Source organism: Bidens hawaiensis, unplaced genomic scaffold, assembly GCF_021521415.1.
Source record: "Bidens hawaiensis isolate Kalapana, Puna unplaced genomic scaffold, B.hawaiensis_p1.1 tig00003378_1, whole genome shotgun sequence".
Taxonomy (NCBI): domain Eukaryota; kingdom Viridiplantae; phylum Streptophyta; class Magnoliopsida; order Asterales; family Asteraceae; genus Bidens; species Bidens hawaiensis.
In genome coordinates, this window is record NW_027491188.1 from 2,660,017 (window position 1) to 2,732,105 (window position 72,089).

General features: G+C 38.2%; 4 protein-coding genes across 5 annotated transcripts; 3 read left to right on the plus strand and 1 right to left on the minus strand.

Moving 5' to 3' along the window:
• The first annotated feature begins 28,137 nt into the window (after positions 1–28,137).
• Positions 28,138–32,946, plus strand: LOC143623321 (serine/threonine-protein kinase STY17-like). Of its 2 annotated transcripts, XM_077094257.1 has the most exons (5): positions 28,230–28,259; positions 28,293–28,392; positions 29,154–29,471; positions 31,168–31,821; positions 32,536–32,945. In XM_077094257.1, exons 2-5 carry the CDS (start codon positions 28,330–28,332, stop codon positions 32,719–32,721), a joined length of 1,221 nt encoding a protein of 406 aa, XP_076950372.1. In that variant the 5' UTR covers positions 28,230–28,259; positions 28,293–28,329; the 3' UTR covers positions 32,722–32,945. The 2 variants fall into 2 exon arrangements, with proteins under 2 accessions (XP_076950371.1, XP_076950372.1); XM_077094256.1 differs by having other exon boundaries at positions 28,138–28,392; positions 32,536–32,946.
• A 954-nt stretch (positions 32,947–33,900) lies between these two features.
• Positions 33,901–36,195, minus strand: LOC143623343 (pentatricopeptide repeat-containing protein At1g03100, mitochondrial-like). The gene has a single exon (XM_077094277.1). The coding sequence runs from the start codon at positions 36,193–36,195 to the stop codon at positions 34,045–34,047; it is 2,151 nt and encodes a 716-aa protein (XP_076950392.1). The 3' UTR covers positions 33,901–34,044.
• Positions 36,196–38,384: 2,189 nt separating this feature from the next.
• LOC143623322 (NAD(P)H-quinone oxidoreductase subunit U, chloroplastic-like) lies at positions 38,385–42,540 on the plus strand. Its single transcript, XM_077094258.1, has 5 exons — positions 38,385–38,766; positions 39,376–39,437; positions 39,514–39,603; positions 39,716–39,868; positions 42,414–42,540. The coding sequence occupies exons 1-5, from the start codon at positions 38,397–38,399 to the stop codon at positions 42,507–42,509; spliced, it is 771 nt and encodes a 256-aa protein (XP_076950373.1). The 5' UTR covers positions 38,385–38,396; the 3' UTR covers positions 42,510–42,540.
• An 8,214-nt stretch (positions 42,541–50,754) lies between these two features.
• On the plus strand, positions 50,755–56,425 carry LOC143623324 (cytokinin dehydrogenase 7-like). The gene is made up of 4 exons (XM_077094259.1): positions 50,755–51,429; positions 52,247–52,522; positions 54,355–54,617; positions 55,970–56,425. The coding sequence occupies exons 1-4, from the start codon at positions 50,755–50,757 to the stop codon at positions 56,286–56,288; spliced, it is 1,533 nt and encodes a 510-aa protein (XP_076950374.1). The 3' UTR covers positions 56,289–56,425.
• The last annotated feature ends 15,664 nt before the right edge of the window (positions 56,426–72,089 follow it).

The window sequence follows — 72,089 nt, forward strand, 5'->3', positions numbered from 1 at the left end:
AGAGTTCTACGCGATTATCCGAAGCCTCGAGCATTGGCGCCATTATCTGTTACCGGCAGAATTTGTGTTGTACTCCGATCATCAAGCACTACGGTTCATCAATGGGCAACATAAATTGAACCCACGTCATGCTAAGTGGGTGGAAAATTTGCAAAAGTTCTCATTTGTCATCAAACATAAGGCCGGTGTCCACAATAAGGTTGCTGATGCTTTGAGTCGCCAACACACCCTTCTCACTCCATTGCAAATCCATGTCGAAGGATTTGAATTTTTTAAGGGTTTATATGCTAATGATCCTGATTTCTCGGTCCTATGGGATGAATGCCATACAACACCAATGAAGGGTTATGCTATCTATAGTGATTATCTTTTTTGTGGAGGGCGATTGTGTGTTCCGCGTTGTTCTTTACGGGATGCTATTATTTTAGAGTGCCACCAGGGAGCCTTAGCTGGGCATTTCGATAGAGACAAGACACTTAAATTGGTCCAAGAACGTTTTTTTTGGCCTAAGATGACAACACATGTTGCCCGAATTGTTAATAGATGTCGCGTCTGTCACATAGCAAAAATGCATCACTCAAACGCAGGCTTGTACACCCCTTTACTCGTGCCCGCCGGTCCACGGGAAGATGTTAGTCTTGATTTTGTCGTGGGACTCCACGAACTCAGCGCCAAAAAGACTCCATCATGGTTGTCGTTAACCGGTTTTCAAAGATGGCTCACTTTGTCCCTTGTGCCAAAACATATGATGCGAGCCAAATTGCCCGCCTTTACTTTGCTGAAATCATAAGGTTATGTGGAGTGCCAAAGTCGTTAACTTCAGATCGGGATGTTAAATTTGTTGACCACTTTTGGCGCACTTTGTGGAAGAAACTTGGTTCGAGGCTTAACTTTAGTAGTGCACATCACCCCCAAAGTGATGGACAAACCGAAGTCACCAACCGTACATTGGGAAATCTCCTTCGTAGCCTCGTTGGAAAGAACCCTCGACAGTGGGACGGGATACTTCCCCAGGCCGAATTCGCATACAACCGTACTCATCGCTCAACAGGAATGAGTCCATTCCTAATTGTCTATGGACGAAATCCTTTCACACCTTTGGATCTTACTCCCTTGCCCGTTACCGAACACTTCAATGCTGACGGAGAAGAAAGAGCAGCACAGATTAAAAGAATGCATGAACAGGTGCGGGAACAAATTGTAAACAACAATATCGTTTACCAAAGACGTGCAAATATCCACAAGAAGCGGGTGGTTTTTCAGCAAGGTGATCTTGTGTGGATTCATTTGAGTAAAGCGCGTTTTCCTGGGGGACGGTATGGTAAACTTCAACCCCGTGCTGATGGGCCTTTCAAATCTTGGAACGTATCAATGATAATGCCTACAAAGTTGATCTGCCTGGACACTATAATGTCTCAGCCACCTTCAATGTTGCTGATTTATCCCCATACTTGCCTGAAGAAGACCACTTTGACTCGCGGACGAGTCCTTTCGAAGACGGGGGGAATGATGGCGGAGACCCAGCTGGCTAAAGTCCAGCCAATAACCAGCCCAGCCAAGATTTGTTCTTGATTTATTTCTTAAAATTTGCTCATGATTTATTGCTTTTACTTTTCTTTTTGGGTTGATTTTTGTATCCCTATTTGGAGACTTTTCTTTGTTTTTTTTCTCCATAATAAGAATTCGTAGGTTTTGTGTAAGACTCTGTTTTTGGGGTTTTTTTTTATCAATTTATAAACTTAATCTTGGTTGGTTTCTCTTGGTTTCTTAACGTTGTAGTGAGACTCTGCATCAGATTAGGCAATGTGTCAAACAAGTTATAGTTGAAAATAGTCACCATTTGACTTTAGAGTGTCAAAATTTTATAAGAAATTCATATTTTTTAACTAAATAAATGATGTGTAACCAACAAATAGTAACAATTTTATTCAATATCAGAATTAATGAATTATAATTCACATCTTTTTGCTTAATAAATGACATGTAACCGACAAATAGTAATATGTTGATTTTTTTTCTATATCACAATTATATAAAGCATGCTGTCTTCACTCCTAATGTGCATAAATTGAAATCAAATATTGCTTTAATTGTTGAGGCAGAGTTGATAGGATTGGGTGGTAGGAAAAACATTTGAGTAATAATTATTGTGTACGCTGGTTCGTGAATAATTACGAATTATATCTCCTTGTTATCAATTCGAAAAATAAAGTTTAGTGTTTCTTTAATCTACTTTAAGATAAGTTGGTGTGGTAGTGGGCCTGTGGAATCACCACCGCAGACTACGGGTGTTCATGGTTCGGTTCAAGACCATGAAACCATCAAAACCGGCTACCAGTTTGGTTTCGTGGCCGGTTTTCAATCTAAAATTTCAGTCGGTTGGTCAAAAAGTTGCAAACTGTAGTGAACGGTTTACACTCAAAACCAGACACATAAAATTGGACCTGATAGTTAAGCTTGAAATCCCGTGTTCATTTATGTCTCTGCACCTTTTGTTTAAATAACAAATATGGCTGACAAGAATACTTTAGACATTTACTATATGTACACAAAAAAAGTCCCAGCGCAACATGCAAGTAATATTGGCAAAAATTAGTCGGTTTGGGTCAGCAATACTTTTTGTCTGTTTTTTTTTGTAAATTTTTAAATTATTAAATTTGATTAAAATATTGTTTAATAAATGTGTAGGGGTATGGTACTAAACCCGGTTTTACGACCCTAAATTTATTATGTTTGCTTATTTTATTATATGGACTAATACAATGTTATTGGGCTGAGGGGGTTTTATGGAGGTAACCCTACTAACTGGGCTAGGCCCATTAGGGTACCATGATGGTGGCCATGAGGCTCTCTATATAAGGAGGTCTCCACCTCCTGGTTAGGGGGTCATGCTCAATAAGAGCCACCACCCTATTTTTGTGTCTGTAAACAAGAGATCCTCAGGATTTCTTAGCAGTCACCTCCACACCCCCGAAAAGCCATTGCAGGTCTCAAGCAATCGAAGAAGAAGATCAAGTCGTGGTTCGTTTCATCTCGAAATCCGTGGAAACTTCGTCATGGATCAGGTCAGATTCATTTCATGCTTCGACATTGGCGCCATCCGTGGGACGGCAACGAACTACCCTTCGATTTTCGTCTCGGCTGTCAGATCTCTCCCAGGAAAAACCCAGATCTGGAAGTTTACAGAAAAAGGCTTCAAGGCTTGTTCTATTAAAGCTCAAAAAGATCCATAGATCTAAAAGAGGCTTCCAGATCTGTGCAAAAAAGAAACTACCTGATTCGGATGATCAAGCCTCCGGATCTGTGATGGTTTTAAATTCTCTCCGCTACGAGCTTAAGATCTATCTAGATCTGATTTACAGATCTAGATCTAGATTACAGACCTGGATTTTAGGTTTAAAATTACAGATCTCTCAAATTGTAGATCCAAAAATTACCAGACTCGCCATGCACGCGCGCTCGCGGATTCTCACTCCGCAGCCAGGCATGTGCCACCGCGGGAACCACCATGTGGGTTTCGCGCAAAAGACCTCCACCATGTGGGTTTTGCGCAGAAGACTGCCACCACGCATGCTCGCTGGCGAGTCACCATTCCGCCGACATGCGTGAGCGCAACTCTCCGCCATGCACGCGCGCCCGCGAGTCACCACTCCGTCGCCGTGCATGCGCACATAAGGCCACGCGCCAAACTTAAAGGTTGGGAATCCTCATAAACCCATAAGGCTAAGCGCCAAACTTAAAGGTTGGGAATCCTCATAAACCCATAAGGCCAAGCGCCAAACTTAAAGGTTGGGAATCCTCATAAACCCATAAGGCCACGCGCCAAACTTAAAGGTTGGGAATCCTCATAAACCCATAAGGCCAAGCGCCAAACTTAAAGGTTGGGAAACCTCATAAACCCATAAGGCCACGCGCCAAACTTAAAGGTTGGGAATCTTCATAAACCCATAAGGCCAAGCGCCAAACTTAAAGGTTAGGAATCCTCATAAACCCATAAGGCCAAGCGCCAAACTTAAAGGTTGGGAATCCTCATAAACCCATAAGGCCACGCGCCAAACTTAAAGGTTGGGAATCCTCATAAACCCATAAGGCCAAGCGCCAAACTTAAAGGTTGGGAATCCTCATAAACCCATAAGGCTAAGCGCCAAACTTAAAGGTTGGGAATCCTCATAAACCCATAAGGCCAAGCGCCAAACTTAAAGGTTGGGAATCCTCATAAACCCATAAGGCCACGCACCAAACTTAAAGGTTGGGAATCCTCATAAACCCATAAGGCCATGCGCCAAACTTGAAGGTTGGGAATCCTCATAAACCCATAAGGCCACGCGCCAAACTTAAAGGTTGGGAATCCTCAAACCCATAAGGCCATGCGCCAAACTTAAAGGTTGGGAATCCTCATAAACCCATACGGCTTCGCGCCGAATACAAGACCGAACGCGGCTCCGCTCCGCTCAACACGCCGTCATAATTAAACCAATTAACACAAGCCACGTCACATGCGCGCCACCGCGGGTCAACCATTCCGCCATTCTACATGCGCACCGCCATGATTCTTGAGCGCAGTCGCATATCACATGCTCATGCACCACTTATGCTCACGCATCACATATGCTCACGCATATTACATATGTTTACGCATCACATGCTCACGCTTATCACATCAGCGCACGCAACACCTGCGCATGGCGCATGACACAGCCTGTGCGCACGCGCATGCAACATCTGCGCGTGGCGCATGACACACGGTCTACGCGCACGCGCATGCAACATCTGCGCGTGGCGCATGACACAAAGCCAAAGCCTATGCGCAAGCGCATGAAACATCTGCGCATGACACAAAGTCTACGCGCATGCGCATGCAACATCTGCGCGTGGCGCATGACACAAAGCCAAAGCCTATGCGCAAGCGCATGAAACATCTGCGCATGACACAAAGTCTACGCGCACGCGCATGCAACATTTGCGCGTGGCGCATGACACACAGTCTACGCGCACGCGCATGCAACATCTGCGCGTGGCGCATGACACAAAGCCAAAGCCTATGCGCAAGCGCATCTGCGCATGACACAAAGCCAAAACCTATGCGTAAGCGACACAACAAATGAGAATAGTCTAATCCCAAATCAGGATAAGGACAACTTTATTTAGCAGCAATGAACTAGGGGACTATCGTGGTATACCACCACTACATTATCGCGATGGAAGACATCCGAATCTTAGGGCGGGTGCCTAACAATATCCCAAACGGCCACGCGCTAATTTGATATGTTTTTGCAGGTTCGGCTACGAGTCGCACAAGCACATATGACATTATTATTATCTGGCCGACTGCGCCTCCATTATTATTTTGAAAACAAGCTGGGATAGTCATCCTGCGTAGAAGAGGCCCTTGTGGGCCAGTCATTATCGTCATATTATAGCTCATAAGCCGCAACGTGCGCAAGCTTCATTATTTTATAGCTCGTAAGTCGCCTCGCGCGCAAACTATTGAGCATCATTATCGAGATGCGCGCTCTATCTTTTATCAGGCCTCGCGCCACTATCGTAAGTCGACATTGTGCGCAAGCTTCATTATTTTATAGCTCGTAAGTCGCCTCGCGCGCAAGCTTCATTATTTTATAGCTCGTAAGTCGCCTCGCGCGCAAGCTTCATTAATTTTATAGCTCGTAAGTCGCCTCGCGCGCAAGCTTCATTATTCTTATAGCTCGCAAGCTACCTCGCGCGCAAACTATTAAGCATCATTATCGAGATGTGCGCTCTATCTTTTATCAGGCCTCGCGCCACTATTGTTATGATGCATGCTATATCTTATTCATGCCAGTGCACCATCATTATCATAAAGATCACAACATGTCACCATCATGGAGAAAACCTCCCAAAACTCAAAGACAATAAAGACAAGGCCGAAGAAAAGGGAAAAAAAACCGCCTCATGTCCTAACACACCTTATAAAGTCCAGCGCTCCACCTAAAACGCTTGCACGCCTAGGAGCAACACTGGACTTGGGGGGCTTGTAGGGGTATGGTACTAAACCCGGTTTTACGACCCTAAATTTATTATGTTTGGCTTATTTTATTATATGGACTAATACAATGTTATTGGGCTGAGGGGGTTTTGTGGAGGTAACCCTAACTGGGCTAGGCCCATTAGGGTACCATGATGGTGGCCATGAGGCTCTCTATATAAGGAGGTCTCCACCTCCTGGTTAGGGGGTCATGCTCAATAAGAGCCACCACCCTATTTTTGTGTCTGTAAACAAGAGATCCTCAGGATTTCTTAGCAGTCACCTCCACACCCCCGAAAAGCCATTGCAGGTCTCAAGCAATCGAAGAAGAAGATCAAGTCGTGGTTCGTTTCATCTCGAAATCCGTGGAAACATCGTCATGGATCAGGTCAGATTCATTTCATGCTTCGACAAAATGAAATCGGATGAGCATCATGCTTGAATTCAAGATTTTTCTTCACTTATTCCTACAATAATGGTATGCATGACTTTCCTCAAAATCTTTGCAAAGATTGTTCAAGAACATTCTAGCTTGACAATGTAAAATGTTAAAGTTTTGCATATCGTATTACATGATCCATCGTATGGTCAATGATCAATGCAGATAGAAAACTTGGTTTGCTTAACACACCTACGCTTGACAAACTGAAATACTCCTCTAGGTTCGAGTCACATGAGAAAATGCGCTCTAACTCATATCACTTTTATTTTACTTGGAAGCAACGTCGTATTCGAGAATTTTAGTGCTCAAGACGAGACGACAAAAAAAAGTGATATATGCTAAGGCCCGCTAATAGATTTGTTCACATTTTGGGCCCTTATTGGTTTATTAGCCATTTTCAGTCAAGTTCACTTACTAATGTTAAAAGTATATATATTTACATGTGTATATATAATGTTTAAAAGAAAATTTTTGCCCTCACCGAGACCGTGACCTAGACATCGGCCAATCTAATTATGGGGCCTAAGATGGCCCTGCCTAGAAGCATAATCATTCCCAAATTCCTGGTGTTAAAAAAAACGGTTTCTAAATTCCTAACAGGACACGGCATTTGGATTCTTAATTAGGTTTGAAATGATGAGACTACATCAATGCATTAATACATGAGTGAATAGATAAACCTTTTGTTTGCATTTGAAGTATCACAACACAACATTTGGATTCGTAATAAGGCCTTGTTTGATGAGATTAAATCAATGCATTTGTACCCAAGAATACGGTATTCTTATCCGATTTACGAAAACAACTTATTATATCCCTCGATCGATAATTTGCTTCCCCATCCAACCACTCATCATGGCTACCAATATGCTTGAACACTTGAATGGCATGTTATGTCATACGTTGCCACAAACCAAGGAGCTGGTTCTCTGGAACCTCACAACCATGACATACAAACACGCCTACCAACAAATAAATCCCATGGCCATTATAGTACCATCACAGACTCTTTGTAGAGCCGTCCAAACCGCTCTCCGCTCACTCGAAAATTGCTAAGAAAATGCTCCCTTGTTTTTTCGCTCGATTGTAAACGAGTCACTCTGCTCAGTTCGGTTTGCAAATGAGCCAAGCCATGAGCAAAGGTTTATTTGGTTCGGTTCAGATCGAATATTTTTTTAATTTATTATATATATAATTGTATATGAACAAATATATAAATATATAGACAACACACATAAATATAAGTATAAAATTTTTTAAACCCTTAAAAATTATTTTAATTCAGTCAATTTTATAGTTTTATTTGTTTACTTCAAGTTTTTAGGATAACAAAAGTTTGTTTGCATTTTCATTGTATCTCAATTCAAATTTATTCTCATTAAAAAGTACAACCTATTACATTTTTGTTTAAAAAATACTAATTTATTTACAAAATGTATTATTTACAATATTCAAACTTGTTTCTTATTAAAGAATTTAAAGTGAAAAATAAATAAATAATGCTTGAAAATAGCTCGATGTTCGCTCAAAAAATGCTCGCTTCGATTTTGGCTCGTTTTGATTTTCATTCGGTTTGAATTTCAGTCCTTTGGTTTGGTTAGGTTGTAAACAAGCCAAGCAACGAGCAAGCCTTCGCTCGGTTCGGCTCGGCTCGTGAACAACTCTCCCCTTTGAGATTACAATTGCCCTTTAAATGACTAAAGAGTTTTGCATATTAAAAGTGTCACGGGTTTCATTACAGGACGCATTTATTCGACACAAACAACAACATGGACGCAAATACCCTTCAACGCAAAAATGGAATATGTAAGAACGACTTCCATAAGGAACGAAACTCTATGCCAACATGTGTTGCCCTTCGTCGTTTCGAAGGCTTGGTCTGTGTTTACGAACGTTGTTATCAAACACGATAACGGAACAGGTTAAAGAGATAGTTTTCCCTCATGTTCCATCAAAATCAACTTTTAGGACACATTTGGGAAACATTGACAACTCCCTGCAGATGCTCCTAACTCAGGGAAGCCGCAACATATCAGACAACCTGTGCTCCCTACTCCGAGATAAGTGGATCCCCATGTTCACAACCCCTGCAATCCCACCAATATCCTTGCACTCGTGGATCCCCCACATTACATATTACGTTACAAACGGACTATTTCCTATGGCTGGCACAATAAAACTATATGAGATCGTGGTCGTCAACAAACCATTTGGGCGTGCCTACTAAATTAATTGGTTTACCAGCGACAAGGGGACGGTCTTCATTGAGACCTTTGTCTCTCCCATTATTTAAGTCTATTAATGTCGTATCATTTTCTTAATTCCCATCACATTCCTACTTCCCAGTTTGTGATGCTCCAAATAATTTTTGTTTTTAGAACTTAAGTTCCAGTTACCATATAACACCGTCGATCCAATATATATGCATGTGCACAATCAAATCACGTATATCACTTTACCCTTTTTACAATTCATTGACCGACAACTTAGTGACTTTAATTTGAGCCTCTGTTAATTAAATTTCAACTCTAAGTACTTACCAATTAACACACATCTAATCCTTTATGTTGATTAAAATTCACAAAACCCATACAAACCTACTTTATTAACCAATATTTACAAAACAGTAAATGTATATGCATACGTTAATATTTTAATGCGCATCCCCCATCCAAAAAAAATCCAACAAACCATATGCATACATGAAAACTCGCTTACAATAATAACACATTACACACCACAACAGACACTAAAAACCAAAATTTTCAAGTTTAAGTATTTACCAATTAACACACATTCAATCATTTTTGTTGATTAAATCCACAAAACCTATACAAACCTACTTCATTAAAAACTACTTCACAAAACACAATGCATCCAATGAATATGCATACGTTAATATTTTAGTGCACATCCCCCATCCGAAAAAAAATCCAACAAACCATATGCACACGCGGCAACTCGCTCACACTGATAACCCATTACACACTACACCAAATACTAAAAACCTATACGAAGATATAATTTGCGCGAACCTGCAGCAACGCGCGGGCACTTTTTCTAGTTTTATATAATGGAGGTTTCTCCATCTTTTGTCGGCAGACACTAAAAGAATTTTATGAATTAAGCTTGAAAGCCTTTCTTTTCAAAGAGGTATTTTCTTTGAGGTTATCTTTCTAACGGAGGACCATATCCATTATGTTTTATTCTTTCTCGTTGAACGCCATCAAGTGGTACCAGAGCCAGGCAGCGATGTATAACCAGCCACATCCAGATGACATTGCAGAAAACGAGCGTCTTCAACGGCTCGTGAACGAGTTATCCATGAACCAGAGAACGTCGGCGGAGGATACACTCACCGACGACAATGCCCACAATTACCAGCGGATGGGACGCCGTGGGAGGAGGGACGAAAACCCTTTTGCCCGACATCATCACCATCGTGCATCTCCGCAGCGGGACGAATTAAAAACGTTGGGGGTCAGGATTGAAATCCCAGATTTTGAGGGCAACACACAACCCGACGATTTTATCGATTGGATCCGCACCGTTGAACGAGTCTTTGACATCCGTGATATTCCTGAGTATCTAAAGGTATAACTTGTTCCCTTAAACTTAAAAAATACGCATCATTATGGTGGGATCATCTTCGGAAACAACGTGCTTATGCGGGTAAATCTAAAGTTGAAACATGGGCCAAGATGAAAAAATTGCTTGAATCAAAAGTTTTACTCACCACACATAAACAGGATTCTTATTTGGAGTACCACAATGTCAAACAAAATTTGTTAAATATCCAAGAGTTAATTAGTGAGTTTGACCGCCTTTGTATGCGGTGTGGAATAGATGAACCAGAAGAACAAATAATAGCACGTTTTCATGGAGCATTGAATTCGGAAATTGAAAATATAGTCCAACTTCAACTGTATTGGACATTCCATGACGTGTGCAAACTCGCTTTACGGGTCGAAAAACAGTTGAAAAATCGGACCAAGTTGACGCCCAATCGGGGGTACGCTTACACTAAACCGGCCAGCGGCTCCGGTTCTGGAACTAAGCCCAACAACATCATTATCGATGGCGGGAGTTGCGAAAATATGGTTGCGAGGACAATGGTTGAGAAGCTCGGGTTGAATCCCGAACCACATCCCGATCCTTACCAACTCACATGGCTAAAAAAGGTAACGTAGTTAAAGTTTCTCAACGTTGTTTGATAAAATTTTCAATTGGTAACAAATATTCTGATGAAATTTGGTGCGAGGTAATTCCGATGGATGCTTGTCACTTATTACTGGGACGGCCGTGGCAATATGACCGTAAAACAAAGCATGACGGGTTCACTAATACATACAACTTTAAAAAAGATGGTATCAATATTGTTTTGGCTCCCCTTGACACAAGGGAGACGCAAACAGCAGCCGTAAGCCTACTTCTCGATGAATTTCAAGATGTTTTCCCGGATGAAATCATCGCACGACTTCCACTTATGCGTGACATTCAACATTGTATTGATTTTACCTTTTTCCGAATTTCAAACTAATTTAAAGGACTCTTGATCGGAAAGAGGATATGAGTCGACTAATGTAAAACTTAGCTCAAAGCATTGCTTCAAACGACTTGATTATTGCTTCAATTCAGGTGTTTGAACTTCCAATTAACAAAAATCAAGCCGTCTGAAACAGCGTTTCGAGCTAAAGTTTAAATTGACTCGTATCTTCCTTCCGATCAAAACCCTAAAATCAGTTTGAAATTCGGAAAAAACTTAACGTCGTTAAGTTTTTCTTTTTTTTAATTGAGGGCCATCGAGAGTAGATTTTTTACAATTTGGGACCACCAGCGGGGATAAACTCAGTTGAGATTATTGTCGGCCAATAGCCTTTAGTTGATATTATTAGGCCATATAAATAAGAGAAATATACATTTTTAAATGCTAAATTATTATAAAAATTGCTAATCATTAATTTAAAAAATGATATTCGTTCTTTAACGCTATAGAAATCTGAATTAGGTTTTATCCAAGTTGACCGATTAGATCTTCATCTAGCTGAGTTTGACCATCTTTGATCGATTCTTAGTAACTAATTAAGCATTAAAGAAAGTCGCTTTGATGCCATAACTTGTAGCAATTACTCAAGAAGTACTCAGCCTTCTAAATCTACTTTTATCACATTTATTTTAATACGTTGAAAGTCAAATTGGCTCAAGGTAGTAATTTGCTGTTAAATCAAGGGCATGACTCAAGAGAGATTAAAAGGCATTAGTACATGATTAAACAATGAAAATAAGAGGGTTTCTGAGTATTCGTGGGGAATTCAAAATAGTTATGGAAATGTGTGTGATTTGATTTGAGGTGTAAATAATACCTTTATTCGGTTAAAAAAGGGGTGTATCATGTTAAACACATTTATTTTGGGAGTGAAACAAGAAAGATGCTTAAAATCGGAAACAACAAAAGTACATATTTTGTAATAGATATCTAGAAAGCTACACTATCTTTCATAACTCGGATTAAGGACTAGGAGTGTGTTCTTTTTTAGAATCGCACGTGACTTTTTTTTAATCGTTATTGAAATTTGACTAAAAATACTTAAAAAACAAGGATTCTATCTAGTAGTGGTTACGTGGTGTTGAAGAAAAATGAGTAAATCAATGATAAAAATGAATAAAGTGGTTTATTTAAATGGTGCTCTACTTAAAGGATAACTTGCGATTTGGATATCCGTCCAGGCAACCAAGTCCAGTCCAACAATAGTAACCTGACTTAGAGGTGCACAAAAATCCGAACCCGGAACCGGGCCCGAAAAAAATACCCGGAACCGGTTTTTTAAATACCCGGGTTTTTGATACCCAAACCCGTACCCGACCCTATCCGTAGGGTATGGATATGGTATGCATTTCACTACCAAAACCTGTACCCGGAACTGGACCAGATTTATACCCGGTAATACCCGAAAACCGGAACCGGGTTTCTCCAATACCCGTAACCGGGTTTTTCAAATACAAGATTTATTATCCAAAATTACCTGAAAACCGGAACCGGTTCCATACCCGGAATCGGGTTTCTCCAATACCCGTAACCGGGTTTTTCAAATACACGATTTATTATCCGAAATTACCCGAAAAATACCTAAAAAATATCCCTAAAAAGTGCAACATCTTAAAAAATCCAATCTATACCTGAAATATAACTAGGAAAAAGCCCGAGAGAACCCGAAAAAAACGTGTATTCAATACCCGGAAATAGGGTATTCAAATACCCGGTTTTAGAATACCAGGTTCTAAACCTGACCCGAACCCGATGCATAGGATATGGTTTTTAGAGACAATACCCAGACCCGAACCCGGCCAGGTATTGCCAATACCTGATTTTCTAATACCCGGTCATACCCGAACTCGGTTCCATACCCGAACTCGGATATTTGAAAAACCGATTTTTGCACCTCTAACCTGACTAACACAACCCAAGAACATGGGTCATGCCAGGTAAAATGGGTAATGAGGGCGGGTCCGGATCATGTCATGATGGACATGGGCTGATTCACCATGTAAATGGGTGGTTCCCATGAACCACCTAAGTTTCGAAATAATAGTGTATTGGTATATTAGACAATAATAGAGGAAGTCACCTTATAAATTAGAAAGGAACCATCCTATTTTTAACATAAGCTGCTAGTCTGGTGGATAAACCTCTACGTTGGTTAATTAAAGGTCACAGGTTCAAATTCGTTTTACACTATTTTTTTTTCCTATGCATCCTTTTAGAGTTCAAATCCGTCTTACACTATTTTTTTTTATCTGCAGCTTTTTAGGGTTTCTTAAACCAAAATTTTTAAACCAAGATACAATTACAAACGTCGTTCTCTGTCTCTCTCCCCTCTTCACCATGATTATGCATGCACCACACCTCCTTTCTCCGGTAGTCCGGGCATCCAGCTGAACAATCGTATTTATATTATATAACAATTTCAAAAGATGAAGACTCGTATGAAACAACTATAAGTATTTTTTTAATTCATAAAGACCATTGTATTTATATTATGTGTTTTCTAATTTTGAATGATGGTGTCTTTTTTATTATTTTATCATATTTTTATTATGTAATGAACCGACTCGAACCATCGAACCAACCCGAAATGTTTATATCTGATTCCATGAAATTTAAGCATCTAAAAGTAGTGCACCGCCTGAAAAAAATTTCTGGATCCGCCACTGATGACGGATCTAATGTTCGAGCATGGGGCGGAAATGGCTTCAACCATGATTCGAAACAATAACATCCCTCATACAAAGCTAAGTGAGCTAGTTGTGGGACTAGATTTGGTTAAAATGAATAATAATTCCTATTGAAAGTGTTCTAGATGATAATATAAGGAAAGGAAGTTGGTTGTGAATTTTGAACGAGTCTAAAATAGTTAATCGGATTTAAAATGTGACCTAGACATGATATATAACTAATTGAGCATGTTTTTTTAAGTATGATTTTATGAATTGAGATCGAACTTTTTTTTATCTAATTGGCAAGAACTTGATTAAATGAGGATGCTATTTTGAGTTGGACTTGAATTAGAAATCTCCTGGAGTTTCACACATTCTCAAAGACCTATGAAGTCTTGTACATGTCATAATTCTTATTTTTATGGAAGGCGCGTAATGACTTGGTTTTTAATAATAACTCCACCTCTCTCGTTAAGCTTGTGAATTACATCAAATCGATCTCTTGGATTCCTTTAGATTTTGAATACATCAAGAAGTGTTTTTGTCGATTGGGAGGATTAGAGAAGTTTCAATATAATGTAGCGTTGGCTAAACGCGTGTTGGTTGAGTGTTTGATTTTGTTCCCGTGTTTTCTTGTATATTTATGGTTATTGATGATGTTTTTGATGTGTTTTTTGGGGGTTACCTAGCCGGTAGCCTCCTCGGTTTATAATTTATGTAGATTTTGTTGGTCGCTAAAAAAAGGGAAAACAAAAAAGGAAGAAATGTGCTCCCGAACCTTAGAACTACCCACTGATCGCTAAGTCGTCGTCATCTTACCTCTTCACTTGTTTCTTTCGATGTTGAGTCTTCACAGTGCAGCCTAAATGAAGAGGTATGTACCCGCCTTAACATCGAGCGGGGCGGGTCAACCCACAAGATATAGACAAGAGGCTTGAAATCAAGATATCATGAAGGCACAAAGCCAAAACCTATGCGCATGGCGCATATCACATATGCTCACGCATATCACATATGCTCACGCATATCACATCTGCGCGTGGCGCATATTACATATGCTTGCGCATATCACATCTGCTCATGAAACATCTGCGCGTGAGAATAAAGAGAAGACCTCGCGCATCCTCAGGATAGGCGCATATCACACGTGCACATAATCAACCTCGTCCTTATCCAAATCAAGATAAGGACAACCTTGATTGTGCTCGTCAGACAACCTTCCAGAAGGTATCCTTTAAGGAATAAGAATATGCTGATGTTGACAGCTGCCAATGAAAGGTGGACAACTCAGCAAAACCCATGTGCTACCACGTGATTGCACATGGGTCAGGTGAAATACCTGGGTCAGAGAATAATCAATGAAAAAGCACCAGGTGTCCTAAGGACACGTGGCGCAAAGCAATAGGAGAAGGCCAAAAAGGCCCTAATGGGATCTGAGCCCAATCATTGGAAACCCTAACACTATAAATACCACACCACCTCCACAAGGGGAGGTAAGCAAGAAAATACATTCCAATTCCTTACTCACTCTCAGATTATTATTATCTGCTCCTACAATCTCTTATTCTCACACCGGAGGGTTACCCCAAAGAGGACCCCTCTGTCCCTTTCTGAGGGGTAAGTTCACGGTGCTGCTCGTTTTGTTGGTGGAAGAATTCATACTCCGGAGAACCATCGGTGAAATAGCATACTCATACCCGAGGAAAGTTGATCGTCTACCAGTGAGCCGATCCCCGTTTCTTCATTGGCGCCATCACCTGTTACAACGGCAACAAAATCACCATCTCATCAGTTCTCTCTGAAAAACTTCACCATGGTTTCCGGTGTTCGAAACAGCGATCAAGTTCTGGAGGATATTGAGCTTGAGGATGTTAATGAGGGACAGCAGTTTCTGAGGGTGCCGCGTGATTCTGCGCGCACCACCAGTAACCATCCCTTCATCACAACTCCTCATAGCCAGACTGAAACTCCTCCAGACGATCTCACGTTCCAAAATCTGACTGGCGCGAAACAAAAAGGACCAATGGGTCCAAAAGTTGAAACCAATGACCCTAAAGAATGGCTCATAAACGAACAACGACGTTTAATGGACAAATACAATGAGCTGGTCAAACACAAAAAGTTAGCCGATTTAACACAAAGGCTCGCGTTTGATAAGCAAACCATTCAAGGAACAACAAGAAGGGCGCGCGCGCCGGAAGATGGTCACTCTGTTCACACTGAACACGCTGATTTTAGTGATGAAGAAGTGCACAGCATGAGGAAGATGCGAGATACTCATGCAGGAGGCTCACAGCTCCGCGCGCACATGAACATAGCGCCTGGGGCCAAAGCCGATATGGATCTGTACACACCGTACAACCCACCAGCGAGAGGGCAAGTGGACGTAACCACACCATACAGGCCAACCATCTTGGTGAAGCATTCAAAATTCACTGAGCGCATCGCGAAGGCTCCCATTCAACACAAAACCAAGATTCCAAGTGGTTTGGGCAAGTACGACGGCACAACTGATCCAGACGATTTCCTACAAGGTTTTAACAACACTGGAAACCTAGAAAGCTGGACGATGCCAACATGGTGTCACATGTTTGCTCGCTGCCTCACGGGCGCAGCGCGTGTCTGGTTCGAAAGCTTGCCGACTGGACAAATCGATGGGTTCGAAGAGCTATTGGAGAAGTTTCAGGCTCACTTCGTACAGCAGCGCAGACACACGCGCGACCCCGATGACATCATGCACTGCGTGCGCAGGAATGATGAAACCATTGAAGACTACATAACCCGTTTCAATCAGGAATCTCTGGCAATTGGAGGTATCACTGAACAACTCTTGCGCGTGGCCTTTATTCAAGGTGCGCGCAGTGATCAATTCCGCAGAGCTCTCGTGAGCAGAGATGGCATGCCAACCACTTGGGCCAAGCTAATGGAAGCATCGCGAGTCTTCACGCGAAATGAAAAACAAATTGCCCAAGATAGAGCAAGAGATAGAGGGCATCAAACAGAAGCACCGCGCAACAATGAAAGGAGGGGCAAACAGAACTCCGTATGGTCCAGGTTGCAACAAACCAGTTTTTCTCCCGCAGAAAAGCAGGTGCAACCAAGCTCACCCCAGCCCCAAAAAGGCATTCGTAATCGCGGAGAAAGTGACAAGAGGGAAGGCGGCAGAAAGCCTAACAGACCTCTACCAAGAATATGGACTCCCCTCACTAAAACGCCTTCACAAGTGTTAAGCACAGAGAATGTCCAGTTTAAAAGCCCCAAGCCATTACTCCACAAGGGACCATCAAACAGTGGCAAGTATTGTGAGTTTCACAAGTCCACAGGGCACAACACCGATGCATGCCACCATCTGAAGGATGCGATTGAAAGAGATGTGAAATCAGGCAAGTTGGCTCACCTGGTGAAAAACCCAAGACCAGAGAATGAACAACCAGATGGAGCCTCAGCCAGCAAAAAGTTCAAAAGAATCTGTGTAGCCGAGGGAGGAAGCCAAAGGCAAAGATCGAGAAAGAGAAGCGCGCAAGTCCAAGGAGATTGGCGCGAGCAACAAGTAATCTTCCCAAGAATCAGGGGAGGCCCGTCTATCAGCAGTCCTCTAGTCATCACTACACACATTGCTCATTATGAAGTGTCAAAAGTCCTGGTGGACACTGGCAGTGAATCAGACATCATGTATGAGCAATGTTTCAGAAAGTTGGATCCAGCAGACCAAGCAAGGCTCGAAATTGTGAATGCACCAATCTCGGGTGTTTCAAATGAAATCATTCACCCCCTAGGTCAGATACAATTTGAACTAACCATGGGGGATGAGAAACACAAGCGAGCCGAAATTGTCAACTTCTTGGTCTTGCCCACCACTTCATGCCACAATATGATCTTGGGTAGAGGAACGATTGCTCAATTCAACGCCATACCATCACCAGCGCACGGCGCGCTGGGGTTCCCAACACCAACAGGTGTAACATTTGTGTACCGAGATCATTTGTGCGCAGTGACAAGTATACCGAGGGAAGGGAGAATGAAACTTCCAATGGCAAACAACGCGCCAGAGGAATGGATTCTCAACCCAAAATTCCCAGAGCAAACAATCACAATTGGAGCTACGATATCAGACGACACAAGGTTGAGAATGAAAAGATTGCTCACAACGTATATGTCGGTCTTCGCGTGGCAACATTCTGATATGACTGGAGTTCCGCGAGACCTGGCGCAACATTCTCTCAACACCTTCAAGTCTGTAGAGCCAATTGCTCAAAAGAAGAGAGTCATGGGGGATGAGAAGGCAAAGGCCATGAATGAGCAAGTAGAAGATCTACTGCGCGCAAATATCATCCGCCCAATACGATACCAAACATGGGTAGCCAATCCTGTGATGGTAAAGAAGAGCAACGGGTCATGGAGGATGTGCATTGATTTCAAGGACCTCAACAAAGCATGTCCAAAAGATTGTTACCCCCTCCCAAACATTGACGCAAAAGTGGACTCTGTGGCGCCATTTAAGCTCAAATGTTTCCTGGACGCCTACAAGGGCTATCACCAAATTTAAATGGCACCACAAGACGAGGACAAGACTGCCTTCAGAACTGACAAGGGTGTTTTTTGTTACACAAAAATGCCCTTTGGTTTGAAGAATGCAGGAGCCACCTACCAAAGACTCATGGATGCGGTTTTCAACGAGCAAATTGGAAGAAACCTAGAAGTCTACGTGGATGATTTGGTGATTAAAAGCAGGGAGGAAAAACAAATGCTCAAAGACATCGAAGAAACCCTTTGGCGCCTAAAGGAAGTAAACATGAAGCTCAACCCGAGCAAATGCACATTCGGCGTAGAAGAAGGGAAATTTCTAGGTGTAATGGTCACCAAGGATGGTTTCAAGGTGAACCCAGAGAAGGTGGAGGCTATCCTTGACATGCCCTCACCATCCACCATGAAGGAAGTTCAAAAGTTGAATGGTAGATTGGTATCAATTAACAGGTTCCTAGCGAACCATGCAAGCAAATCTATCCCATTTGTTAACACATTGAGAAATTGCCTAAAGAAAAGCCAATTCAAGTGGACGCCTGAGGCCGAGCAAGCTTTCAGTGAGATAAAAGAATGTCTGATAAATCTGCCTGCGCTCACAGCTCCACTTCCTGGCGAAACTCTAACATTGTACCTGTCAGCAGGAGAGCGCGCCATCGGCGCAGTGTTGTTGGTGGATCGCAAGGGAATCCAAACACCAATCTATTATGTGAGTCGGGTGCTGACAGATCCTGAGACGCGCTACTCCATCATGGAAAAGTTAGTTTTGTCACTAACACACGCGTCGCGCAAGCTTCATAGATATTTCAATGGTCATCCTATTGAAGTTCTGACTGGTTACAACATCCAGCAAGTCTTGCGGCGTCCCGCGCTCTCAGGAAGGCTGACAAAATGGGCGTTGGAATTAGGAGAGCACACGATCGCCTATAAGCCCCGTCCAGCAATAAAGGGACAAGTCTTAGCTGATTTCATCGCAGAAATCCCTGAAGGAAAAATTGAAGAGGCTCAGCGCGAGGTAGACCCTCCGCAAGCCAATAATGAAAAAAATGTTTGGAGATTATTCACTGATGGAGCTTCAAACAATGAAGGGTCCAGCGCAGGCCTCAAGCTGGTGGATCCAGAAAGTCATGAGTATACTTACACAATCAGGTTGGATTTCAAGAGCACCAACAATGAAGCTGAGTATGAAGCCCTGCTGGCTGGTCTGCGCATCGCGCACAAGTTCGGAGTTAAAAAGCTAGAGGCCCATGTTGATTCATACTTGGTAGCAGCACAGGTCAATGGCCTTTATGATGCCAAGGAGAACACCATGCCTCTGTATCTAGAGCAGGCGAGAAAACTCATCGAGCAATTTGACTTTTTCAGAATCATACATATTCCGCGCAGTGAAAACAAGTCCGCCGACGCGCTGAGTAAGATGGCATCAACCAGCTTCGATCACTTTGGCAAAGATGTCAGGGTGGAAGTAATGAGCAACCCGTCGGTGGGAGCGAAGTCTGTCCTTGTAATTCATACAACACCTTCATCATGGATAACTCCATTAATGGAATTCTTGAAGGAGGGAAAGATACCGGACGATCGCGCACAGGCGAGGAAGATAAGACACAAGTCGCAGAACTACGAACTGCTTGATGGTACGTTATATCGACGCTCTTATCTTGGACCGCTCATGAAATGCCTAGATGCTGAGGAAGCAAGCTATGTGATCAGAGAGATACACAAAGGAATCTGTGGAATACATGCTGGCCCGCGCATGGTGGTTGCCAAGGCAATGAGCGCAGGTTACTATTGGCCAGGCATGTACTTGGACGCGTTAAAAGAGATCCAAAAATGCAAAGCGTGTCAGAGCTATGCGCCAAACACCATGCGGCCAAAGAACAACTTGATTCTGGTGACCTCCGCATGGCCTTTCCACAAATGGGCAATCGATATTGTGGTCCCCTGCCGCAAGCGCAAGGGCGAGTAAAATTTTTGGTAGTGGCAGTAGACTATTTCACCAAATGGGTTGAAGCCAAGCCACTAGCAAAAATCACAGCCGAGGCGATGAAGCAATTTATTTGGAGCCACATCATATGCCGTTTTGGCCTGCCCATGGAAATTGTGAGCGACAATGGCAAACAATTCACCGACAGGAAGATATCCAGTTGGCTCAAGGAATTGCGCATCAACCAAATCTTCACTTCAGTATACCACCCTCAGGGGAATGGCCAAGTGGAGCGCGCGAACCAAAGCTTGCTGAATGGGCTGAAGAAAAGGTTGGAGGGAGAATCCCATTCATGGGTCGAGGAGCTACCTAATGTCCTGTGGGCGCACAGGACATTAAGCAAAACCATCAATGGCGAATCCCCGTTCAGCCTAACCTATGGAACGGAGGCTATGATTCCAGCAGAAATTGGATGCCCCTCCCATAGAGTGCTCATGATGAGTAAGATTGATAACGAGCATGAAAGGAGGTTGGATCTCAACTTACTTGAAAGGCGCAGAAAGGCGGCTATCATCAGTGAAGCCAAATACAAGAAAAAGCTAGAAAAATATTACAATCAACGCGTGAAAGAATGCCACTTCAAGAAGAACGATTTTGTCCTTCTGAACAATGAAGCTAGCCGCGCAATACCTCCGGGAAAAATGTCCCCCAACTGGGAGGGACCTTATCAAGTCTCGGAAGAATTGGGAAAAGACGCATACACTTTAAAAGATTTGAATGGAAAGAAGATCCCGCGCGCATGGAACGCAGCACAGGTTAGAAAATGTTTCATGTAAAAATTGTCAAGTTTGTAATCAAGGCTTTTAAGCCATTATGAATAATGATAAGCGCTATTTTCTCTTAATGTGTGTTCTATTACCTTTTGCATACATGTTTCACACTTCCCTTTATTAATTTTGAGCAATATGACAACATTGTATTGACATCAAAACTAAAAATAAAACGAAGTAAAACATACATGCGCGAGCTTCAAGCTCAAACGCGTTAACGAGTTTTAACTCTAAAACGTTAGGGCCTTAGCCCAATAATATGAGCCTTAGCTCAGGGCCTTAGCCCAATAATACGAGCCTTAGCTCAAATCACTCACAACATCCATCCTACATGCTGCGCAGCTAGACCATAAAAATACCCAAGCACAACTAAGGCAAAGCACATGCCAAAACATAGTTGTTAAGGTCTCAGGTCGAGATCGCGCATGGAATTGTAATGGATATCAGAGTAACACATACTGACACGTAAAGGCTAAAAAAACTCATAATTCCCTATAATAAATGCGCGATAACGTCGCGCAAAAGAGGAATAATGAAACGCCAAGGCACGTGTCAGCATAGTCAGGATATTGCAAAATCACTTAAAATATGACAAGGATTAAGTAAAATAATTTCCTTACAACCTTGTTCAAATTTCAACGTGCAAGCATATCTTATATTCAACAAGCAAACATGCAATATAAAGAGATGAATGGGGAATGCGCTAGATGCGAATAAGGGAAAAACAAAATTTCATTCCAAAACATAGAAATTTACAAATTTACAAATGATGAGATACAAACTACAAATAAAAAAAAATCATGAAGGGCTTCTCAAGTCTCTATATCAACGTCAGCCTCTTCATCGCCCTCATCATTACCTCCATCAGCATCTGGCGCAGCCCGCTCCTCGTCATCTCCAAACTTGCCATAGTCAAGCTGTTCGTCTTGAATGGAGTCGTCTTCTATCACAATAGTGTCAGGAGCGGGTCCTTTGGCCACGCCAGAGCCGCTAGCAGAGGCAGCATTGCCCGCGCCATCATCGCCGCCACCAGCCCCTTCACACTCGTCAAGTAATTTCTTTAGAGCGCCGAGATCGGGCTGATCAGCAAGCAAGGCTATCTGCAAATCATAAGGAAAAGTATGAGTACAAAAAGACTAGGAAAATAAGTCAAGGCAAACTCATTAAGGTTAAAATACCTGCTCAAGGATGGGAATGGGAGTATTCAAATACTTCTCCCCCACCTCGGCCATGTCAGCGCAGACGACGTCGAGCTGATAAGGGTAGTCGGATGGGTTCTTCTTCAGCATGCTATATTCACAGCCATCCTTAAACCCTTCAGCTCGACCCACCAAGCGCGAGGCAGCGTTGCAATCCATCACAAGAGTCTGAAACTCGTCTGAGTATTTCATCGCATAAGCGCAACGAGTCATACCTTGTGAGACTAGCCATTGGCGATCCTGCGCGAGGGAAGAAACAGAATTCTCAAGAGCAGAAATCTGAGAGTTTAACAACTCAACAGTTTCCTTGGTCTGTTTTAGCTCTTCTCTGCCGGACGCTGCTGCCGCCAAGGCCTCATTCCTTTCCGCTCGCGCAGCATCGAGCTCTTCTTGGCCAGACACTGCCATCGCCAGGGCTTCATCCTTCTCTGCCCGCGCGGCCTCAAGCTCTTTCTTCAGGCGCGCAACCTCACTCTCTAATAAAGATTTGTCAGTGACAGCCTGCACAAGAGTTTGATCACGCGCCTCTGCATCTAGCTCCAAATCGCGCACTCGCCGCGCGTACTTGGCCGCATCCGCCTCTGCTGCCTGCAGCTTCTCCCGCGCAGCCTGCAGCTCATGCCCGCGCTTCACGAAGGCAGCGTTGGCACTTGCTCGGTTCTCACTGAGTTCTGCTTGGAGTTTCTCAGCTCTCTCTCGAGCGTCAGAAAGATTCCAAGCAGACACCTTAGCCTCTTGCTTGGCCTCCGCAAGAGCATCACGCACCTTTACATAATCATAGCGAAGCTCTTGGGAGGCAGCAAAGAACGCAGACCCAGCAAAAATATGGTCATTGAGCAAGTCCACGCGAGCGCGGTCCTCCTGAAACCTCCTTTCAGCTGGAGGCACGGAGTGAGCCCAGAAGTCTTCACACACACCCATGGACTGAAATGAGCTATCCTCAGTAATATTCCATCTCGGGCGGTATATGTGATCGGCTTCCTGCAAACACAAAGCAACGTTCTAGTCATCTAAACACTAATATGGAAGTCCGCGCAGCGGAGCAAAACGAACTTATACCTGCGGAGAGCAAGCAGAAAAGTCAGCGCCAGCCCCACGAGAAGGCTGCGCCACGAAATCTCGTGGCGCTACAGGGCTTGCGCGGCCACCATCGGAGTCTTCAAAATTGACCTCCTCATCATCCTCTGTAACAGGTCTTTTCTCCTGCGACTTGGAAAAATCAAAACCAGTCTCGCGAGGAGGGCTGCGCGCAGGAGGAGGTGAGGGAGGTCTCGACGCCGCTAGATCAGCGCGTAAAACAGCCTCCTGCTCCTTAGTAATCCCAATGAGGGGAGATTCAGTGCTTGCAGGAGCAGGAGCATAACCAACGGCGCTGGCGCCGGCGCCATCAGTGCCGCCAGCAGCTTGTGTGCCAGCTATAATTCCTATGAAAAAACCAACAAAGAGAAATGATTCATGACTTGATCTAAAAGAAAAAAGTCAGAAAATAAAAGCGCAATATATACCTTGGCGCACCGCCGTTCGCGAGTTAAACATCGCCATGAAGTCCATTTTCCCCCTTTTCGAGGATAAAACAGGGGACTTCAAAGCAACCTTCGGCGCAGCCTCGGTACCTTGTTGCGCCTGAAGTTGATCCACCAAGGTCGCCGGCTCTACAAACATTTGAGTGAGCAAAGATTCATTAATAACTCTATCGGAATCACGCTCATAAAACCATAAAGTATAAAGTATACTTGTTGAAGAGGAAACAGCAGGCGCAGCGTCGCTTCCCTTTTCCGCCGCGCGAAGAGAGGAGGTGGCGGCACCATACCTCGTGTGGACAGGAGGACTGCCCACACCTTGAGGCAAAGAAGACAAGGAAACCTTGGAGGTAAACCCCTTGGTTTTCTTAAGTCCCTTCGCTTGAGTAGGAGGATCCTGAGCAACAGGGGCATCATTTTTCTTCTGTTTTTTACTGGCCCTTGCGCCAGTTTTCCCTTTAGCTTTACGCTTGAGTTGTGGCACCTCAGCTTCCTCCTCCACCTCTTCTTCCGCGAGCTCCAGCTCATAGTTCTCGAGCGCATCTACAATACGTGCAACAGAAATGTTAACCAAATTTGGTATTCCAAAGGCATAAGCATAAGTACAAAGGCCTACCAGGCGCATCGCTGTCAAAGCAAAATCCCAAATCAACAGGGATGAACATATCATCGAAGCGATCGGGGAAACCAACTTCCCCAGCGCCCAGCGCGACAGAGCCACCCTCCATATGCTCATCATAGGCGGCATGGACGTACTCCTTGCTTACTGCATAAAACAAGACAAATGATATCAGCAAAACGAATTATATTCGCGCAGAAATAATGCAATGAGCTAATAACTCACATAAGCCATCAACTTGGATAACAGGCTCAGTCGCGCTGTCGGTCCACCTCCTGCTCATACCAACCCCCACCAGCGCCTCCTCGCAAATATTCTTGGCGGGGGATGGTTCAGCAGTCAACTTATTAACCCATGCGCCAGTTGGGTTTTTAAGAACATTCTCATCCGCGGGCGCAGAGGTGATCGCGCGCATGGTCATGCGGATGGAAACCACACCAGCCTTAATATAAAAAAATTTCTCAGACCAGTCATGAAGGCTTTTGAAGGAAACAGTGCAACACTTGACCTTCTGACTGCGAGGAATGAACAAGAACCAAGAATCTTGGATTTTTGGCTTATAAAAATATTGAAAGCGCCGAGGGGTGGCTCCTCGCGCTGAGCTTTGCACATGAACTCAAAATGAGTCATGCGCACAAGTCCAAAAGGATGGACTTGGGATATGTGAATCCCATGAAATTTAAGCAGCGCACCCATAAACCTTGTCATTGGGAGACGAAGGTTGCAGTGAGTGAAAAAATGGCAGTATAAGGAGATATAGCCGGTGGGCGGATATGCCGCCGGGAGCATACAGCCGTACTCAGGGAGAAAGCCCTGAGAGGCGATGAGACTGTCGAAATCAGACTGTCTTAACTTGCAGGGAATCTCATCCCATCTCTTCACTGTCTTGCCCTTCCCCACCTCCTCCGACGAGGCCTCAGCAGCCCGTTTTCCCTTGCCGGCCTTCTTCAAAGTGGACATGACTAATGATTTTACAAGGCGTTTGCTGGGGGAGATTGTGGCGTCTGGGTTATCAGACATACAACTGTGAATCAAACAGAGGTTACTTCAAGAACGGAAATCTGGAAGCAAAAGACAGGCTCTTAATCGGAATAAAAATGGAAGGAAAGAAAAAGCTCTGAAATAACAATGAAGATGAAGAATAACAACTCAAAAGGCTTGCTTTTATAGGCCCAGGACAGAGAGAAACAGGTACTGATCAGAGTTCACGCGCCCCCACTCGCAGGTGCAGGCCAACGCTAGCACGACACGTGTTCCTGACACTGTGTGAGGGGACATAAAAGGGAACGAAACAGGTACTGATCAGAGTTCACCCGCCCCCACTCGCAGGTGCAGGCCAACGCGAGCGCGACACGTGTTCCTGACACTGTGTGAGGGGACATGAAAGGCAACTGTAGCACCTCGAGCACACGAAAAGTCTGACACATGTCTCCATCTCTGACGCATGTCAGCACCAACCAACCACGTACATGGACGATTCATTTCAACCAAAAGGATAGAATTTCGCGCAACGATAAGAAATAAAAAAGGAAAAGACAAACCCTATTAAAAGAGAACTATTAAGTCTAATATCTATCTTACCTCGCTCGCGCGAGACAAGACACACATTAGACTGGGGGGGCTTGAAGAGGTATGTACCCGCCTTAACATCGAGCGGGGCGGGTCAACCCACAAGATATAGACAAGAGGCTTGAAATCAAGATATCATGAAGGCACAAAGCCAAAACCTATGCGCATGGCGCATATCACATATGCTCACGCATATCACATATGCTCACGCATCACATATGCTCACGCATATCACATATGCTCACGCATCACATATGCTCACGCGTATCACATGCTCACGCACCATATATGCTCACGCATATCACATCTGCGCGTGGCGCATCTTCGCGTGGCGCATATTACATATGCTTGCGCATATCACATCTGCGCATGAAACATCTGCGCGTGAGAATAAAGAGAAGACCTCGCGCATCCTCAGGATAGGCGCATATCACACGTGCACATAATCAACCTCGTCCTTATCCAAATCAAGATAAGGACAACCTTGATTGTGCTCGTCAGACAACCTTCCAGAAGGTATCCTTTAAAGAATAAGAATATGCTGATGTTGACAGCTGCCAATGAAAGGTGGACAACTCAGCAAAACCCATGTGCTACCACGTGATTGCACATGGGTCAGGTGAAATACCTGGGTCAGAGAATAATCAATGAAAAAGCACCAGGTGTCCTAAGGACACGTGGCGCAAAGCAATAGGAGAAGGCCAAAAAGGCCCTAATGGGATCTGAGCCCAATCATTGGAAACCCTAACACTATAAATACCACACCACCTCCACAAGGGGAGGTAAGCAAGAAAATACATTCCAATTCCTTACTCACTCTCAGATTATTATTATCTGCTCCTACAATCTCTTATTCTCACACCGGAGGGTTACCCCAAAGAGGACCCCTCTGTCCCTTTCTGAGGGGTAAGTTCACGGTGCTGCTCGTTTGGTAGGTGGAAGAATTCATACTCCGGAGAACCATCGGTGAAATAGCATACTCATACCCGAGGAAAGTTGATCGTCTACCAGTGAGCCGATCCACGTTTCTTCAACAGTGCAGCCTAAATGAAACGTCTGCTCTTGCACGATTACATTTGGAGTTTAGAAAAGTTTTATATACAAATTATTTTTTAGTAATTGTAAGGTCTGCACGACTTTGGCTTGCAAATCAATATGTGACACGCGATTTCAATCATTGTGAATGGATCCGAAAAAGGTAAATGTGTGGGTGGAAAACTCAACTCAGGAGAATTGCTACACGTATTGCACTACTAAGACGAAACATTGCAGTAGGTACGGTAACATGTCCATTTTGCTCAGAATCTGATGAAACAGTTGAACATTTGTTGGCCAACTGTTCGGTGACGGATGCAGTATGGCAAGGCGTGACAGGGTCTTGCGAGCTCCCACCTTTCTTTGCTTTCTCCATCAATGATGTCATATTGTCATAGATTATCAAATCTACTCGGGCCGGAACCAAACACAAATGAAGTTAATACAAGCAATATTTCATGTCACAATATGGTTCATTTGGAACGCGAGAAATAACAAGATATTTTATTGGAGTCGATACAAGCCCAAGCAAAATCATGGAAGATATAAAGATTTTAAGTTTCCTATGATGGGCTCAAGATCAATTGATGTACTAAACGTGTAAACTTCTCTTCTGTTATTGAGTGAATATAATACCGTCTTTTCAGAAAAAAAAAAAAAAAAAAGCTAAAAATGAATGTACTCACGCACAAATAGAGGTGCACAAAACAACCGGTTCCGGACCCGACCCGGCGGTTCCTACCCGGAACCGGACCCGACCCTACCCTACCCGAGGGTATGGACCGGGTTTTGGGTTTCCCTATGAAACTGTACCCGGAACCGGAACCGACCCGGTGGAACCGGTTCCACCATTACACGGTCAAAACTCGGCCGTACCCTACCCAAAACCTGAAAAAAACCCAATGGAACCAGTCAAAACACGGTCAAATACCCGACTATACCCGGAAGCATTACCCTGACCCGGTTTTGACTTTTGTTGACTATACCCGGTTCTAATTCCTGAGAATACCCGGTTTGTTCACCTCTACGCACAAATATGTTTTTACTCGTTACCAGTCAAATATTTAATTTTATTTTATTATATATATTTTATTAATATATTTTTATTTTGATTGATAATCTTGAAGCAACAATGAACACAACCCGGCTCAACAGTTAAGTTAGTCACATAGACATTGTGCACAAACATCAAAGCTAAAAACAAACCACCTTCATAACAATCTCCGTCTATTGCTGGCTTTAATGAAAGCACCACTTTTTTCCAAACCTTCACTTGACCATATAAACAACCACCGGACCAACTTAACCAGTTAGTTTCAAGTAAAACCGACATCATGAGTCGAGTACAACAACCTAAGACCACCCCGGTTACCACCAACATGTCTTCCACCCGTCAAGAAAACGCCACCAGAAGCTCTCGAAAAAAGTTTTGTAGGGCGTTTGGTGATTGCATGACTAAACCCAACATTGCGGCCTCACCACCTCGTCACTCAAGTCCCCGACTTGAGCTTCAGGTATTTTGTAAACATATGTTAAGGTGTTAACTACTTTTAGGTTCTAGTTAAGAAAACATTATTTGTGTTTCAACTTAGATATAACATGAGACACAACAGTATGTATTACACCTAAAGGAACATAGTTGTCTACTGAAAATTGATGCTTTATTATACAATCTTTAATGTGTATACCAATGTACAAAATAATGTTTGGCATTTGTTTGCTTATTTTCACACACTACATATACAAGTTCATTTGAATTCTTGATTTCAATGATCACAAAACTTAGGTCTTTGTTGTGTGCATAAGATCAGGGTAGTTAAACTCGCTGAGACACTCGTGAGCCGCTCGAGATTGGTTCACTAAAAGCTAGAATCAAGCCGAGCCTAAACACAAGCTCGTTTAATAAACAAGCCTGAGCTTCAATTACCGAACTCCATTAATCTCATGAGTCTAATCAAGCCTGTTGTTTATATGTATATTAGTATATAATAAAATTGTATTTCATATAACATATATACATCTAATACAAATAATTACATTTAAAAAAATCTCACGAACTGAGCTCAAGTCTTGCATATATAACTTAGCGAGCTGACTTTGAGCATAAAAACGCTAAAGATATATAAATATGATAAAAGTCGAGCTCAAGCAGCTTTAAAAAAATCTAATGAGCCGAGCTCAAGTTTTGAATATAGAGCTTAACGAGCTGACTGTGAGCTTGAAAACGCTCATTTACATGATAGTTTAGTAATTGGGTTATGAAATCATATTGAAGGTGGAAGAGTTGCATAGAGAAGTGAAGAAAGAGAAAGACCTAAAGTCTATGTACAAATTAAGGCTGGAAAGAACACAGGATTATCTTAAATATTGTTTGCAAATAGCACAAGACAATGGATTCTTGAACCTTATTCTTAACAAAAAGGACAACCCTCAACAATCATCATCCGTTTCGGTATCATCTCCGAGTCCCTCGTCAGTCATCATTCAAGCATCCATGGATCCTCAAACGCCAACGGTTGTTCCACAAAATACGGATCTTTTGGCTCTCGTTGAACAAGCCAAGAGTAACGGATGGTACATTCATCCACACGAGGTACGTATATAGACCCATCTAGCCTGGGCATTTTAATACGACACAAACCTAATATGAAAATTGCGAATGAGTTTAGTCTAAACGGGTTCGGTTATATTTAAGGTCGAACCCACAAACACACTTAGCACTAAATGGGGGTCTAATTGATGTGACGGGTTTCTGGGCTGACCCGTTTAACCCACTTATATTTATAATTTTTTAGAATTAATAACATAGATAGTCACCATTGATCTCTAAAAATGAATGGAGCTTAACCTTTTCCGTAAGTGCATGTGAAATGACCAAAATACCTTTAACGTTAATTAAAAAAAGGGATTTTTACATATTTCCCCTTAGTAAACACTATTAATTACATATATCCCCAAAGAAAAAAATCAATTACTTATTTCCCCTTTTCGTATTAAATTACCCATTTACCCCTTTTTTATAATTTAATTTACAATAGTCCATGCCCTAACACCGTCAACAGATTCTGGCTCTTTGTCCTCCGAGTCCGACACCACCTAGAACTCTCTCCGTTTTTCTCTTTAACCAATGCCACCACCAAATCCATCCAGCCACACCTAATTCTAGATCTTTTTTTCCACTGTGCGATGCAGTATCGCAGAATGGATTATGGATGAGAATGGTGCCATTAAGGACGACTTTGTGATTCACGAAAACAGTTTATGTGTTTGGTTATGTTCTTATCTTGTTTACTCTTTGCTACTGGTTTTGTTTACATCCACTGTAGTGTGTGATATTAATAAACTTTGATGGATTAGGCTAAATGAAATTTTGATATTGGGCACTTTTGCTTTGCGTTATATTTTGAACACACTGGAATCCCAGAAGCATTTCAATGTTTTTGTATTTCATGTTAAAAGCAATCAGTTATGTTAATCTTAACATTTTTCAGCTTAATTAATCTAACTATTACCAATTTCTTACTGTTAAATTGATTTGGGACCGGATTGTTTGATTCTTCATTCTTTATACTAGTTCTTCAATTTTGATAATTGAACCAAATTTACAGGCTATAAGTGAATGAGGAAATGAAAAAAAAATCTTTTGTTAAAAGTTTGGGTAAAATAATCATTTAATATGCTAATTTTAATGAAATGGACAAATATGTAATATATGTGGTTTAAGGAGGTGAAATATGTAATTGATTTTTTAGGGTTAGGTAAATATGTAATAAGGGAACTTAAGAAGGGGATATATGTAAATGCCCAAAAAAAATAATACATGGGCCATTTAAAAACAATTGGTCTAAAGTTGTAATTTTTAAAACTTGAAGACTAAATTTGCAATATGACCAAACTACAGGAACCATCCGTGTAATTAATTCTTTGTTTTTTCTTAAACATGTTTTATGTCATGACTTAATCTAATTAGGTAACCTATGATAAATTGGAAAGCTAGAAATAGATAAACCAGCATCAAAGTTTAATAGTTTAAACGTAATTGTTTTATACACACATATGTTTTTGGTTATAAGTTGATGTTTTAGTGAATTAATATGTAAAAGCAGGTTAAACGGGTTGTGCACATGTCAACTTGTAATGCGCGTGTTGTGTTTGGGCTCGCGTGTCTAACGCGATATTCTGGTTCTTGTCGGGTTCGACCCGCCACCCCTGGTGTAGCATGTTCAACTTCTTGACCCTCTTCCTTTTTAGCTAACTTTTCTAATATTATTATCACCTATCATATACAGATTGAACTCCACAAGAAAATAGCTCAAGGAAGTACAGCAGACATATACCAAGCAACATGGCGCGGTCTAGACGTTGCGGTGAAATGCATATTCCCTGATTTCTTTAACTTAAACGATTATGGAGTCAGCTTCTTCGCCCAAGAGGTCGAAACATTATCAAGACAACGTCACACCTACGTGCTCCAACTAATGGGTGCTTGCCTTGACCCACCTAACCACGGTTGGCTCGTTACCGAGTTCCTAAACATGACTTTAAAAGACTGGCTGCATGGCCCGGGTAAGAGGCGGAAAGAACGGGTCAACCCACTCCCCCCGTTTGACGAGCGGTTAGCCAAGGCGTTAGAGATCGCACAAGGGATGCAGTATTTACATGAACACAAACCGATGATTATTCATCGGGATTTGAAACCGAGTAACATATTTTTAGATGATGCGTGTCATGTGAGAGTTGCGGATTTTGGGCATGCTCGGTTTTTAACTAATGAAGAAAAGGCGTTTACAGGCGAAACAGGGACATATGTATACATGGCTCCGGAAGTGATCCGGAGCGAGCCGTATGATGAAAAATGTGACGTTTATAGTTTCGCGGTCATACTTAATGAGCTTCTAACGGGCGAATACCCCTACATCGAGACTGATTATGGTCCCTCCAAGGTTAACTAACTAAAACACACTACAAATAGGGTTGAAAACGAGTAGAGTCGAGCCATGGTGAGCTCGGGCGTGATTGGTTTACAGACTGAACCGAGCAAAATGTTGGGCTCGAGCTCGGCTCGTCAAAAGCTCGAGCTACCTCATTCAGTTATAAAGTTTTGAAGGTTTTTTTTACAAATACTGACATACATAAAAACAATATATAATACTTTTAACATAATGCAGAATATACAAACTATATGATTTATAATTTATGTATATTAAAATTTTGGGTTAATTACCAATCACTGTATTCTTTAGCACAACTCTTGGCGTCTATAAGCACATTGCAACTAAAACTCACATCAAAAATAAAGTTCCAAACTTATACTTTCGAGTTATATATTTACAAAAATTTGTATATATACATTAAAATTTGGGTTGTAATTAAACGAGCTAACGAACCTAATAAGTGAGCCAGTGAGCCCATCTTAACTTGGCTCGGACTCGCTCATTTACAAATAAGCCGTTTGGAGCAAGCCAACAAGTCCGGCTCACCTTGGCTTGGGTTCGATTCGTTTACAAACCAAGCCGGCTCAGGCTCTGCTCATTTACAAACAAGCCAATTTCGAGCTAGCTGTGAACTTTTTGAACGACCCTCCTAACTACACACCAGTTTGGTATTCACATAGGACTCATAACAGTTGGTGTGCATTTGTGTTTAATGATGAGCAGATTGCATTAGAAGTTGGTGAAGGGAAGATAAGGCCGGCACTCCCAAAGCATGAAGACAATATTGAAGATCTTATTGAACTGATTCAACTCTCGTGGGATGAAGACCCGGAATACAGACCGTCTTTTGCCACGATTACTAGTGGTCTGAAATTGATCTATAACAGACTCCATAGGCTTTCCCATTAATCTGTCCTAGAGGAATTCAATATGCGGTTTCAAAAATTTTGTACTTGTGTTTGACTCGGTTTCTTTAACAAAAAAATAGTTATGCTGTAATGTCAAAGATGATATAATGTAAGATTCAATAAATAATCATTAAGAAACCTAACCTGCATCAATAACTAGCGGTTTTGACCTGTTACCCAGCCTGCCTAACCTTTACATATTGGATTACCAGGTAACATACCATTGGCAATTCAGGGTGTAGAGTGTAATCGAGAAAGACTGCTCGTGAGCCACTCAAGACCGGCTCACTAAAAGCCCTTAAACAAGCTTGATTCTATATTGGATCTCATTTAACAATTGAGTAGAAGCCCAAGCTTCACTTATCAAGCCTAACATTCATATACTTTTTAACTAATATACAATTATGATATGCGCTTCTAGTTCCTAGGCCCTCGCTTCTTGAAGTTGACGACGCCTCTATTGGTATTGATGACGGATCAAGAACAATGATCATTTAAACCTTTACTATTTATTACTTTTTGAACTTTTGGTATTCATGTTTTGAACATTTTAGTATTAAAATTTTGGTACTTTACTTTTGAATATTTTGTTATTCAAGTTCTGGAATTACATGCGATTCTTGACTCTTTTAGAACTCTTGGTACTAAATGTTATATAACAGTTTTTGTTATTTTATGTGAAGAATAGTATTATTTTTCTAATACATAATAAATTTCAAATATTTTTTTATTTAAGTGCGCTTTTTTTTTGTTAGGCCCTCACTTTCTTTTTTCACCTAATGCCTTTGATAACTATGATAATAACTAAATAATAAATACATAATAAATTTCAAATATATTTTATTTAAGTGTGCTTTTTTTTGTTAGGCCCTCGCATTTTTTTTTTTTTTTTTGCGCCTAACGCCTTTGATAACTATGATAATAACTAAATAATAAATGCTACTCATGAGCCAAGCTTGAGCACAGCTTGTATACACCCCTAATACCAATCAACATCTCTTAAAAACAGATAAACAATATGATGAAATAGATAAACTAGAAAACAGAACCATGCTTTGTTATGAATGATAGAAATGGTTTTGACAATTAAGATCAGAATAATCTAAAAGAGTCACCCAGCCCCATCTCCCCCCCCCCCCCCCCCCCCCCCACACACACACATTTCCCTACAAAATCCACTTTATACTGTAAAATAAATAATAGAAAATCATATTTATGACTACATGAGGTCTACAAACACATACCAGGCTATCATATCCAAATCTTTAATTGGATTGTGCAAGGTCCAGATGATCCATGGTCAAAAAATAAGCGCAAATACTCCTCAAAACAACCCGACCCATTTCTTAAAGGTCAATGCAGCTTCCCTCCTGTTTAACTGTGACTCTGTCTGAACCTTGGGAGCCTTCCCTTTACAAAATGTCTTATGATACTTCAGAAAAAGCGTTCGGTATTTATACTTATCCACAAACATTTTTCCCTTTTCCATCATCTCCACAACTTCATTAGCCCGAATAAAAAAACCGCCCCTGACAAACGTATAAAGCACGGAATCCAACAACTCTTGATCAAACTTCATTCCATGATAAAAAGCAAGAACCTTCATCTCACCCCAAAGTTCAGTAACCTCGGTATACTTCCCGCCAACTGCAGCATAACCCGTCACTAACGAATGAAACGTTTGAGCATTCGGGGCATGCCCTAAACTTCTCATCTTTTTAAGAGCCTTTTCCGCATCTTGCATTAACCGTTTCCTACAGAAAAAGTGGATCACGTTGTTCCAATCATGAACGCCACAGTCAACGGGTTGACCGTCTTTGATTTCCTGCAAAAGTTTCGCCATTAACTTAGCCTCACCACTTCCGACACACCCGTTGACCAGATTCTCAAACTCTTGTTGACCCGATTTCTCTAGTTTAGCTTCTTTCATTTCTTTAAACAGATTTAAAGCCCCTTGAGTATCTTTATCGACCACACGGGACTGGATCATTGCCTCGTAGGAGCTTGCGTCTAGCTGGACCCCGGCTCTACGTGCATCTTTAACGAGTGATTTGACTTCTGCTGTCCTGTTTTCTTTACAATACGCCTTTAGAAGAGATGAATACACGGAAGATCCTGTTTTGACACCACACATGCGCATCTCGTCAAGAAGATCGTGTGCCTGATCCAACCACTTAAGAGAAATGCATGTATTGATTACTTGAACCAAAGGCGAGCTATCGGGTGAAACGGGCGAATCTTCTTTTTCCACCTTGACTAGAAACTCAACGAGCTCCTTTGTTTTATTAGATTCCAAGTAACCTTTCACTAGTTTCACAAATATCGTATCTGTCGGTTTGAGAATGCCACGTTCGGTTGTGACAAGTTCTAATCGTGTTTGAAACTTTGTTATTAACATATTAAGTAGCTCTTTAGCCTCTGCTTCAAGTTTTACAAACTTCCGGTCAAGACAAAAGTCTTCATAATTCAACACATCCGTTGACTTTTCATCGGTCAAACTCTTTTGAGACTCTACTTTGTCTGTTTTTTTAACATCATACATAAAAGTGGACAACCCAAGAGAATTTTGAGCTTTTTTCACCTTTCGAATCATTTCAATCACCATACACGATGCAGAATCCAAATCACCAAATTTCAAATGACAAGAAAGCAAACAATTATAAAACTCACTAAACTGACTATCACTCAAATCATGTGCTTCATCAACATATCTCTTAAGTTTTCTAAGCTCTTCGCGTCTTCCATTCCGTTCATGCAAATGACCCATCAGGATCAACAACGTAACATCAGTTTTCACACCGATTCGCGGTATCATATCCAAAATCTCCTCTGCTTTCCTATTAATATCAAAAAGAAGACAACCCGCCAAAGCAATGTTGACAGCGGTTGTGTTAGGCTTCATAGCAATCAAAAGTTGATTACTTTTCTTGCGCGGGTCCACTCTCCCGTCTTGAAACATAAAACCAATCTCGAGCGCCAGCTCAGCAGCCAGGTAAGCACCAGGAGAACTTTGTGACATGTAACCTAATATTGCAGCCCAAGAATTCACCGGTGGAAACTGCTCGGTTTCCACCAGTTTTCTCAAAACAGTCGCTGCATTCACAACCGAACCGTGTTTCGCAAGACATAATGAAAGATATATCAAAGTCTCCTTTTCTAGTAAGTTTTGTTTATTATTATTAATGGCTTTTTCCACTAGATCATACGCCCGATCGAGCCATTCACGCTCTAGACTTTGCGCAAAAGTTGCAATAACTTTGTTGACAATCGACTTTCTCGGAAAACCGTCCATGTTCATGTGCTGTTCGTTTAATTGCCATGCATCGGTAAGCCGGTATTCGTCGAGTGCGGTTTGTAATTGCTCACTTAGCTTACCGGGGTCTCTAGCTTGAACCAGGATTGAAAAAGAATGACACGGGTGGGGTGCAAAAAGACTGATTTTGGGTTGCATACCTACTGCTTGATGAAATGCCATAGTGAAATCTTGGTATTCTAGCACCCGGGTTGTCCGGTATCTTTGTATTCTAGCAGTACACACAAGGTTTAAGCTGCAATATCTAAGTATCCTTAGTAACATTATGTATTAAAGTTATAATACTCTCAGGGGAATTTCGTCGAACACTTGGTGGGTGAGAAGAAAACTACTGAATTAAGGAAAGACTAAATGAAATTGGATAATTGGGGTTTGCGGGTAATGATTAATGTGGGTTTGGTTTACTGAATTTGAATGGGAAAATGGGAGACGTGTTCGTACGATGGTGAAATCGTTTGGCGGCAGAACAAACTGATACTCTGATATAAGTTTTGAATTTTTAGTTATTTATTTGTTAGGCTGTATGATACGGTGAGGGTCTTCGAAAGCCCCTCCACGGTGCCACGTCAATGACACGTCATTGTCTCGTAAAAAACGGGGCATCGAAGCCCGTCCCGCTATGGTTAATGCCCATTGGGCACCCCAATATATATGTATATATATAGATATATATGTGTGTATGTGAGAGAGGAGAGAGAGCCCCTTCCGCGCCTCCATCAACGGCGCCCCATGGTGGTGTTCCGGGCCCTCATCATCCCATCCACCACGCCCATAGTGCATAGTCTTAAGGTTTTAATAATAAGAAGAATTTGGATTTTTAATCAATCATATGAATTTATTTATTTTTCCAACAGGCAACTTTATTAAAACGAACACCACTAGCAAGACGTTAAAAGACCGTACTATCAACAAAACACAATTGGAAAACAAAATTACACCCATCTATCTGTTCGCGTCAATAACTTAAACGAAAGACTTGTTTTATATTCTAAGATAATCTAGCGATTTAATGTTCTTCTCCACCTCGGTGGCCATCTAATTTCTTTCGGAAAAGCGGACTCGTTCTATGCATTCCAAAAGCATCAACAAGCTATCATGATAATACCATTCAACACCTTTTTCATCTTCTTCTTCTTCTTCTTCTTTTTTTTCCTAAGCGGAGCCGATGTGTGTAACGTAAGTCCTGAACCGAAAAGACGTAAATCAGAGAAATCTTGCACCATGAGCTAATCATATTCCACACCGACTTTGCAAATTGACATTATGTGAAAATATGAATAGAATTTTCAGGACTAAGTAACTATGTTGTACACTTTATAAAGTATAAAAGTAGAATATATGATTTTATTGTTGGATTTCAAATGCGTTGATTCGATTGCTTTGGTTTTAGGTGTTACGGGTGGATATTATTGTCGGAGTTCAAATGTGTTGAGCTTAAGCATTGATCATGGATTTTTAATCAATAACAATAAGAATTTGGATTTTTAATCAATCATATTCATACGAATTTAGAGGGTCTTTGGTACTCTTTATTTTTGTCTCCTAACTCATGAAAAGTTAAAAAAGTGTTTGGGATTGCTTAATATATGAGTGAAAAAGTTCCATAAATCACAAGATTGATAAGTCATAATGAGGTAAAAATAAAGAATCCCAAACACCCATGTTTGAATTGAGTTTGAAACACCTCGCCACTAGCAAGACGCTAGAGGACCGTACGACCAACAAAACACAATTGAAAAACAAAATTACATCCATCCGTTCACGTCAAGTACTTAAATGAAGACCTATTTTATATCCAAAGTTACCTTAGCGGTTTAATGTTCTTCACCACCATGAAGGCCGTCTAATAATTTTTTATTTTTTTTTTGGAAAAACCGAATGTTCCGTGCATTCCAAAAGCACCAACAAGCTATGATGATAAGACCATTCAACACGTTTTTCTTTTTTTTTTTTTTTTTTTTGTACCAACAAGTATATATTTTGGTTATTTTCTATAAACATTCTAAATAAAGTGGCTAAAAGCTAATTAACATTTCTATAAAATTAAAGTAGGAACACGGAACATATACTTCGATTGTCTTAAAATTGTGTTAAAATTGTGTTATATAAATGCATGTTTAATTTAAATTTAATTATAAACACAACATAAATAGGCGTGAAAAAAAAAAGCGAAAAGCTTCAAACCGCCGTTGAAGGTGGCGTGTAAAAACAGAAAAAAACTCGCCTTTGCCGGGGATCGAACCAGGGTCACCCACGTGACAGGCGGGAATACTTACCACTATACTACAACGACAACTTTTGACAACATCTATTATGTTATTAAATTAACCATACAACGTATACCAGTAAAACAACTAGTGGTCATGTTTTGTTGCGTTATCTATTGCTTTTGGATTTACATGACACCCGCCAAAACCAGAACCTCATCAACCACCACAACGGAAATCTTCAACCAACTCACAACCACCATGGCTACTCCAGCAACCACCACCACCTTTGCTACTACCTGTCTCCGCCGCCATCATCTTCCTGTCGTAACGGCTTTCTCCAACAATTCAATAACCTTTGCTACAAAACAAGTTGTTAGATTTAATATTCGGAGTTCCACCGAGGATGCATCATCATCATCATCTCCGGTGGTTGAGCAGACGGAGGAAAGCTCGATTGAAGTACCGCAGGGACCTCAGTCTTTGATCTCCGCTCTTAACGTCGAAAAAGCTCTTCGTGGCATTGGTATTTCTTTTGCTTTGTTTAATTTGTTTGTAAGGCTGCAAACATGAATTGAACCAAACAAGGCCTTGTTAATATTCGTCCATTAAGCTTTTATCGGAAAAACAAACAAGCGGCTAGCTAACTCAAACGAAATTTTTTGTTTTATGTTCGTTCCTTAACTTGTTCGTGAACGGTTCATATTTGATTTCCTAACCAAGAATGGTCAGTGCCAACAATCAAGTTTCCGTTGGTGTTATTTTTTTAACATTCATTTTCATATATTAACTTCACATATAAATTAATCAGATAATACTCATATATATTTTTTTCTTATATTTGCTTAAATCTATATGATATGATTAGACTAGTTATTAAAAAGTATTAAAACAAATGAACAAACATTAACAAACTTAAGCGGACACATTATCGAATGTTCACAAAAATTAAACAAACATGACCTTTGTTCGTGTTCGTTCATTTAGTTAATCGAAAGAAATTCCTTGTTCATGCTCATTTGTTTCTTAAACGAACGAACTTCCTGCCGAACAGTTCACGAAAAGTGAAATTTAATCCGTTTCGAGACATCCAATGAGTTGCAGATGATTAATGATGATTATATTTAGTGTGCAGCCATTACAGATGTAGATCACTATGGCATTCTAGGTCTAAAAAAGGGATGTTCATATGAACAGGTTAGTTAGTTAATTAGCATCTTCCCTCATTCAATTTCAATGTTAATTTAAATTTGACTTCTGGATCATAATCTAGGTTAAGCCTGCATATAATTTAAAGATTGAAGAGGTAATGAACCAAGGGCTGGAACAAGAGGAGTTAACCAAGCAGCTTGATCAATTGAAAGTTAGTATGATGATGATAATAATAATAATAATAATAATAATAATAATAATAATAATAATAATAAGTATAGTTTATGCACACTTATAAAATGTGTTCCATTTATGTGTTTTAGGAGTCATATTCAATCTTATCATCTGTGGAAGAAAGAAGGCTGTATGACTGGAGCTTGGCTAGGAATGACAACCCGGATCGATACGCTTGGCCTTTCGAGGTTGATATTACTCAAACAGAAACCGCAAATTCACCTGAGACGCCTCCACCGCAGGTAGTCTATGAACTCATTGTTTGTTTCTACATATTTAGTTAAGAATGGGTTAATAACGGTGTTGTTTAATCTCACACGGGGTAATTGAGTCGATGTTGGTGTTGTTTAATCTCAAATGGGTCAAATTAAATGTATTAGGTCAAATTGGGTTCATCTGGCTAAACGGGTCAAAGGCTAAATGCGTCAAGTTGGGTTCATCAGGCTAAATGGATCAAACTGGGTTCATCAATTCAAGATAAGAGGGGATAAGACGGGTCAAACACTCATCTGGCTAAACAGGTCAAATGAAATATATCGATTAAAGTCAAACTTGGTTCCTCAGGCTAAAAGGGTCAAACTTGGTTCCTCAGGCTAAAAGGGTCAAACTCGGTTTATCATGTTAAATAGGTTGAAATACACCTAAAATGCATTTTTAGTAAGGGGAAAGTGAATACAGTGCTGTTATGCGTACAACCTTACACGAAAAACCTATCAAAACTACATAATTTTGACCACACCCCCCATCATTTAACTAAAATACCTTCCCCTTTTATAAATCTTTATTTATTAATTTTGAATTTGGAAAACAATTGCCTGCAATCTTAATTGAATCATTTAGTTCTCAAGCTTTGGATCTAGTTCGTTCTCTTGGATTAATTTATATTTTTTTCTTTTGAATTTTAATATTAATTAAGTTATATAAATGAAAAATAAAATTTAACAAATAAAAACAGAAAAACCTCATTGAAAACGTGCAAAATTTCATATTAAATCAGTGAGATGTAAATCTTTGGATTATGTAAGTTTTTTTTCTTTCAAAGTTTAAGTTCTGTATCATTCTTAATGTTGTCACACAAAAGCTTCAATTATTAAAGAGAAATAAATAAATGAAAACCCTAAATAAATTCATACAAATAAAAAAAAATTCATCTTGAAAACCTGCAAAACTTTTGTTTCCAAATCATAATAGCTATAAATTAATTCATCTCTGAAAACCTTCTCTAAAATTATAATCAAAGGAGTTGACTCTTTTCACCTTCTATAGCGGTCGAGTGGTTAGTAAAGCCATGAAATTATTGTAAATATGGAATGTAGTTTAATTAAATAATGTTTTTAATCAAAACTACGTAGTTTTGATAGGTTTTTCATGTAAGGTTACACGCCTAACAGCTTCGTATTCACTTTCCCCTTTTAGTAAATATAGTTTTTTAAATCACTTTAGTCAAACATTTAAAAGATATAAAAGTTTGTTTTTAGCCATAGTTACCTTTCTTAGAGCATTCTCAACCGATCTCCTATCCACATCTCTATAATTATACTAAAAAACACTGCATTTATCTCTCTTGTTTAATTAAATAATATTTTTTTGTACTTTAATTATTACAGTTTTCTCTCTCCACCCTATTATTTACAAAAAAAATCACTACATTTTCCTCAAATTTACAAAAAATCACTAGCTTTTCTCTCTTCACCCTATAATTTACATTCACAATTACTCAAAACCTTACCTTATAATTTTCAAACTCTTCTCACAAAATTTTGGGAGATCGGATGAGAAAGCTCTAAGAGCATTCTCAACACATCCTCCATACTCATCTCTATAATTACACTAAAAAACACTACATTTCTATCTACTATTTTTAAATAATATTTTTTTATATTTTTATCATTACAGTTTTTTCTCTCCACCCTATAATTTAGAAAAAATCACAACATTTTCCCCAAATTTACAAAAAAATCACTACATTTCTCTCTCCACCCTATAATTTATACTCACAACCATTCAAAACCCCACCCTATAATTTACAAACTTCCCTCACAAAAATTTTGGGGATAGAATAAGAATGCTCTTAAAGTAGAAAACAAAACGCGTTTGTGGGTGAACCCACCTCACCTATCCCAAACGCATTTTAACCCATTGCACCGTTAGTCGAATATTTTTTAAATATCACTTGAGCTACTTTTCTTATACTAAAAGAAAAGATAAGAAAATTTTTCTTGTTTCATTCTTGAGTTTTTTTATTAAATGAAAAGAAAGAGAATGGAAAAAAAAGTTAGGCCTTTTTTCCTTCAAAACTTTCCTGTCAAATATGGCTGGATTGTGAAGGAAAAGTTTATTTATTACTAATTTACCCATCTTTTCCTTTCTATTTAACTCAAAAATGAGGACATAATTGTAAAGTTACAATTTTTTTTCTTATCTTTTTCTTTCTATCTAACTCAAGAATATAATTAACACTTTCTTTTCTTTTCTTTTCTTTTAACTTGAAAATACCTTTTAAGCATATAATTTCTTTTCTTTTCTTCCCTTATCCAGTTTTATCATTTCTTTTCCTTGTAGTTTAAACCCGAGAATGCAGTGTAAATCGAAGAATACGAATCATAGTTACGTTTTTAAAGGCGCGAAATAACGTGTTTGTGGGTCAGTCGACCCAAACTGACCTAATCCGAATGTTTTTTAACTTGCAACCCCATTCGTGATACCTTCTCTCAAATGTAGGAAGTAACTTGTGCCTAATTAATGTAGGAAGTAACTTGTGCCTAATTGGTTGTTATTGTGTTACAGGAGCCTGAAAATACTGAGCCAACAAGACTTGTGGGATACTTTCTGCTCACATGGATAATCCTATCCCTCACATTGTCCGTTGTTTTTAACCGCTAAGTTGGTCACAATTTGGGAAAATGGTAACAAAATATTCATTAACATGTTATGATAACAAGTCTTTCATTTATTTTCTTGGCTGTAATTAAAAAATATATATAAATAGTCATGCAATCTATAACATTTTGATTTTTATCATTTAATGGGTTCACAGGATATGAGTGTTAAGATGTTTTGAGGTAGTCTTTTACTCGTATCATTTAAAAAACAAATAGTTTTTTTTTTTAAAGCAAGTTTCAATTGTCTCGTCTCACCCTCGATCATTGATGAAAAAATCTGTTAATGATCTGCTAATGAAAGTAGGACTTCTCGGTACTTTGTTGTGAGGTTTCATGTGGAAACCGGAAGTGGGTAAAGATTTTATAGGCACGCTACCGACAGATCACTTATGGGGGGAAGTATCACCAATGGACCTTTCACATGCAGATATTACCAGTGGATCCTAAATGACATTACCTGTAATGGATATTTTACTGACAAATCACTTAGGGCTTTGTCCGTTGATGATAAATATCTTTATTATAAACATAATAAATGTTGATAATTTTCATGTAAATCAAAAAGAAACGTTTCAAATAAATAAATGATTATACAATCTATTAAATAAAGATATCTATAATGTCACGTTTCCTCTTCATCCGATTGAAGTTTTGAAAGAAAGTTTTTCAGACCTCATCGACCTAAATTCTTATTTTTCTTCATTCTCATATAAATCCATATTTATATGAAACTGGTTAAAACCGAACCAAACTGGCAAACAATAACCGATATGAAACTGAACAAATGTTTTCTACATAAAAACCAGAGCTAGTTTAAGCAAAAACAAAGTTTTGACATTTGTTGACCCAACTTGGTACCGGTTTAGAGCTGGAACCGGAACCTTAGAATCGTGTTGCAACTCAAGTTCGCCATGATTCTTGGCCTACACCAATGTGACTACAAAACTAATGATATCGACTCCTATTTCATGAAACTGAAGGTAATGATTTTATAGGGCTGGCAGTTTGTATCCTAGCGTGTTTAACAGGTTAGAGGCAACACGATTAACATAAGTAGCAAACATGAAAACAACTCGTTTAACACTTGACTTTGGTGGTTTGAGCATGACAGTTATACAACTTATGTATCAAAATGAGAAATAACCTCCTAATTTTAATTATTTTTTAAAAAGTACGAAATCGGATAGCGCATTTTTTTGCTAATACGTGGAGTTCACTAATGTAAGGTGATGAGTTAAGTATAACTCGATGATTAGCATTTGTAAACTGAAATTGAGATTAGAGTCTTTTGTTTTGGGGGAACTAATGAGTAATGAGTGTATATTTGGGTTAATTTGGTAAACATGAAGCCCGTAAACAATACGAATTGGGGCTCCGGTAACGCTAGTTTGCTCTTATGACTATGAGTAGTTTGGCCTGGTCTGGCAACCCATTTATGTATGGGCTGGGCTTAACAATTAAAAATACACACATGTGATATATGTGTATACATACACTTATAGAAGTGAGCAAACCGTTTTTTTTTCTCCAAAAATCGAAATCGGATAGGAACCGAATACTATTTCATCGGGTACAGCTGGAACCAGGTTACCCAGAAACCAGATAGGAGTCGGGCCCGCGTTCAAGGGGTATGGATGGATACCCACTAGGACCAATCAAGGTCGGGGTCGGGCATGGGTCATACTTGAAAACCGCATTACACCGTTTTTTTAAATAAATAAATAAATCGAAATAAATGCTTGGGATCGGTTTCTAACGGCAATATAGCCATAAATGACTGTTTAAAACCGAGGTTTGATCAATTTAAACCCCAAACATATTATAATCAGGTATTCAAGGTTTAACTTTGATTACGCCACTTCTTTAACTCTCAAAAGCTCTCTTAAAGGCAAAACCGCCAAAACTTCTAGAGTTCTCAAGTATCATTCACAATAACAAACAACGAAGGAGTTGTTTTTATACTCAAAACCAAAAGAAAACTGGAGATTTGGTCCCACTACAACTTGTGTCTTATGCCGGATAACAGGGGGTGGCTCGTTGCAAGTATCGTGAGAAGTTTCTCAAAGTCGTGGCCACCTCAAGTCTCAAAAAGCATGCAATTTTGTCTTGTCCGGGCAAAAAGGCTAAAATGGAAGGAGAATCGTCCGGGTCCATAGCCAACTGAAATCAAAACTAATCATAGAGGAAAATGTAGATGGCGAACGGTGTTTGTCATTTTACTTTTTTATTTTAAACATGGTTGTCGTTGAAAAATAAAATGTTTGTCACTGTGAAGTAAAATGGTTGTTTATTAATTTAATATTTCTTAAATTTAATTTAATGCAGAAAATTATTTTATAAAATAAATTCGACCGTTTGCAACGACTATAAATTCGACAGTTGTTAATGACTATAAATCTGACCGTTGGTCATGGCTATAAATCCAACCGTTGAGCTATCCATCATGCATAAGCGATCATTCTTTAGGAAAATGCGCATCTCTAGCGACTTCAGGGTGATTTTTCTTTTTCGTAACGATAATACCCTACCCCTGAGAGTAAAACACATTCTGAAGCTACCGTAGAAGCTCGGGCGGCTAGTAAATTACGGGCCATAGCGGATAGAATCAGAAATTTTCTTCCTTTCCTTTCCTTTCCACTAAGCCAAAATATTAAAATCGTGATATTATTCGGCCAGAACTGTGGCTACAAAAAGTTTGCTCCACAATACTGACCGGGTTCACTTGTTTGGGGGTGCTACCCCCTTGTCGTTCAATCGTTGAATCACAAATAAAATTCAATATAGTCAAAAGCGGGTCCTTATACCGCTATTTGAGTTCGTATCCCGCATAATATTTACTTGTGTTGGAGGCCCTTTTACTTTTAATTAATGATCATAAATTTGATACAAATTGTCAGTTTAGGCATACTTCGCTTCAGTCGACAATTTTGGGTCGATCTCATACATATCCAAGTTGTCATATATTTCGGATATCAATGCTTCAACCTGATACTATTTATAAATGGGGTTTAAAGCGGCTACACATGTAAAAGTAGGCCGTAGTTGTTCAAAATATTTTTTAAATTCCTCTTTCAATGGTTTCACCATTACTTTAAATACTGAACTTTTATTCTCATAATTTTTAAAGTTTAAAGCCATATAGTATAACTCTGAAATTACTAAATTACTAGTGAATAGTAAACCCTTAATAATTTAGTGGTTGTGGTTTTAAAAACGTTAAAAAAAAAACAAAATATTCAGATGGCAAAGAGTCTTCTAATCGGCTTGCGTTGAAGCACTTGTAGTTAATTAATTATTCATGTTGCAAAACCTATTTAAATTAATAAATTGCATTTTAGATATTACTAGTTTTACGTCCGACACGTTGCGTCGGGCAGGTTATAAAACTCGGAGGGTGGTAAAATTCAAGTGACGTCGTAGGTCTCAAGCGTTGAGCTAGTAATTTTACGTGAATTTGGTCAGTTTCGGTGACGTGTGCTATTGTACCCGAATTAAAACTAAATATAAAACAAAAAAACATAAAGGTTGAGGAGGACCAATAGGGTGGCGTCAGTAGGTAAAACTCGAGAATTAGTAAAAGCCGACCGTTGTCGATCCTGGAATTAAAACAAAAAAAAACACAAAAAATTGACCTTCGGTCGGTTTCGTTACGTTCGTTACTATGACTGAACTATAGAAACAAAAACAAATTTTGCGGGTCAGTTCGGTGCCGCCAAGTGGCCCAATAAGGCACTTGCGGCACCAAACTTTGTATTTGTTATATAGTAATAACTAGAATTTTGACACCCGCGTTGCGGGGGTGTGAAAGTGTAACCGAAGAAGCTAACGAAGTCCACACATTACTACGAAATCGGTGGTCGACTGACATTCGTTTATTACATTGAAGACTTTCTATAGAAAAAAGGAAATCACCGTATACGCTTCATGGCCATCAACCACAACACCACCTCTACTACTACACAGTTTATTTTTAGTTGAAAATCGTACTCGAATCCTTGTTTTGTTTATTGATATTGCTTAATTTTTTTTGTTTTACATGCATGTAAGTTGTTGGATGAAATGTTTTATATCATTTATCTTGAATCACTTACTCCAATAAGTAGATAGAACAATACATTATGCATAAGTTGCAAGTAAAGTTGCATATCCACCTTTAAAATTTAAATGTATAGCAATATCAAACTCATGCGTCGCGACGGGTATAAAGTTTTTTTGTTTCAATTACTCACTACAACAAACAAATAAGAGAGCCCAAAAACATAGCCGCAGTATAAGCAAAACAATATCGATACGTATTTGTTACTTTTTTTTGTCATATAAGTTCTAAAATCATGCAATCAAACCCGCTTGCTGCGGTGGGTACCGAACCAAAAATAAAACATAAAACATATAATGTGTTTGAAAAATTGGTTAGTCAATTTCATTTAAAAAAAGTATAAAAATGTAAATATTGAAAAAAAATAAAGAAAATAATAAATGTAATTAAAAAAGAAGAAAGTTGTGAACCAAAGAGAATTAAGTGAATGAAAATCAATGGTACAAATTTTATTTCACAACGTACAACTATATATGCATACTATAGTTGCAAATTGTATATATTTATAATATGTAAACAATATACATCAAAAGGAGCATTATGAAAAAAGAACCTATAAATTATAATCATCTTACATGAATATTCTATACACTAATAAAAACCAGTTTTATCTAAATGTGTCTATAAACATTTCTTTATTTGTTGATTACAAACAATTGTTCAATGACTAACTTCGACTTCGTTGACAAAGATAATGCATGGAAACGGTGACCGTGCTTCTAAACGTGTCCTCTACTTTCACAAACTTAACCAACCTCTTTAAAAATAAATTAAAATAACCTCTCATATGAGCGTAGTGGCGGATGCACTTCATAAAAAGGGGTAGCAGATGTAATTTTTTTCCTTTTGTGTCGGTTTTCGTATTTCGTTATCCCTGAAATTTTTTTACGTTACCTCTATTTGTTTAAAGGCCAACCAATTTAAAAGTTCAAATTAAATAAAGACCAAAACAAATGAAAACAACAACTTTTTTTTTTAATTTTGTTTGAACGAGAAACATTAAATAGAAGCAGACTCAAGTATAAACAAGCTCAACAGAATATCATATTTTAAAAATTCAAACAAATAAAACCCAAACAAATTGTATAGCCCAAAGCAAATAGAAACCATTATTTTTTTTTCCTTTTGCTTGAATGAGAAACATAAAAAAGAAACAAACTTATATAATCATTATTTTGAGGTTGAAAATTTTAAAACAGTTTTGGATATGCAAATTCAAGACTTGAAAATAGATTTAGTGAGGTCTTAACTAATTTGTTAAAAAATATGTCTAGTTTAAATCTTGAGATTCATTTTATAAGTTTGGCATATCTAAGATAGTGACATTTCCGAAAATGTTTCCGAATGATTTATGAAAAAATATGGTGTATTTTGGGTGATCGTATGACCTTTATCACACATTAAAGGAAGATGATACATTTCTCAAATTTGAGTGAATGTGTGACCTTACTCGTGTAATGGTGTAAACCGGAAAGCATGTCACGTTTTCTTTTGCTTATCAAATATTGAAGCTAGCGTTGGTTTTACCGGTTGTAATCGCAACCGTTGAAATAAGTTTTTCTAAAATGAAACTTATCAGTACGGAAAGCACGTGTAATGGTGTGACCTTGCTCGTGTAATGGTGTAAACCGGAAAGCACGTCACGTTTTCTTTTGCTTATCAAATATTGAAGCTAGCGTTGGTTTTACCGGTTGTAATCGCAACCGTTGAAATAAGTTTTTCTAAAATGAAACTTATCAGTACGGGTTTGCGTAAGCGAATGGGTGATAAGTATTTGAACAATGCTTTAATTTGTGCAGCGAAAGAGAAACGTGCGATAAAGTAAAAGAACAGGGTGTAATGGCTCAATTTCTAGATTTAAAGAACTGTATAGGAGAAATTTGCACCTCATGTATCGTGCTTCTATTTTTGTCTCATTTACATTGTATGAAATATGGTAAAAAAAAAATTCTGAACGTTACCTCTGAGATTTATTTCTAGATCTGCCACTGTATGAGGGGGTACGTTCACTAAATAGGACGCTCGTTTAGACTCATCACACATATAAATATTATATTTTTCGTTTAGTCAAATAAAAAAAGTATTTTTTAATGAACGAATGAGAGCAAGAAATTGCAGTAAGTTTGTTGTTCATGAACTGCTTGCTTGTTCAATAAAAACTTGATAGACGAACATACACATGTTATTATTTGGTTCCGTTAGCTTACAATCTTCAAAATATAACTAATAACTACCCATATATTTATTACTAGGATAAAGCCCGTGTGATACACCGGCGATTAAAAAATACAACAAAAAAATTAAATTTAATAATATACATAATAACATATCTTATGGATTAATAAGATATAAATAATGACATACAAAATCTTACAATTTATAAATCTCTAAAAATCTCTTTAAATACAACATTAGATAGTGACTCTTGTGATTAGAAGAAATGTTAAGATAAAATTATATTTAAACATTTTCAAAGTTAACTTATAACATATCAATAGGACATTTAATGAAATTGTATATATATTTATTCATCTATAATATTTCTATACTAGGATAATAACCCATGTTACACATGGGTGGAAAACATTTCAACAAACAATATAAAATATAAACTACGCATTCAGCCAACACAAATATTTGATATAAGTTTTTTACCTTCAGATGTTACAAAAAATGTTAAACTATGTCTATAACATAAAAAGAAAATACTTTATAAATAAACAATGCAACGAATAAGAAATAATATAACATAAATGAACCATTAGATCTGAAAAAAAAATAAAAAACACATATTAGGAAAAGATTTTGTAATATTAATTGAAAACTAAGTTTATAAATGCATACCAGCTTTAAACTGTATCACATTAAGTTTCTGAAAATCTCTTTATAAACAGCTTTATGTATTTTTTTTAAATGTTCCTAATTGTTCTAAAGAACGTTTTTCTTTTTTATTTTAGAGTGTTTTTATAAATAATTTTCAGAAATATCTATATTTTATAGAATTTTTCATGTCATTTATTAATAAATAAATAAATAAAACTTAAAAAGCATTCGGTTTGATCACCATTCACCGGTTCTTCTTCTTTCCTCAAGAGTAAATTAAATCATTGGCAATGTGGTTATTAATTGGAATAAATAGACTTAATCATGAAGTTAATTGCATTAATTTGAATAAATAGATTTAAATGAAACAGAAACTTATAAAGAAAGACATACATTTGACAAGGTGATTATTAATTGGAATAAATAGACTTAATCATAGAGTTAAATGCATTGATTTAAATAAATAGATTTAATTGTAGAATTAATTGAATTAAATTGGAATGTTGATTTTATTTTAGTGGATTAAAAATAATTGTGAATATGTGAAAATTATTGATATGAAAATGTGATTATATGAAATCCTATGTGGATAGCCTAGAATAAGGACATGCGAAGAAAATCATCTTGCTTTAATATATTAGTAAGATATTTTATGGGTTTTCAGATATTATATAATTGATTGACTTGATAAAATAGGAAGACATCCGCATGGCATCTACGTAATATCCTATGAGAAGACCCTAAAATGATGCAATGTGGAAAGCCATCTTACCTTAAGAATATAGTTAGATTATTGTTATTATTATTATGAACGACCAATGAATCTTTCAAATTGGATATCGACTAAATTTACCACATCAGGATACAATTGTCTTCTGATCTGAGGAAAACCCTCACATAAGGTCAACGTCTGTGAACATTCTCCTGAAGGCATGACAGTACAGTGAGATAAAAATCGTTAACTTCAAGGATCCAACTAACGAACGCTACCTACTCGCCTAGTCTCCTATCATCACCGTCAGTGCCGTCTAAACTAAATGATGGAGGCAAAAACCAAACCTAAATCACATAAAACATCAAGTCTCTCATTTACCACTTCACCACCAACTCATTACATATAATAATTATTACATATAAATATAAATAAATATAGAAATAATTGATGTTTAAATTTACCATCCAAGCCGGCCGCTATTTAAACCCTCAACTCATCCTCCTCCACCACCCGTAATATAGTGAGAGAAACTAAAAAGATCACTTTAGATTCTGTACCATCACCCAACCCCAAACCCAATCTTCTAGAGAGAGAAACAAACACACCACCACCATGATAGCTTATTTAGAACAGCAACACTTCGTTCACGACACCGACCACCCCTCACTCCCCTCACTCACTCTCGACGGCACCATCGACTACCGCTCCACCGTCATCAAAGACTTCGGTGGATTACACTCCACCTCACCCTTCGCCGTCATCCGCCCTTCCTCCACCCACGACATCTCCACCGTCATCCACTTCGCCTCTCAATCCCCAACCCTAACCGTCACCGCCAGAGGCAACGGCCACTCCATCAACGGCCAGTCCATCTCCACCAATAACCACGGCCTCCTCATCGACATGAAATCGTTAAACCTAACCGTAAACGACGTCGTTTTATCTAATAATAATAACATTACGGTTGACCTTAACGGAGGGGCATTATGGGAAGACGTGTTGAAACGGTGCCTCATGAGCTACGGGTTTGCGCCAAGGTCGTGGACGGATTACTTGGGGTTAACGGTGGGTGGGACGTTATCTAACGGCGGTGTGAGTGGGCAGACGTTCAGGTACGGGCCGCAGACGTCAAATGTAACGGAGTTGGAGGTTGTTACGGGTAACGGTGAGACCGTTGTTTGTTCCGGTGAGGAAAATTCGGAGCTTTTTTTCGCGGTTCTTGGTGGGCTTGGACAGTTTGGGATTATCACGCGGGCTCGGGTCGTGGTTCAACCAGCTCCGGATATGGTTAGTGGTTGTTGTACGTTGTGCTTAATTGTTTGCACCCACATTTTTTTGTAGATTTTTATACGTTTTTTTAATTAAATTAAGTTATTTTGCTGAAGGTTATACGATTATTTTTTGTTTATTTGAGTTTTTTTATGGCCAATATTACTAAATGAAATTATTTTTGCTAAATGTTTTAAATTTTTTATTTTTTTATTTTTTTATGGCCAACAGAGTTGTTTTATGAAATTAAAATTATTTTTGCTGAATGTTATATGTTTTTGACGAAGTTTATACAATTTTTTATATTTCTTTGGCCAACAGAATTATTGGTGAAGTTAAAATTATTTTTGCTGAATTTTATACATTTCTGATGAATTCCATAATTTTTATTTTTTTACCAATAGAATTATTAAATTAAATTAAGTTATTTTTAATGAGTTTTATACAATTTTTATTATTTTATTTGTTTTGACCAATAGAATTATTTTATTAAATAAAAAGTATTTTTGCTGAATGTTATACATTTTTGACGAATTTCATACAAAATTCTTTTATTTTTAATTTTTTTTGGGCAACTGATTTAGTAATTTAAATTATTTTTGCTAAATGTTATACAAGTTTTATTTTATGTTTTTTATGGCCAACAGAATTGTTTTATTATTAAATTAAATTTCTTTTGCTTAATGCTATACCGTTTATTTTGGGGAACAGAATTATTTTATGAAATTAATTTTATGCATTTTTGCTGAAGAAGAAACACTTTAATTTTATTTTTATGGCCAACGGAAATATTTTATTAAATCAAATATTTTTTGGCTTAATTTTATGCAAATAGGTGAGGTGGATAAGGGTGGTGTACTCCGAGTTTGACGAGTTCACTCACGACGCGGAGTGGCTAATAACTCGGCCTGAAGGCGAGTCGTTCGATTACGTGGAGGGATTCGTGTTTGTGAACAGTGATGACCCGGTAAACGGATGGCCATCGGTGGTGTTGGACGCGGATCAGTTACCCGACCCGAGTGTCATGACCCGATCCGATAACCCGGTTATGTATTGCTTAGAAGTCGCTTTACATTACAGCAAGGAAAACTGCTCGTCCACAGTTGATACTGTGAGTCTTTTTCCTGCTGAATTTACTTTTCTTGATCCTATGCATCGCACCTTATAGTGCTCCTGCTTTCTAACTTCACTTTTCGCCATTCCGATGTTACTTTTATATGGCATAATAATTTGATCATTATTTTCAAAAATTATTATTGTTTAAAAATGATAATAATTGGGTTTTTAAAATATACCCGTATGATGATATTATATTCTTTTGGTCCCTTTGTTTTACCTTTACGCATTAATGGATTATTTTTTCTTTTTATGTTTTGGAATTTATGGTGTTGGTAAAAGATCTTGTTCACATCCCTTGAAATATGGAAGTACGATTTGCTTTATATATTTATCTCACTGATATCATGTAATTTAATTAATATAACTTTCTAGATTTGAAGAGGTATCTTGCAGAAATTGTTATACTAAGGTCCTAGGGTACTTTGATTTTGACCTTTTCATAGGGTATTATATATTATTTTTCTGATTGTTAAAACTTCAAAATAAATAGTACATTTTATTTTCGTCTAAAATATAAAATCAAATAAAAATACTTTTGAGGTTGGTGGCGTAGAGGCTAACGTAAAACCTTTTAATCGCTTAAAGGTCCTGTATATATGTTTTTGGAAAGTAAAAAAAAATGATGTTAAAAATGCCAATTTTCCAAATTATTACATCTACGGTGCATGTTGTCACAGTTTTCGCATTAGCGTTGACACTCCAAGCAAAAGTATTTGAGTTATGTGTTTTTTTTCAACGAGAAAGTTACATAACGACTAATGCACTTCTAAAACTTCTATATAGGTTAGATGTTAAATTGAATTTTGTAGCATTTTTGGTGAAAAGATTTTGTAATCAAATGAAAACAATAATTAGTTTAAATATATATGAACTCTTTTCATAAGATATTTAGTGAAACTAGGATTTATGAGTTAAGAATACGTATGAATAGGGTTGACCATATTGACCTAGGGGGGTTGGTCAATTTTAGGATGTTTGACGTGGTAGGGTCAGGCATAAAAGGATGAGGTTAAGGACCCAAGGTGAAAAAAGTCAAAAAAATATTCTGTAAGCTTTACTTGCACACGTGGCACGAGGATAGACGAGGAGGACCGGTTACATCTCCCTCTAGCGATGACACAAATTACCATTTTGGCCACAGCAAAGCACAGTTGTTTTTGTGAAGCCAGAAAACTTTGTTTGAGACTGACAATAAGGCAACTACTGTATCTTCCATTGGATTCTCTGACACAAAGGGGCAAAAACAACCTCAGAGTTTGGCCATATTTACGAGATTGACACCCATAGTGATGTGGTGAGAGCATATTGTCTTTGTCCTTAACATTAATGTTCACCGTAAGGATTTCCAGTGCGCTGTCGTTTTGCCAGTCATTGAGATTTTGGTGACGTTTTTGGTCCCCCACTATATATAACCCCATCATTTTTTCATTTTTATTTTATTGTCCCCTACTTTCAAATTACCTTTTGCCCATTAACAATCAACATAGCGACCTTTTCGTTGCGTTATAGACATTTTACAGTCTCTTATAAACTTTTTGAGAGGTGTTTGTTTGTGTTAAGTATGCGACTAATATATATTATTAGATTATTAGAGGCGTGGTTGTTTGTTTTGTTACAAATATATATAAATACCCCTCATTTTCTGCTTTTAATTATGTTCTAGTGGTATATATATTTCTTTATTTTTTTCCTTTCTACCCTTTATTTTCTTCTGTGTTTAATTAAGTTGGAGTATTATTTTACATGTAAATTTATTATGACATCATTCGGTTTTGAAAACATTATCGTTTTCCCTTATTTGATTTCCTTTATTTCCAAAAATAGAGGGCAAAGAGGTTGCTTGAACGGCTGAGATTTATGAAAGATACATTGTTCAAGGTGGACCTGAGCTACATTGATTTCCTACTACGTGTAAAGGAAGCAGAAAAGCAAGCAAAAGCCAATGGCATATGGGACGCCCCACATCCTTGGCTCAACCTATTTGTATCCAAATCCTCAATATCCGATTTTAATCATTTTGTGTTCAAGAAAATCTTGAAGGATGGGATTGGAGGCCCTATGCTAGTCTACCCTATACTGCGAAGCAGGTGAGTGAATCCCTTTATTATCACGTCGATTATATCATATGATCTGTCATTTGCGTGAGCTCTTGTCGTATTATATCTTATATTAAAAGGTGCTAATAAATTTTGGTGGAATCAACTAGGGGGGTCGTTTTAGGCAGTGTGTCTAATTCTTGGACCCGACCTTAACGTTATGTGGAAGGGATAGTTCCATCAAAGTTAACAAAAAAGCCATGCATGTAGCCATGATGGTCACGTGGTGGCCGGGTTCTACCATCTTCCTACGTGGCGGATAGCGACGCTCGTGGACCCGTCCACTAGTATAAATATAGTTAGGGGCAATGGTAGGTGTCAATATAATATATGGTATAATGTTGACTATTTTGCTGAACTGCTTAGATAGGGTGGTTAAGATCTTCAAGAAAATGAGGTCATATGTCTATGTACTTCTTCACGCCTCATTATTTTTACCAAAACTTCAGCATCTACCAAATTAAAAGTATCATTTATTTTAATACATCAATCTAAAGTCTACACTTACACATCAACAAAACCGTTGACCCGGTAGTTGCCTATTAATATTATTGTTATATTACTTTATCATATATATAGTCTTTCTTTAAGATAATTATTATTATATTTTAAAAACAGATGTATCAAGTTGTAAATGTGTTAATCTTTTGTGGTAGATTTGAATTGGTTGACTGTCTTAGTAAACATGTTAAACAAGTCAAACGAATACAACCTTTTATTGAAACACAAAACTTAAATATTTTGGTGTAGTTAAATATTTGAGGGTAAAAGTAAAAGTGGGACCCAAAATGATAGCTAATTACATGTAAAGGAGGTTATAATTTGGTGGAGTTGGACCCACGGTAAGGATGTATGCTAGCAATGACGCCAAACCATCTTCAGTTATTTTGGCTGGATGGTTTCAGATTTGCGGCCGTGGACATGAGTAAAAAAGATAAAAGATAAATAAAAACCTTTTATTGTAAAAAATAAAGGTAGTAAAAAGGGTAATTTGACGTAGAGTAACTATCTTTTGATGGAAAACGAGTTTCATAAGTGATGTAGCTATCCGAGCAGTCTCTGGCGAATCAGAAACGACAACGCAAACCGGATGGACCCATCCCTTAAAATGACACCATATGGTTCTGTTTCATTTTCTTTCTAACCAAAATGTCCTTGTCTTACACACCCATTTCTTTTTTATTATTTTTTCTTAATATGTTGATGTGGACTCTTATCTTGCCTCATCATTGAGTACATCTCATTGTGGTCCTTCCATTGTGTAGTGTAAATTGGACCACCATATTTTGAAGATGAAAATCGATATCGTTTAGATAAACTTTAATATTTATATATTCGGTTAGGTGGGATGAGCGTACGTCGGTAGTATTACCCGATGGGGATATCTTTTATATTGTGGCCTTGCTTCGGTTCACCAACCCGTATCAAAAGACTCCATGCGTAAGGGATCTAGTGGCACAAAACCATGAAATTGTTCAAGTTTGTGTTAGAAACGGGCTCAATTTCAAGTTGTACTTGCCTCATTACAACACCAAAGAAGGGTGGAAGCAACACTTTGGGGATCGATGGCCTCGGTTTGTAGAGATGAAGTTGAGGTATGATCCGCTGGCTATTCTTGCACCGGGACAAAAGATTTTTACAAGAAACAATATTGGTGAATGATCATTGGATTGAAGTCAATGGTTGTAGGCTTGTACAATTATTTTGTTTCTTACAAAATTTTATATTCTGTTGTTGAATCATGTTGTTCACTTTTAGTTGTATTCAATTGGGAAAAGAAGTCATTTCAAGCAACCAATGTAAAGAATACTTTTTGGCAATCAATTTTGATCCATATCTTTGATTGTTTACATCTTGTCGCTTTCATTAAACTATCATGTTCTATCTTATAATAAAATAATTAAAATATTTTACTTTATCTTATAAATTACGAACTAAATTTTAATAATATAAAAATAAATAATTTTTAATTAATAACATTCCAAACTTTCACTTTTGTTGTAAAATGAAATTTCAATTTAACGGATAAATGACTCCTCATCACTAAGAGAGTAGGGGATAAATAACTCCGTCTCATAACTAAAATGAACCTTAAATCTAACATTTGTTAACCGATGGCATGTATTATTAAGTTAACAAAGGGTAGTTCGGACTATGCTTGTAAATTTAACTTTTTGCCTTTATAAAAGTTATGTATCTCTATTAAAAATTGAAAAAATAAAATTATATATTTATTATATAATAATTTCCTTTAAATATGATGAGAAACCCAATGATGGCAAATAAAACCAAGTATAACTTTTTTAGCTAACCATGTTATTGGATATCTTTAGTTTAATTATTCAAAAGGGTTGCTCCAGACCGTCCATCTCTAATGGTTGTAAAAAATATCTAGTTTGGTGAGGAACATACGTGCCTTTAAGAACTTGATAACACTTATCGATAGTTGATTTAGTAACTAATAATTCACCGAAAGATTAGGAATAAAAGCATAAATTAAATAGATATAAAATAATTATGGGTGAATACTCTCCATTTACATAATCTATATCTATTTATAATATATATAAACGAAAATCCTAAAATCCTATGTGTCGCGATGTGGTCACTCCCCCCATTTATGTAAACCATCAGATTACTTGATTTTTAAATGAAGGTCTCTTATTGATTTAACCCAAATTAATGGGTATGAGTCTTACCAAAACCAGATAGCTCTTAAACGGGTTATAACATCTCATTAAATTAAAAATTAATCTTACAAATTATTTAATATAAAAATCCTATAAAATAGGGATATACTAAAATTTAATATCCAATTTAAAAAGAAACATATATTATCTATAATTAATAAACAATTTTATAGTAAAAAACATAAGTGGGTCATGGGTTACCAAATCCAGATAGCTTTTAAACGGGTTATAACATGTCGTTTATTTATGAAACTCTTTCATCATCAAATCCTAAGTATATTATTAACTTTCTTACAATAAATAAAATTAAAATTCAAAAAATAAATATTAAAAAACGAAAAATGTAAAACAACCATTCTCTCAAGTTATCAGATTGCTTTATTTTTAAATGAAGACTTCTCAGGCATTTGACCCGAATTCACAGGTAAAGGTCTCACCAAACCCATATAGCTCTTAAACGGGTTATAACATCTCATTATATTAAAAATTAACCTTATCAAATATTTGATATGAAAATCCTATAAAATAGGGATATGCTAAAAATTAATATCCTATTTTATTTAAAAAAAGATATTATTTATAATTAAAAAACAATTTTATAATAAAGAAAATAAACGGGTAATGGGTATCACCAAACCCAGATAGCTTTTAAGCCGAATTATAGCATTTCATTTATTTGTGAAACCATTTTATCATCAAACCTCAAGTATATTAATTATTAACTTTCTTATAATAAATAAAATTAAAATCCAAATATACATATATAAATATTAAAAACAAATAATGTAAAACAACCCCGTAATACGGGGGATAAAATCTAGTATTACATAATCTAATTGTGTCTAATAGCCGTTCAAGCTAAGGTCGCGGAGCGAAGTGTAGCTTGGAACACATAAAAAGTTACCTTGAAGTACACAACGGTGGTTTGGAGAAAGTAGAAATAAAATAAATATGTATTCCTTATATTTGACACTTTTGGTTTTTCGTATCTAAAGATATGGAGTTACTTAGCCGACTTCAGGGGGTCATGCTAGTAGTGTTGTGACTTCAAAATTTATCAATGTAGTTTTTACAAGTTTGGGTTGCAATACAAAAAGGGCTTACGACGTAGCTTATTACCCATTTGCCTTTGTCTTGATATAAACACTATATCGTTTTACATATTTTGAAATATTGTGTATATATAAAAAAATATGAGTTCAAAATGATGTGTTTATTATATTATGATTTCTCTTTGATTATGGGTGAATTCTTAAAGCAACTTTTTTAAATGTGTTTTTACCCTTGGTGCAATGGTAGCTTAGAACACTTAAGAGGAAACCCTAATAAATAATGTGAGTATGCCTAAAAGTTAGTTCACATTAGTTATGGGTCTAATTATGTATAATGGCTAATTAATTATATAGTTGACCCCACATTATATGGGCTAGTCTAACATTTTTCCATTTCATCGAATAACCATGCACGATTAGTAATATGTTTTAGTGTGGTCAACTTAAACACTCATCAGCTTTTACAATAAAACCATATGATAGAGTTATAATCATCAGGGTTGCAAAACTCGACCAACTCTGCCGAGTAATCTGACCTCTGAAGCTTAATGAAGCAATTTTATGCATTGATTTGGGCTCCTCAGATTCGGTCAACAACGACTACGTCGGTCAAACACGACGAGGAATTGGCCTCCTCAATCAATAGAGAGTATGACTTCTAAATAAAACAAACCCTAATATTATAATCCCTTGTGTCGGGTAGACATAAGAGGCGTGAGTTATCATCGGAAAATGGGAAAACGAAAGGAGTATCCACTTAAAGGGGGAGATGAAAAGGTGACTCACGTGAAGATCGAAGAGAGATATTAAGAAGCCATCAGATCTAGTCTAGTTATTAGGTAAGCTCGTATTGTCACACCCCGACTAGCAAATGCAGAAGCGTAAAATGGGAATATAACATACACCTCTGGTATCAACCACATTGTTTATAAAGAAATATTACAAACTAATTTATAATATATTACATTGTTCTAACAACGTTTACAAACTAGGTGATGCAATCAAAATCAGTCTGCTTACTGTTTACTTCTTACTAATACCCTTGCATCTATTTACTTAGCATCAACCACAGTCCAAAATAGGTAGCACATCATCAATCAAATTCCAATTTTGGTACACCTGAAAAGCATGTTAAAACAGGTCAACTACAAATAGTTGGTGAGTTTCACGAGTTTCAACAAATCAGTTATGCGTACAACAATCATAGTTTGTATATCCGCATGTATGTATGTATGTACTTTTATGTACGTATGTATTTAATGTATTTATGTGATGTAATTATGCTAAGCTACAGTGAAGCCTTGACTGTTCCATTTCCCACGCACAATCAACCACCGTGGCCTTCTTTCGCCTATAACATGCCCCGAGTAGTTATGTCTAACACCACATAGCGTCTTTGTATGATTATGGTCATGTGCAAACGGCATTATGTTTGTCACGACATCCATGCCAATTCCGTTTGGGTTTGTCAAACCAATAGTACTATTCACAAGCCATCGGCTTGAAGTTAATCACTGTGATTGTGGGGACTTTTGTGTGTTAGCACTTAGATATTCACATCATCACATGTTTCCAGATATATACGTATAAACAAAATGCTTTTCACCTCAAAAGTTTGTAAAACAGTTTAGAAAGAGGGGTCATGAAACTCACTGTATAGCATGTACTCAGCACGGTATCAGTTCGCTGTTCGTTTCACTTGTGATCCCTCAGTTCCTATAATCAGTATTATATTATTATTATTATTATTATTATTATTATTATTATTATTATTATTATTATTATTATTATTATTATTATTATTATTATAGTCTCCATACTAAACCGGACTGTATATCTAGTCTGGGTATAGTTGTCACGCTAGAACATGCCAATAATCTTAGATTGTGACGTTGTTCGACATCTAATGTTTAAAATTGAACTTGGCTCAGTTTCACCGTTTCACGTGCTGGGCCAAGTTGATCGTTTACGTGTTTAGAAAATAGGTATGATTACATAAACTCGGGTAACGTGTCGGTTGATAAATGTCAGGATCGTAAATCTGGTTCAAACCTAGAATAGGTTGACAAGAACACACAGATTCAATACCCAAAGGCCTGTCAAATATCCCGGCAGAATCATGATATTAAACTGATGGGAACGAAGGTGTGATACTAAGACAAACGAAACGATAAAGAAATATTCAGTAAGAACAAATATAAAGACAAAGATTCACTGTATTAAATGTATCATTCAATGAAACAATAAATGGAATGTCTAGGGTTTCGTGACGGCGGCGGCGGTATAGGCCTGTCAAATATCCCGGCAGAATCATGATATTCAACTGATGGGAATGAAGGTGTGATACTAAGACAAACGAAACGATAAAGAAATATTCAGTAAGAACAAATATAAAGACAAAGATTCACTGTATTAAATGTATCATTCAATGAAACAGTAAATGGAATGTCTAGGGTTTCGTGACGGCGGCGGCGGTATGAGGAAAACAAGGAATATTCTTTTGGAATGTTTTCTCGTAATGCGTGTATTGCCAGCGTCGTTATCCGTGCCCTAAATAGAAACCTAGGATCCAATTTATAGACCCTGACATTCCTTCTAGAATCCCTAATCATTACATAATGAAAGACAAATACAAATACAAGTGTAAGAGTCTTCGAGCATGATAAGTATCTTGCTCGAGTAGACTCACTATGCAAGGTATGCTCGACAAGTTTCTTCGAGCATACTTTACTTAGAATATCTTCAGTAAAGATATTCTCCTCCAGCAGGCTTCATTCCTCTTGACCAATCCATGCCTTGCTCGAACTAGTCTATCGAGCAAGCTCATTCTTCTTGATGCCTTCAATCCTGTCTTGAGACTTATTGAGCAATCTTTAGCATGTTCGGAAGTAAATCTTGCTCAGGGTACTGAACCATGCTCGAAGTCCTTGCTTGGAACATATGACATCTTCTTATTGCATCCATGATCTTCACCATGTGCTCGGACATCCTGTGCTCGTAACACTTGGTTGAAACTTGAATGATCAAGTTGTTTGCTCGATTGGCAATCCATGCTCGATAGAAGAATACTCTTGCTCGTTGAAGTGTGGCTTGCTTGAAGCCTTAACACTTAGAAGAATTTAACCCCGAAAGGTTCTGAAGACCATGCTCGAGGTAGTAGAGCATGCTTGGTAGTCCAAACTTGCTTGAAGTCCATAGCCGATTTCCAGAGGAGGTTGAGAAGATTCCAATCTTCTTTAGCAAATATCCGACTCAACAATCTCCCCCTAGATTGAAACAAGCTCAGATGCACCAAAACACACCTGCATATAGTTACACATGTATCAGCCTTCTAAATTTAATCAATTTAGGCTAAAATATCATTTCATTACATAACGGAATTCTGCCACTTGGGCATTACATATCAAATTTTTTACATTACAAATTACAAATAAAAACAAAATACAAAGATTAACAGAAAAATGATCATCATCAAGCTTCAATATGCTATCTTCTCCTTTTACTCGTTGTATCATATTTTTCTTTCTTAAGTTTGACAAGGGCAGCCTTCTGTTTGAATCATGTCCAGTTCCACTGCATCTTGGGAGTCAATAAGAAACTCAGCATCTACTATGTCTTGAAGATCTTGTGGATGTATGAATCTAAGGTCTTCATCATACATGATCACTGCAATCGTACCTTCTGACGCATTCCTCAAGGATATTGAATCATTATGTCTATTATAAGTGAGATGAGAGATCCTTCCATTTTGTTGTACAGTAGAATTGGGCTCCAACATTTCACATCTCATAGCTAAGCACTCCCTCAATGTCTTCCTCTTTCCACGTGAGCTGCTTGCTTGAGTTTTTCTGCTTGTGCTCACTGGATTCTTCTCTGTTTGTTCTTTCTCTAACTCTTCATACCACTCTTTGATTGTTTCATCACTCTGCACCAACAATCTTCCCATATTAGCACCCCTTTTATGTAGGGCACTCATCATTTCAGCCCTTACTAACTCTTCCAATCTTCTTCTGTCTTCCTGTAATTTTCTCTGTGTTTCCAAGTACATCCACTGCTCTATATTATATATGTCCATTAATTGTTCATGAGGCATGCTATTGAATTGATCTTCAGTTATTCCTTTGTTCATCACGATCTCTTTTAATGTTTGCACTCTTTGAGGGTCTTCAAACCACTTTCTCACTTCTTCTTCTTTCTTTTGAGTCTCTTCCTTTTCTTTCTCCATTCTCATATTTAATTCCTTTTCTCTCATGTAATCTTCAGAAGACTTTTTGTCCTTGTAGGAGTCTTTTACCATTTGTACTTTTTTTTCAAGGTCTTCAAAGGATAGACAGATCAGTGAGTCATATTTATAGCCATGCACTTGAAGAAATTTAATATCCTTGTGCTTGGCCCTCAATACTTCATATTCAGTTTCAGCTCTGGCCTCTTCTTCTTTCTTCTTTTTGAGTTTCTCTGCCTCAGCCTTTTCTTTTTCCTTCTTCTTGCTCATTTTATCAACGCAATTTGCCACATCATCAACCAAAGCATTTTTATACATCTGATCAAAAGTTCCTAATGACTGCAGGTTCAAGAATGTTGGTCTATGACCAGCTTTCAGCATGAATTCTCTTTGAGTTTCTCGGCTTCTCCATCCTTCAGCCTCTTGTCTGGTGCTTTCCTTTGACATTCTTTTAATGTACTTCTTGTCATATTCAAGGTTTAGCAAGTAGGCTTTATCTTCATTTTCTTTTTCATCCTCCTTCAATGTTCTTTTTTCTTCATCATCCAGTTCAATTGGTTCATCAAGATTGTGAAGTGGTCCAATCATTTGTTCTTCAACATGGATAGTTTGAGCCCTTTCAACATCTACTGGTTTAGCTTCCCTTCTTTTGTACACTTTCACCTTTACGGATTTTTGTCTTTTGGGCTTGGGTGTCACAAGTTCAGTAGTTTCTTTTTTTTAGGGAGTCTCTCACTTCAGCTTCTGATTCTGTTGGTTGAGTTATGATAGGTTCTTCCTACACATCCCTTGTTCTTCATCATTAGTTTCTGTAATTATTGGCTGAGTGGTTTGTGTTACTGGCTCTTCATCAAAAATCTCTTTAACTATTGGTTCCTTGACATGAGTATCTTCATTCTCTTCAGTAACTTCATGTATGATAGGTTCAGTTGTTTCAACTACCTCTTCTACTCTTGGTTCTTTTTTGCATATCACTGCTGAGCTTGATAAAGTCCTTTTGAGCCTTTTTGGCAGCTGATACAATTTCAGGATGATGTCCTTCTGGTTTATTTAGAATGTCTTTAAGAGTTTTCATTATCACTAACTTCACCATTGAACTAGCTGATATTTCAATTGTTTCTTCCTCAGAGGCTATTGGGTTTACTGGACCCAAACCTAGCTCTTGTCCTTTGGTAATTCAGTTTCAGGTTCTTCAAGCTCATGTTCTGATTGTAAGGGCTCAGATTTATCATCAGTCTGTGCAGTTGGAGTCTGTTCATCATTTTGTGTTTCTTTTAAAGACTCCAATGCAGTCCTAATAGCTTCATCAGCCTCCTTTCTCATTTTCTCTTCTTTTTCTTCTTCTTCTTCTTCTTCTTCTTCTTCTTCTTCCTCTTCTTCTTCCTCCTTTCTCCTCATCTCCATTAGTGCTTCAAGCACTTCTTGTTCAATCTCATCATCTTCTTCTTCAACCAACACCCTTTCTTTTTCTTGACTTATCATTTCTATTACGTTTTGAACTGATTGAACCTCTGCAATATCTGGATCAACTATATCCTCTTTATGTAGTATCTCATCTCCAGACCTTACTCTTGGAGTGGCTTTAGGATGCAGATCCTCTTCTGTCTAAGCTACCCCTTTTCCCTTCAACTTTCTTAACTCAATTTGTTCATAGGTCTCTTCTTTATCATCAGACTCCCCCTCATCTTCAGCATCTCCCTCATACTCTTGATTTATCATTTTTAGAGCATTTGAGGTTCCAGCTTCAGCATTTTCCTCATCAGAACTGGCATAAAGATCTTCAATCACTTTCAACCCTCCTGCATCCTCAATATTCTCCCCCTGTTTTGGTGCATCTGAGGTCTTCTCAACCTAAGAGTGCTCTAGGGTTTGAATCTTCAATAATGCTTGTTGCAAGGCTGTTTCAAGGGCTTTCTTTCTTATCTCCAGAAATGCATTTTTCTCCTTTAGCATAATGTTCTCAAATTCTAGTGCGGCGTTTTCTGAAATAATGTCATAAATATTGGGGCTGGATGGTGGGGTTTCTTGAGTGGGTTTAAAATCAGGTTTTGAAAAAGGTTCTGGTGATGATGTTTCTGGTGAAGGTAGTTTATAGGCTTCAGGCTCATTGGGGATGGGCTGGGAGGTTTAAATGGTCTCAGCAGGTATAGTTTCTTTGAGAGGTGAGGTTGGAGATGTTGTGATATGTGTTTCTTGAACATAAGATGTGGGTTGTGTAGGAACCTGTGTTTCATAGATTTGTTTAGGTTCTGAATTGATGGGATCAGTTGTGGTAGGAGAAAGAATGAATATCATTATTAATAGGCTCAGAGTCAATGGATTCAGTATCTTCATTGTTTACTGTAGGGTTTGGGGAATCTGGTGGAATGATTTTCTGAATGGTTTCAGTGACATTGGATACTACATTGGCAATAAAGTCATCTTCATCCACATGCTCAGGTGCAATGTTGCTAGGACCCTCCACAGCTTCATCAACCTGGTTAGTAATTTCAATTTCTGGTCCTTTATCCCCTTCTCGATCCTCCATGTTCACATCAGATCCGCCACTCGTGAATGTGACCATCTCATTTCCAATAGGATCAATAACTAACTCATTCACTTCAACATTTTGATCCAGATTCTCAACATGTTCTCCCTCATGTGCAATTGGTTCAATTATTGGCTCATTTGCAGCATCACCACCATCATTGCATTGGTCATCATCATCATTTCCATCATCATGTCCTTCAACATCTTCATCAACTTCATCCTCACTATTTCCCGAGGTGTGAAGTACATCAATGGCACCGAAAGCAGGAACCAATAACCATGGAAGGACATCCCAATCATTATTCTCCTTGAACTTGCTTCTTGCATCTTTCATCCACTGACATATGTTTGGATCCTGCAATCTCAACACTTCTCCTGGCAGCTGTTGGTTTTGTAACGATCGATTGATGAGCATCTGCAAAAATCTTGGGTACATCAGATTCCGTTGATTTACAGCCCTCTCAGCATTTGATACTAAGCCATTAAAAATAAGTCTTGAGACATTGAATGGCTGCTGATACAGAATGGACGCAGTCAGAGTAGCAAGCTCCTTACTCAATAAGGTCCAAGTCCCTCTCCTTGGGGATAAAGTCTGGATGACATGATGTATGAGGAATCTATAGAGCAATGTAAAGCTTCCATTCTGAAACGCCCCTCATGAACACTTCCTTGATAGCCCATAGTTTCTTGAAAGATTCTTATGAGTGTTGGGACTGAGTATGATGGCTGCACCTCATGGTTGTCGTTTAACTGCAGTGCTGTTCAGATTGAAGCCTCAGTGACTTCAATATGTGATATGATTTCTATATATCGTTGGATTCTCTGTCAGGGCCACCCTCAAGTTTGAATTCTGTAAGAAGTTGATCATGAGCTCCAACTTCCTGTTGTCGTTGTCTACCTCCAACTGGGCACACATATTATGTTGGACTCGGTCTGCCCAAGACACATATCATTATTGATGTGGCTAGTACGTTATGATCCAAGTCGGGTCATACCCAATAACAAGCTAGACAAACACCAATAATATTTGTTTATATATGATATGATCATAACAAACAAATATTAACACTTGAGTTATTTGGAAAGGGGTTTCTAAATACATTGTACTTGTGAAGTAAATAAATCATATGGATGATTTATACTTTGAGAGAGAGCATTCCATAGTGTTACTTAAGATGGTTAAATAACAATATGTGAATAATGGTTACCAAGCATGTTACCTATATTGTGTTATATTTATTTTGGGAAATAACACAATGTGAGTTTTATGATATAAAACTTATTTAAAGACAAAAATATATATAAAATTTGAAATGGGTGAGAGGGTGCCCCCCCCCTTTACTCTCTTACACATTTTATTTTATATTATTATGTTTTCTTTAGTGGAGACATGCATTGGATGTGAGTGGGTGCCATGGGTGGTGCTTCCATTAACTCCCTAACTCTCTTTCATTCATTCTTACAATTTTTTGCAAGTAACAAAACATTCCTCTCTTCCTTTTCTCTCCCATTTTCGGCCACAAGGAAGAACATCAAGGAGGAGTTGGTTTTTCAAGTGAATCCTAGCTAAACAAAGGTGTATTGTCAGAGGCTTGGGGTATGCTAGCTTGAGGAGCTTCCATATTCAAGTTCTTGCCTTTCAATCACTCTTTCTTCACCCGGTTTTTGGTTTACTTGAAATGTAGTTTAACATGCATGAACTTATAGTGACATGCATGTGTTTGATAGTATGTATTTCGTATATGGATCCGGGTTTGGGTTTTGCATGTATAAAATTGGTTTTATACACTATAAACTAACAAGATTTAAAACATTTATCCGATGCGTTTTTGGTAAAAGTAAGGTTTTATCACTTTGATAATCTTGTTAAAACCCAACATATTATGCCTCTTTTCGAATTTTAAGGCCATCAGTTCTGCAACATAATAAGAATAGTCAGTACATATAAATGCATAAATGATAGTCGAGATTAGTTAAAGAGGAATGGTGTCTTCAGTAACCTGTTCCGTAGGAATATGCGTACCTGCACAAACAAGTAAACGATTAGTAAGATAATCAATTAGCAACCCTAATTCTGAAATCGGTGATACGATAATCGAGTATCGATATCTTACCGAAGTCGAAACATAGCTAATGGCTATGTTCAAAGTATAATCGAGCAGTAATTGAGAATTCGAGTAAGCAGGGGATGCAGGAGCAAGAGGTTTTTGCAATTAGGTTTATAGAGGGAAATGAAATGTGTGAAAAAGTTTATAGTCCCCCTTTTATAGCTAACGTTTGGTTAGTACAGTACTGTTTTTGTCGTCTATTGCAGACAGTTGTCATTTAATTCAAATTTAATGTACCTCCCTTGCTCAAGCATACAGCCAAAAGAACAGCTGTCTCCCACTGTACTCATAGACAGTACAATTTATGCTTGACATACTTGTATGGTTATGATGCTCGAGACCCGGTACACCTGAGATAGTTTACTCGAATACACTTGTGCTCGATGCCTTAAGCCAAATTTCTATCATATGCTTGAGTATTGAGTCATACTCGACAGTATTCAGATTCAATGAGTCTAAGAGTGTGCGCGTGACAGGTAGTGTGCTCGGGGTACTTAGCAAAATTCACTCAGTCATGTATGCTCGAGACACACTTATTGCTTAACCTTAGTCGATTATTCATTATGCTCGACATTACTTAATCTATCATGACAAAACATATGCTTGTGATGCAACTTCTCTTAACGGTGTTGTAGCCTATGCTCGAATGACCTAGACTACTTCAAGTCATTGTGCTCGAAGTACATTCATGCTCGAAAGCCTTAGCAGATTCTATCCTTCCTGTGTTTGTACTCGAATACTCAAGCCTAAGAGTATAACTTACAGATTTGCTCGAACGACTTAACAAATTTATCCATCAAGGTCCTATGCTCGAACTCACAAATCTTGGTATCTAGCACACAACTTTGCTCGAAACACCTAACATCTCTTATCGTCCGGGCCCTTGTGCTCGAATACTTAGGTCTAAGCAGTCAACGCACAATCATGCTTAAAACACATAACATAGCAAGTGTTCGAAAGTAAGATGCATGCTCAAATCTCTTAACAATTTTCAGATCAATAAGTCAGTTCGAAAGTAACATGCATGCTCGAAATACATAGATGAATGTAATAGTTCATTTATCATACTCGAAGAAATGTATTCACATAAACAAGCAAGTTTCGTTGCTCGAAACACTTAAAAGCTTTTCAGTTTTGATTTTGAAAACCAACAAATCATGTGTCTGTCAGTCTAGACACTTTCACATACAAGCTTTGCTCACTTTGCAATACTGCATAAAAATGATCATTTGAACATTAAGCTGACTTAAGCATTTAGTTTATGGTGAAATAAGTGATCAAATTTCAGTTGTATATTTCTTTAAAACATTTTCATAGAAAGATCTCAACATGGGATCACACTGTTTAAGGAAATTTCACATCACTTCATGGTCAGTGTTATTGTGACTTAAAAACCAGGTTGACAGCAGGTATACTTAGCATAATTTTCATTGCTTTCTGTGATACATATTAATGTTCATTTTAGGCATAAGTTAGGAATGGTTATCACTATATTTTCAGGTTGCCTCTAATCTCTTCTCAAGGCTTATTTAGCTTTCCCCAAGTCACCCCTAGTTGACTTAAACCTAATGAAGTATGGTAAGTACATTCTAAATTCTAAACTAAACTTAAAATTTGTGAAACTTTCAGAACAGTTTTTTTTTTTTAATTTTTTTTGTGTTAATTGCATTCAGCTCCTTTTGTAATTTTGAGCTTGACATGTCTATTTATTCACATTGTGAATTTTATTAACAAATATACATAAGTTCCTAATGACCAATACTTCAAGAGGCTTATGTATGACTGGATAATTACCTTTCCGCCCATCATCCGGGGAGATATGCTATAGAACATACCTTATCGTCTAATGATTCACCAATCAGACTTAGCAGTTTTAGGTGTATATCACATAGGCTTACCCATTATGGAATGCTACCATACTATGCCAATGACTGCCCTTCAAGCCTTTTAGACTTATAATCCATGGGTTAGTCATCTTAAATAATTTTCTATCATTCCCATAAGGTTTGATACAATCTCTATCCAAAAACTTTTAAGCTTCTACAAAGCTTGTAACTGAATAATCTTATCATATCTCTTATGAGATCACCAAAAACAGTATTGCTTAGTCAAAAATATTTTATAGTTTCAAAGTCATTTCTTTTGACAGTTCATTTTAAACAGGATTCTTAAAACGATGTTGTCATTTAAGAACATTTGACAAGCAAACACTTCAGAAATATCACACACAATCACTTAGGCAGCATACTTCATTCAGATAAGCACATAATCCAGTCGAGCATGCTCAAAAATCTATTGAGCATACTTGGAAGTCTATCGAGCAACCTTAAGATCTATCATTTCAGAGTTTATGCTCGAAAGACTTGTTATTATTGTGCTCGAGCAATGCTCGAACAGCAAAGCATTTCCTTGAGAGTTTCCCAGTACACATGTCCATGCTCGAAAAGCATAGCATTTCCTTTGTGCTCGAAATACTTGAAAGTTTCATGTATGGTTTGTTTGTGCTCGAAGAGCAACAAACACGCCATTAAACACAGAATCATACTCGAGATACTTGAAAAGTTTTCCAAAGCATGCGTCTATGCTCGAGTAGCTGAGACATGTTATCTGTGCTCGAAGTACTTAGAGAAGTCTTCAAGTAGCATTGTTTATGCTTGAGGAGCAACAAACACAATATCAAGCACAAATTCATGCTAGAAATACTTAGATCACACAAATGTGTCATGTATGCATAGATCTAAGTACAGAAAATAAGAATATCAAATACATGACAATTTATCATACAAAAACAGTCACAAACATGATTCATGCAATCAGAATAATAAGTCAAGCATAGCAATAAATCATGCAAATATTCATAGTGAGAAGCATAGATAATCAGTAAGCACCTCACACAAGCACACATCATCAATCAGATTTCATCAGCATTTATCATACCTAGGCATTTTAACAGAAAATAAAACCTGGTTTTATCTAAAGATTTGGTGAACAAATCCGCCAGATTGTCAGATGTATATACCCTTTTCATTTCTATTAAGCCTTTTTCACTATAGTCCCTAATAAAGTGAGGTCTAATCTCAAAGTGCTTAGTCTTAGAATGTTGGACTGGATTCTTAACAATAAACATTGCAGCAGTATTGTCAATTAAAATTGGAGTGAGTAAGAAATTCAGACTATAATCCAGCAGTTTATTCTAAATCCATAGAACCTGTGCACAGCAGGCAGATGCAGCAATTTACCCAGCCTCAGCAGTTGAGATGGACACTGTAGTCTGCTTCTTGCATTGCCAAGACACCAGCCTGTTTTCTAGAAACTGGCAGCCTCCTGAAGTTGACTTCCTACTCGTGTTGCAATCATCGTAGTCACTGTCTGTATAGGCCATCAAGTCAAAAGAAGAGTTCTTTGGATACCAAATCCCAAAATCTGGTTTCCTTTTGAGATATCTGAAAATTCTTTTTACTGCTAGCATGTGTGAGACCTTGAGGTTAGCTTGGAATCTTACATAGACACACACAACAAACATAATATCTGGCCTAGATGCTGTCAGATACATCAGTGATCCTATCTTGGCCCTATATTCATGCTGGTCCACTAGCTCCCCCTTCTCATCAGGTACCATCTTCTCATGTGTGTCCATTGGTGTGGACACTATCTTGTAATCTTGGCACTTGAACTTGTTAAGAATCTCTTGAACATATTTTGATTGATTAATAAAGATCCCTTCTGCCTTTTTGCTGCACTTGAAGTCCAAGGAAGAAGTTCATTTCTCCCATTAAACTCAGCTTGTATTTTGACTTCATTATTTGCTCAAACTCTTTGCACATTTGTTCATTAGTAGAGCCAAATATGATGTCATCAACATAGACTTGTAATAGCAGTAGGTCCTTCTTCCATCTTTTGTAGAACAGTGTCTTGTCAATGGCTCCTCTGCAGAAACCGTTGTCTAACAGGTGGTTTGACAGCTCATCATACCAAGCTCTAGGAGCTTGATGAAGTCCATACAATGCTTTGCTGAGCTTGTACACCTTGTTAGGATGGATTGGATCTTCAAATCCAGGAGGTTGACTCACATACACCTCCTCATCAATCTTTCCATTCAGAAATGCAGATTTCACATCCAATTGATAGACTTTTATGTTCATGGATGCTGCATATGCTAGCTAGAAAGATTCTGATGGCTTCTAGGCTTGCAACAGAGGCAAATACTTCTTCAAATTCCACTCCTTCTTCTTGTAGGCACCCTAGAGCCACCAGCCTTGCTTTGTTTTTGATGACAATGCCTCTTTCATCTTTCTTATTTCTGAAAACCCATTTGGTTCCAATTGCATATTTGACTCTGGGTTTGTCAACCAAGTCCCAGACATGTAAGTCTCTGAACTGAGCTAACTTTTCCTACATATCTTCCACCCAGTTGTTGTCTTTCAAGGCTTGATTAATGTTCTTTGGTTCAACTTGGGATAGGAAGCAGGCATAGAGACAGATGTTTGCTTTTTTAGAGGAACTTCTTGTCACTCTTTCATGCAAATCCCCAATTACGTTTTCTATAGGATGATTTTTCTCAACAGAAGCAATTTGCACAACTTGTTGTGCTAATACTTATGTTTCAAGATTTGTCATGTTTATGTCATCAGCTTCAATTTCATATCTTTCTTGATTTTCATCAGTTGATTGAGTTTGATAGTTTGCAGATGATGATGCCTCATTTGATTCAATTTGGAGAGAATCAAACAAAGATTGGAACCTGTCTTCAAATCCATTTGTCTCTTCAGGTTGAACTGGTTGTTGACTCTGTACTGGTTCACTCTCCATATCACTTGGTCCTTCATTTGATACTTCAATTGCTGCTTCATGACCAGTGACTT

Excerpts from the sequence above, each read along its gene's own strand:
- LOC143623324 (XM_077094259.1), top strand. The coding sequence starts at position 50,755 with ATGATAGCTTATTTAGAACAGCAACACTTCGTTCACGACACCGACCAC. Across the intron at positions 52,523-54,354 it reads GCTCGTCCACAGTTGATACT|AGGGCAAAGAGGTTGCTTGA; the intron begins GTGAGTCTTTTT and ends TTCCAAAAATAG. Across the intron at positions 54,618-55,969 it reads TACCCTATACTGCGAAGCAG|GTGGGATGAGCGTACGTCGG; the intron begins GTGAGTGAATCC and ends ATATTCGGTTAG.
- LOC143623343 (XM_077094277.1), bottom strand. The coding sequence starts at position 36,195 with ATGGCATTTCATCAAGCAGTAGGTATGCAACCCAAAATCAGTCTTTTT.
- LOC143623321 (XM_077094256.1), top strand. The coding sequence starts at position 28,213 with ATGAGTCGAGTACAACAACCTAAGACCACCCCGGTTACCACCAACATG. Across the intron at positions 29,472-31,167 it reads GGTACATTCATCCACACGAG|ATTGAACTCCACAAGAAAAT; the intron begins GTACGTATATAG and ends TATCATATACAG. Across the intron at positions 31,822-32,535 it reads CTGATTATGGTCCCTCCAAG|ATTGCATTAGAAGTTGGTGA; the intron begins GTTAACTAACTA and ends AATGATGAGCAG.
- LOC143623322 (XM_077094258.1), top strand. The coding sequence starts at position 38,397 with ATGTTTTGTTGCGTTATCTATTGCTTTTGGATTTACATGACACCCGCC. Across the intron at positions 39,438-39,513 it reads AGGGATGTTCATATGAACAG|GTTAAGCCTGCATATAATTT; the intron begins GTTAGTTAGTTA and ends ATCATAATCTAG. Across the intron at positions 39,604-39,715 it reads AGCAGCTTGATCAATTGAAA|GAGTCATATTCAATCTTATC; the intron begins GTTAGTATGATG and ends TATGTGTTTTAG.